Genomic DNA, 57,496 nt, shown 5'->3' with positions numbered 1-57,496 from the left:
CATGTTGTTCTCCTCTTAATGTCTATTATTTCATCCAATGCCTTCATTTGTTCTTCCCAAAGAAATAATTTTCTTCATAAACAATTATTTTGTGTGTCAGTCAGCTGTTTAGTTGATAAAATGTCAAAATAAAATACAAACATGTTGAACCGTGGCCAAAACAAATCAAACTATTTAATTAATATCCATTGATAGTGTAGTGAGAAGTAAAATAAAATACTGAGCAGTAAAAATTATAATTATGAGAGCTAGGTACAACATTAAATCTTTTTTTTGTGACGTTTTGAAGTGTCCTAGCCAGCATGCTTTTCTGACCCACAATCCTTTGCGCAGCAGATATATGAGCAAGAGGGTCAAAGTTCAAGGTGCTATGTTTTGAGGAAGTGTATGCCCAAATTGAATGCATACATCATGCAACAGTACGTACTTTGTAAGGGCAGCTGCACTGAAAGTAAAAAGAAAACGTATGGAATTTGGTACACAATGTTTATGCATTTTAATTATCCTGGAAACTAGAGTAAAGTTGGGTAGCGTCAGAGGATGTTGACAAAACTTCATATTAATTTACTTTAATTAAGATTAAACATCACAGTTTACCCTTTCCTTTGTCGTTATTTGATAAATGCTAATAAATAAAACAGTTTGTTAAGGGGGAAAGTTAAATAGACTTTGGGAGAGTAGATTTCCCTGAAGCCTCCTGTATGCAGACACAAACACCAGCTCACACACCAAACTGAAAATAGTCTAAAATGTATAATTATTCCCGTCACTGTCAGTATTCTCTAAAGTCTGCACGCTCATATGACTAATTCTTTCTATAAAGTTGAGGAAAAAAGGTTCTAGATATGTTGTCCGGTGGGTTCGGACAGTGATTTAAGACGTGTGATCATCAACTTCCTCTGTGTGATTCTAAAGAAAATACAGTCACTGATCAGGCAAATTGCATAACAGCAGCAGCATGAGCTAAATGCACAAGATGTGTTTAACCAGAGCCTCTCACGCTCTCTGTAATTTTAACAATGAGAGTAGATCTCAAACAAATGTCTTCTTACGTAACTTCATAAGACCTAAACAGCCCCACAACCATGTATGAGAGGTAGACAATGACATTCCTGTCATATCATCTTCGATCTTTTTTTCAAACACAGTAAACTCACCTTGCCTTAGGTTGAGAAACAATCTAGGGGAAAAAAAGTCCGCATTTTTGGGAGTTTTTCATGTCACACAGGTCAACATTGTCAAAGATAAAGTCAGGAGCAACAATGACCAAAAATAGGCATGACTTTATTTGTTTTGTTCTTTTTTTCCAAAACTTCTGCACAACAAACTAAAATCAATATGAAAACACACAATACAAAATAAAAAAATAACACTTGAGCATTGCTCACAATGAGAACAAACATCAGTTTTGGATTTGAATTGTGAGTAAAAAAAAAAAAAAAAAAAGTCTAGACGATGAAGTGGTCCCATTCACAAGGTAGCGTGTTGAGCTAAAAAGGCTCTGATTCTCTGCAGCAGCTCTTTCTTCACGCTGTCCGGTACGAGTGCTGCATTGGAGGAAGAAGAATCGTTGATAAACCAGACAAATTATTACACACACTTTGGAGTTACATGCAGTTCAAAACAACAGCACCATGAATCACAGCCTCTAAATGACTCATAGATTATCACGGTCTTAACAATGTGCTGTTATGTTTACAGCGTAGCATTTGTGATCTTGAAGCTCTGATTGAAACCATTGGCATACTGTGTAAGGAAGAGATGCTGATCTCAGCATTTTTTGTGCAATTGTAAAAAAGATTACTCAAATACAATTCTTAGTACTATTTAACTGATGCACTGTGCTTGTCCATCCATCCATCCATTTCCTTCCGCTTATCCGGGGCCGGGTCGCGGGGGCAGCAAGCTAAGGAGGGTCCTCCAGATGTCCTTCTCCCCAGCAACACTTTCCATCTCCTCCTGGGGAACCCCGAGGCCTTCCCAGGCCAGATGAGATATATAATCTCTCCAGCGTGTTCTGGGTCTACCCCGGGGCCTCTTACCAGTTGGACTTGCCTGGAAAACCTCTAAAGGTAGACGTCCAGGAGGCATCCTGATCAGATGCCCGAGCCACCTCAGCTGGCCCCTTTGGACGCGAAGGAGCAGCGGCTCTACTCCGAGCTCCCTCCGGATGTCTGAGCTCCTCACCCTATCTCTGAGGCTGAGCCCAGCCACCCTACGAAGGAAGCTCATTTCGGCCGCTTGTATTTGCGATCTCATTCTTTCGGTCACTACCCAAAGCTCATGACCATAGGTGAGGGTTGGAACGTAGATGGACTGGTAAATCGAGAGCTTTGCCTTACGGCTCAGCTCCTTCTTCACCAAAACGGTCCGGTACAACGCCCGCATCACTGCTGACGCTCCACCGAACCGCCTGTCCATCTCCCGCTCCATTTTACCCTCACTCGTGAATAAGATCCCGAGATACTTGAACTCCCTCGCTTGGGGCAGTGACTCACTCCCAACCCAGAGGGTGCAATCCACCGTTTTCCGGAAGAGAACCATGGCCTCAGACTTGGAGGTACTGACTCTCATCCCGACCGCTTCACACTCGGCTGTGAACCGCCCCAGTGCGTGCTGAAGGTCACGTTCTGAAGAAGCCAACAGAACCACATCATCTGCAAAAAGCAGGGATGTGATTCTGAGGTCCCCAAACCGGAAACTCTCCTCCCCCCGGCTGCGCCTTGAAATCCTGTCCATGAAAATCACAAACAGGATTGGTGACAATGGGCAGCCCTGGCAGGGGCCAACACGCACTGGGAACAAGCTCGACTTTGTGCCGAGTATCCGGACACAGCTCTCACTTTGGTCATACAGGGACCGAATGGCTCGTAGCACTGTGCTTAATCAACTTTTATTGAGTATGAAGAATCTCCAGTTTGGAAACATGCCAGATGCAAACTAGACAGATGTGGAGCCATGTGCAGCTTACAGCTGACCAGATATATTATTTATTTATATATAAAATATTTTACAATGTAGAGTTTTAACCTTGAACTAGAAAAATATATACAATTACAACAGTTACATACAACCGTCAGATATCCCCAATGTTCCCGTCATTTAGTAGTTTTAAGTTAAGTTCTTTTTAAAGGTGAAGAATTTAAAGTTTAAGTTTTACACTTTTGTTTTTTTAAGTTAAGATTTGTTTTTGAAAGTAAGCTTTTTTTTTTAAGTTTAAGTTATATTTTTCAGTTAAATTTTAAGTTAAGAAAAATAATCAAAATCGTTTTTTCTCACAGCATTGTTTAAATGTTCTGTATCAGCTTGTTGTTTAAAGCTATATCACGTCTACAAAAGCTGAACTATTCCATGATTCTTATGGCCGAACCATTGCCCTTAAATGGAAATATATTACATTTGTTATGGTGACTACTGTATTTGGTCCCTTTCATTTAAATGTTTTTAATTTAGTTTAAAATGTCAAGGTAAACATTTATATAATATTCTAGTTTTATTAATATTACATTCCATTGAATTTCTTTTTGTGTGGGATGAATACAACTTATCACATCTATTCCAGATATCTTAAGCATTTAAAATAAAGTTCTGTGGATTTAACCAAAGTTTGAGTTTGTACTGACTGACCTTCCCCCATTGAGAGTATTTCTTGTTTTCCTGAGCAGATTTTACAGACCACCCCAGATTAAGCTCATTAACAGAACTCTACTTGGTTAATATCTCTGTACTTCTTCCTCCCCCTGCTGTTGTGTTTGCACATGAAGATCCGTACCTCTGCCTTTAGGTGTGACTTCTGTGACCAGGTCCTCCACTGTGACGTGCTCCAGACCCTTTTCTTTGATCACATCTGCACAAAATAATCGATCAGTGAAGCCAGGTTCATGGAAGCACCGCTACACACACATCTGCCCATACAACATACCTTTGCAGTGTGCTTTCAGCTGATCCTTCCATCCGCACTCCACCAGCTTTGCTCTGAGCAACTCCTTCAACCTGCAGCCACACATTTGCATTCAGTTTACGTTATTTAAACGCCCGATTTAAACTACTGTCTCTAAAACAATTTCACGACCACAAATCACTGAAGAGTAAAGCTCGACTCACCGCTCCCGTTCCCCCATTTCTATCAGCTTCTGGTTAATTGCAGCCCTCATCTGGGAGTCTTTGCTCATGATCTGTATCAAACACTAGAAGTTTCAGATGGGATTCAACGACTTCAGGGGAATTTAGCTACTAAAAAAACGTTTTATTTTGCTAGCTATCAGGTAGACGTTACCTTTTATTTGTCGGGATGGATCAGCTGGGGGAAACACACAGTTCCTTCACACAAACGTACCGTCTAAAAACGTTAAAAGCGTAAAGGTTCCGCTTTGGCCGACCCTAATTCGCCACACACCGACAACTTAATTGATAAAAAACAACAACTAGTCATCTATTGCACTTTTCCCGCATGAACCCGTGTTGGCACGACTAAAGCCATTAAGATATGTATTAAAAACGCTTTGAGATAAAATACAAACACTCGCACGAGCAGCTCATGTCCGCCGTGAAATGGCTCCGGGTGCGCCTAAACAGGAAACGTGTGTCTTCCACAGCATCTTCTTGCCTCACACATAGTTGTGGACAAGCTTGTCAGATAAAAAAAAAAAAAAAAAAAGACATGGCTTCATCGAATTATTCCTTGAAGGTCAACAGAGAGCTGTTGGACCCCAGCTTTGAAAGTTACAGGTTATCTCTGGACGCCATACCAACGTACAGCGTGGAGCTGGATGCTGGTGAGAGACACTGCTTACAGTACAGTTAGCAGGTTAGCTAGCCTAGCACTGATGAGAGCTCTAATTTACCACACCTGTAGCAGCTGTCAGCAACATAGAGCAACGAGCAGAGGTGTTTTAATTTACAGTTTGATAGTAATTTAAAATGTGTTATGGTTATGCTAAGTAATGATGTTGAAAGCTACTCTAGCTGTTGCAGTAGCTAAAGGTCCCCAGTTTAGCTATAAATTAGGGCAGGTTGGAAAAACTTCTTAAAATTGTAAAGAAAATATAACTCATGGGCAAATCAATAGTGACGGTGTATTTTTCAACCAGTCACATTGCAGGAAAATCTGTGTTTCTGTACCAGAAAACCCTCATGTGCCATAGAAAATACATTTTCTATCAAAACAACACAGTTTAACGTTTGACATTACACTGGTTTATAGTGTGCCCACATATTACAGAAAATATTTATGTTACTTCAATACTTTTAAACTCTTATACAGTGCATGGCCTAAATGCCCACATAAATAATATGATGGCATATGTAAAACTGTAAATAAGTAAAGTTTGAACAGGCTGAAAATACCTGTATTGGTTTCTGTTCATGGTCTAAGGGCCATTCGAACAGATTGCAATGTAAGTTTAATATTATGTAATGAACAGAACAGACAGAAATGGTAAAATATTGGTGTCTGTGCCAAGAGTTTAAGACTTTTAAAGATATTTTTAAATATTCACTATTTTAAAAACTGTCAGTTTTGCCAGCCCATATTTAGGGGGTTCAAAAGGTCCCTAAGAAAATGAGGAGAGTTCACATAATTATTTTACAATATTTTAAGGACCGAATGGTATTTGTATTGTCTTCAATGTGGAACACATTCTTTAGCTTCACCGCATAGCATTAAAAAGCAACACAAGATGAGAACATGCAGTTAAAAAATATCTACTAAAAAAACAGCGAGCATCCGGTGGCAAGATTTTGTTTGTGAAGGAGGCAGAGGAGGCTATGCGTTCTCTATCTTAATTGCATTTGGCAGGAATGACTCGCTTTTACTGGTCTACAACAGCTTACCGGGAGGTGTGAAGTGCCAATAATATAAAACACATAGAAAATACCAAAGTGAAAAAAGGTTTAGTGAGGAAATCTCAGTCAGGACATGGAAGTAAAGGTACAAGTAGACAATGAAATAATTATGTTTTTTTCTATTAATTTTGCCACAGCAGCAGACATGTTATGAGATATCTTCTGTTTCTAATTAGAAATATTTAGTCACATACATAAATGATCAGCAATGCCATTGTCACAATCTGCCACCTATTAGTCATAAACCTAGTGTTGACTCTGAGATTAATAGTATGTTGATATAAAGGTGTACTGTGTCTCTTTAATGTTTAACAGGAGTTTTAGTAATCTCACTCGTACATTATTGAAAACGAAAAAATGCCAAAAGTGCTGTCTCATTTTTATACCATATTTAAAATGTCTGCTTCCCCACCTGTCCTGCAGCTGTGGAGGAAGTGAAGCTGAAGGACACTCATTACACCCTGGAACACATGCGTGCTTTTGGCATGTACAACTACCTCCACCTGGACCAATGGTATGAAGACAGCGTTTTGTTCGTGGACTGCAAAGGACGGGTTCTCGGTCTCACAGTCACCCTGGTGAGCTTTTAAATCCTATTGCTTTTTCCCAGAAGAACTTGTTCCTGGTAGATATTTACACATGTTCATCGTTACCTGGTCGCCAACGTATACGTGTATATTTATTTGTGACGTCAAAATAAACGGTTGTGATTCTAATGTTGTGACAGTGGCATTGCTGGTTGGCTTTAATGCACCTGACACACCAGCAGGTGGGGACCAAATACTTGTGTAATAGCAGCATCAGCACACGGTGCATTTCTGATGTGATGTCTTCACTCTGTCGTATGAAACCTCAAGGAAGCTAAAGTTTTGGACAAGTCCTTGTGTGATTACGTAATTTACTCAAAGTACTAATCCAGGTTCGTTACCCAAAAGACCAAAATGCTGAGAAGAGGAGCCAAATCAGCCCAGAGATCTTTTCAGCAAAGACTTCTTTTATGTCCAAGACATCATTGACCATGATTAGAGGTAATTGGTGGCCTAAATGATGATGATCATCAGGATGTAATCCTGTGAGACAGTATTTCTGGCTTTCAGTGGCATCATTAAATCACCCTTTTATGAAAATGTGTTGCTCAAAATCTAATTACAATCATCTCATGGTAATTATCGTCCCTGACGAGCCATTTCTCACGCATATTTGCAGGGAGGTGACGCCCGGCACATTTGCACAGAGGCGGTCCACGCTGAAAATGGTCTCAAAGGTGCATCATGCATTAGGTAGCGATATGATACGCAGTGTCAAGCTCCATGGCAACAACGGGTCAGCCGCTGCACAGTCCATCTTGAAACACTGTTACTTCACGCAATGAGTAATTAATGTTCACGAGGTGGCATATCTATCTCTTACTAATAAGGCTCTGAATCACAGGTTAGGCCAAGTCACATGGGCGGGCCAACTGACAGTTACGTCTCTCTTTGATGAGTTACACGTTGTTTTTATGTTATTCAGCTCTAATATTTAGAGTATGAACATGGGGCTTTTGAGCAGAAAGAATATTATGCTAATCATCCTGTGTGTCTTTATATTGGATGTAAATTGCAGAATGTTCTTATGGGTTTAAAGTGCCCCATTGAGTGTGAAAGCATTGACCTTTGTGTTCTTCTGTAGTTCAAAGCCTTCTCTGATTAAGTGTTTCTGTTTTAGTCTTTGTGAGTCATGACTGGACTGCTTTAAGAACACAATCGGATAGTTTGGTAGCAGTGAGAAGAGTTGTATCATTTTTTCCCCTCATTTTAGGGACACTATTAATATTGTTTCTAATACTTTTCTCCACCACTAGTGCTGAAACAATAAGTTAATGGACACAAATTATACAACAACATTTTTGATAACTTAGTTTCTTTTCAAGCAAGGAAAGCCAACACTTTCTTCGGATTCTCGCTGCTTCTCCTTGTCTTATATGACAGTAGAATTATAATAATCAAAACAAGCAGCTTGCAGAGGTCACCTTGGCCTTTAACACATTTTAATGTTCACTTTTTCACTATTAAATGACATTTCAAACACCAAAGGAATCATTTAAAATATATAATATTATATTTCAAGAAAACAGGGTTTGACAGTAAGAGTTGCCAAGTTGTCATGGGCTACCATTTTAAGAAATTGACCACCTATTAACATGAGAAATAGGGACAGCAAATTCTAGTAAAGTATCAAACTACAAATAATTTTGTTTGGTTTCTGTAATAAAGCTTTTATTCTTTTATGTTACATTTTCAATATTAAGCTGACTTATTATTGCATAGTATCGTGATTACTCAAAATATAAGGTGACAAAAAATGGCAACCATATTTTCAGTTTCCGCAGCCAAAAGTCTGGCAACCACTTTTGAAAGTAAGTGCTAACGTACTCACTGCTCATATGGATCACACATAGGTCAGATTGATGTGGCATCAGTGCTATCTGTCTGTGTCGTGGATGCAGTACTGACTGATGTGTTGTGTTGTGAATCCAGGACACCGCTCTGGGGAAGCCGAGAGAGTTCTACCGTATAACAGCTGACTCCAGCCAGACCGAGCATCGACTCTGTGCGTCCCTCAGCCTCACCTCAGCGACCTGGGCCGCTCTCTCCGACGGCGCCGGCCGACTCCACCTCCTCCGCACCGGCAAGAGGGGAGACAGCTCCCATACCAAGTGGGAAGTGAGTATAACAGCTGGCTTTACTGCTTTAATTAAGTAATACACAAAGATATTTTCAAACCATTTTGTGTGTTTTCCATTATGTATCTTCAATAGGTTATTAAGTGTAGCAGTTGTAATGTTATCTAGCAGTCAGTGTCAATATATCTATCAAGTTGTATTTGTATAGCAACTTTTTAAACTATTCAAACACCATTAAAAGTGCTTTATAAATGACTGACAATAGGAAAATCGAGATAAGATGAAGAGACTAATGCACACCAAATAAAGTAAAGGAAAATAAAGAAATAAATAAAATATGTTTTAATACTAAAACATAAAAACACACAAGATACCGTATAAAATCAGAGGTAATAATAAGCAATAGTAATAAAAAACCTAAAAATTATAATGTGAGAGTAAAGGGGCAGTAGCTAGTCCATGACCTTTTATTGACCTCTATTGGTGAATGAATGGAAGTGCAGCAGCAAAGACTGAACATGCTACATCTATTTACACTAAGAATTAAGATCTATCTATCTATCTATCTATCTATCTATCTATCTATCTATCTATCTATCTATCTATCTATATATATATATATATATATATATATATATATATTTACACTAAAAATTAATATCTATCTATCTATCTATCTAATTCTACAAATTGACACAAACATGTTTACAATAGACGCGAGTAGCTAAGCAGAGATCCTACCTAGTGTATGTTGAAGAGGAAATATGTCACCATGTACTACTGTAACAACAAGCTGCATTGTCATCTGCTATTTTGGCTTGACACCACTACCTATTGGTACGTGTTCATCTTGTAATGTCACTTGATGGTTAACATGTTCACAACTGTTAAAAATGACTCCAGGATTGAATGTCTAGAAAGTGAGTGTCCGGAGCCAGATATCTCAGCATCTGGTGATATGTCCCATTAAGTCAGGTCTGCACAATATATCCATTTATTATTGTCATTGCGAAGTCAACTTTTACATAAAACACATTGCAAAAGACTTGGGATATTGCACTCAGGGACCTTTTGAGGGAGGTGAAATCAGGACTTTAAAATGTGGCTTTTTTTTGCGCAATTTTTTGTTTTTGTTTGTTTAATAAAAGAATGTCAGAAATAAGTGCCTTTTTATTTATTTAATTCAACAGGCAATTTGTAATATATTAGCAGAACACCGAAAACAGCAGAAAGGCAGAACTGCACTTTAATATCTATTTTAATATCGTTATCGCATGATTCAACGTTTGAGTCACAAAATAACACAACAAATACGTTTGTCTATGCCAGCAGACACTTTTGATGTGAACAAGCCAATACTCGATATTTGTTTCATCTCTAAAACTCTTAGGTGGCTGGTAAAGTAGTTGAAGGATGAGGCTAGAGATATTTAAAATGTCTCTAAATGTCAAACTCCATTAGGGGGCGCTACTGTAGCTCACCTGGCAGGGCATGCACCACCATGTATCAAAGCTTTGCTGCAGGTCATCCCTCTCTCTCTTCAATCTATCAGCATCCAATAAAGCAGAAAATATTAAAATAATAAATATAAACCACATGAAAAGACCAAAACCAACAATGATCTTATTATACACTACTGTCTCGGTCTCCAAAGCCTGATATAGCTTATTCCTCTGAGCCTTCGTCTGTGGATACACTTGTCTTTTCAAAGCGACTTTTTGTGAAGAATTCAGCTGTGTTTGTGTGTTTGTGTGTGTGTGTCCACACTTAACACTTCAATGCGACCTGTCTGATGGGATACATTTCGTGGTCAAAGGAGCCGCTGTAAAACAGTGGATAAACACATTTCAGTTCTTATAAATTCTTCACAATAAAAGTCCCCCGTTATAGGTGATCCGTATTCTTCCACTCTGCAGTATTAGTAGACCTTTTTTTAATGAAGAATACCACTAACAAAGCTTAGCTAATTCTGTGATACACATTTTCTTCACGATAAAAGTCCATTATTTTGTTATTCATAATATTTATTTTTGAAGCAGCAAAATCACAAAATGTTGTGTTTTCATCATTAGTAACTAACAAGACTCAAAAGCAGATCTCAGCTGTGCTCCAGCTCCGGTTTACCTCCTCTCTTTCCTTTGTTCTCCTCGGGAGAGGAACTCCTGTGTTGGGTGAAGACGATGGAGACCTACGTTTGATAAATTGTCCCGATCGTATCTGCATCCTGTCTGCACCTCAGGGAGATCCAAACTCAATGCGAGCCAGGCCACCTTGGTATTTGGTCTGGCTGATCGGATCCCAATGCGAGCATGATCAGATATCGGAGCGTACAGACCTGACAGTCAATGGGTCCTGGCATGTGTAACCACGGCCTTAGAGCTCCATTGTTGTCCAAAATCTATTTAAACACATGACTGAGACACACTATTGCACTTAGTGGTCATTATGATGAACAGACAGGCTCTGTTACATAATATGAATACATCTACATACTGAAAAGTGTATTAATCCCTGGCAGAAAATAGTCACGATCCAATGCACTATTTCCTCCTGACTGAGTAGCGCTTGGTAAAAGTGTAGGGAGGTCAGACAGTATTCAGAGACAGACTATCGTATAACAAATTGCCAGTCCAGCCTTTTTTTTTTTTTCCTGGTATGTATGCTAAAGTTTTGTTATAGAGAATAATGAATTAAAAGTAGGTGTGATACAGTATGCAGGATTCAAAGAACTTTATGTACAGCATATTCGAAGGTAGAAATATCAATATAAACAATGGAATTATCTATCAGTATCAGAATCAACAAAATTTAGACTACTGTTTAGAAAACAAAGGACTGTATAGTCTTTTAATCTTGCTCCTGCATTATGAAATGTCCTGTTATTGAGCATATACTCTTTTCATAAGAATAATTTATTCAAGCTTTATATTAGAACCAGTCTCTGTGTTTCTAAAGTTTAGCCTTGGCTTGTTGTAATGAGAGGTCTTTGATAAGATTAGTCTTTGTGCACTTTATCCTGTTAACAGGCTGCAGTTGGGATTGGCTTCAAATGAGAATGCAGCCTCAGAACATGCACACTCGATGTGATTCTGAAAGCAAAGTTCAAGAGTGGAATTTGTAATGAAGATTCAAGCCCTCGAGTCGGTCCAGTGTTCTAAGTTTAAGTCCCAGCTCTCGGGGATCCCTGTACCGGTAATAGACTGACTCATAAACCACTTATTGTTTTGCGTCACACTAAAGTCAAGCATATCCACATCACCTTCTTCAACCAGACAACTGTAGACATTGATTGAGAAATACTAGTTTAAATCAGCATTTTATTGATAAAATAAAGACAAATATGTCCTTAATAAAGCAAACTATATAGCAAACTGATGCTAACAGTTAATGCTGTGGCCCTCATTAAAGCATCTTTTACAGCCCAAACGAATGATGCAGGGATAATCCTCAATTTATGTTATTGTATTAAAGGCTATTTTAAAGTTATATATTCTGATTTTCTAACACCTCTAAACCCCTCACAAGTTTTATTTTTTTTATTTGGGTAGTGGTTATTAATAAATAAAATATTGCAGTCTTCTCGCTGTCAGCAGATGATATAAAGGAAAGGTGATCTTCAGCATGTGTCTGAATACTCAATACTTATAGTAATATTTATTAGATTTCAGATTGTTTGGGAAATAAATTGTTATATGCATAGTTGGCTGATTATTATTTAGTTTTTAAAGAGACCGACGTTGAGTTGACTTTAAGTAGTTTTAAGAGTGTCGGCCGGATGTAAAAGTTAATCTATTTCTAAATGTTGGCAACATCTTTGCTCCTAAGCACTACTTTCTGTTGCTTTTCTTTATCTTGGATATTCTCTTAGTTAGGAACCATATTACCAACAAAGCGTTGGGCTTCAGAACACACAAATATTTAAAAAAACAACAAAAAAACATCAACAACATGACTTTAAAGAACCTAGATGCAGTTGAAAAAGTCTATAAAAATACATTGCTAATGTCACATGTCCTTCAAGAAAGGTATGCATTCAGTATTTGGCAGGATTATTGAACACATTGGCTTTTACTTTACTCTAAAACTCCTCCTTGTGGGTCAAAGCTCAAAGTAGGGGTTCAGAGTGTGAGAAGCATCATTTACATTCTGAAGAACCTGTTTCTTTGAATTTGAATTATATTTCTCACTCAGTTGCATCCAAGCCTTCGCTTTGATTTTGCTATTATCTTAAGTTGATGCCCTATCTGAGAGGTTAGACATGACACAACTCACCTTTTGATCAAATTATCATCACAAATTTGTTGGTGACATTCTAAACAATCATCACACTCAGTAAATGTGTATAATTTGCTGGGTGAAATAGCACCTCGGACCTTCTCCCCTGAAGATAAGTGTTTTTCTTTCTAAATGTATTTAAATTTGTTTGATGTTAAAGGAGGAGGTCTTTATTTTAGGCCAGGTGGCCTGACATGGACATCAGATCTGTTGTTGCTCATGCTAAATAGCTAGTTCTGTTAATTCCAAATGAAGGAAGGTTACTACCTCTGGTCAAAGTATAACAGGCTGTCAAGGTTTAAAGATGTAAACATAAGGAGTTTGGCTACAACTAATGATTATCTTCATTATTGTTAAAAGGCCTTCAAATGTCAGAAAATAGTTTAAAATATCCTAATATTTTGTTCTGTTTTGTCAAAATCCCAAAGATATTTATTCTAGAGTTATAAAAAATTGAGAAAAGCGGCAAATCTTCACATTTGAACAATTTTAAACTCATAATTGTTTCTGCTTGATAAATCCATAAAATGACTAATCGGTTGTTGAAACTATTGGAGATTGATTTTATGTCAATCGTCTCGTCGATATATTGGCCAATTCATTTCAGCTCTAGTCTGTAGTTTTGTGCTCACAGTACCAGTAAAATGTCCATTAATTATTATTACTCTGACACAGATTACCACATCTGTCATAACGGGGTAATGAGGAGCGCTTTATTACTAAATAAATAGTCTTCTTGCTGTCAGCAGATAATATAAAGCAGGGATGATCTACAGCCTGTGCATCATATGAATACTGAATAGTATAATTTATTTGGTTTCAGATTGCTGGGGGGAATATATTTTAACAAGCATAGGTGGCTGATAATATTTAAATTTTCTCTCAACAAATTGACCCAGATTACCACACCTGTCATGTACTTAAAGCTTTATTGTTTTAGATTAATGCCAGTTGACAGATTTGGCCCAGTGTCAACTGTGCCCTGTTAATATCATTGTATTTGTTGATTCTGTGCCCGTAGCCACTGTTCAGTGAAGACATGGGGGAGCCTTTCACCGTCCTCCACAGCACCTCACATGTCCAGGAGGGAGTCCACACCATGGAGGTCCTGCTGCTCCGCATTCAGAAAGACCCGCAGGAAACCAAAGGAAGTGGCTACTCGGTGTCTCTTGAGTGGATCACAGTCGCCAACACGGCAGGACATGGTGGGTGGTTCACTGGCTTATCATTATTTCAGTAATTGAGCATGAAGTAAAATGAGACAATCGTGTCATACATAATTAGGTCTGAATTAGGATCTGATTTTCAAGCCTGTTATTTTTTTTCATTAAAATTTTTACAATATTAACACACAGCAGATGACACAATTATTTGTTAATCAAGCCATACTAGGAGGTTAGTCATGCTCAGCCATTAATGCGCTGTAATTATCAGATGAGATTAGTGTACTCTAAAGCAAACATTGGCAAGAAGAATTTTCATTAAAGTTCTTGGCACATGTTCAGAAAGAAAGACACTCTGACTAATGATTCAAAGATTGGAGGAAAAAAAACAGAAGCAGCCTTTGGAGATTCCCTTCTTCATTAAGTTAGATTTAAATATGCAGCCCTTTGATATCTGCGAGCTGTAGAATAATCTTCTGTTTGTTGAGTGTCTCACTTTTTGACTAAATGTGTATTTTGTCAATGATTGACTTTTAATCTAGCGTCACAATTTTTTCCTGAATAACAGAGGACGATGTGATTCTCCAAAATCAACTTAGTCATACAGTATGAGTTTTATGAGGTGCTAATCCGTAGTCAGCGTATTACCTTAAGCAGAGGACCATCCCCAGTTTGTAGAAACATACAGGAGTAGAAGCAGGGAGCAAAGTAATGTACTGCTGTGGACGAGGGCAGCAGCAAAACGTGTTTGAGATAACAAAAAAAATCAATATCAATTAAATCTTACGCTATATTTAGAATATTTTCGCCACCTAACCTTGCCGTCACACACCCCTACCGACAGAGAACTGGATGTTGTTGCTAATTATTTACATGTCCCACCCTGGAAAGAAATCCCCCTAGCATTTAGTAAACAGAAAGTTTTTTTTGCACGTTTCTTTCATAACAACAGTGGCATTATGTAAACAAACTGGCATTTAAAGGGTTATAATTCTGAAAATGTATACATATTTGGTAGTTATGATCATAACTGAAGATTGTTAAACGATTTAACTATTCATGAAAAATATAAATAATGTCACTTTTTTGACACCTACATTTTTGTCCTCCAAGGACAAGGATACATGTTAAGGTATTTAATATAACTGTCAAAACAATAAAAAAATCATTTGAATATTAAAACAAATATTATAAATTATTATAATTATATAATTATATTATAATTATATTATAATTATATTATAATTATATTATAAATATTAAAAATAGGAATTAGTTGGGGCCTATATCTCCTTTAGTTTTACTACAATATGGACTATATTGGAGCATTGCAATGTTTCACTTCTTCCCTATACACTTCTGTTAAACCTCTGCTGTAATAAGCTGCCCATTGATATGACTTTTTGCCAGTGTGAGATATTATAGTAATCAGTGGACACCCGATGGTGGTTGGAAAGAAGGTTTTGTTTGAAGAGCTAATAGCTGACGGGATAAAACATTGTATATTCAACTTGCCTTCGCCCTGATGGAAATAACTTGAACCCTTGGGAGTCAAGTAAAATACATGAAACATGTCAATGATGCTGGAGTTCCTCTTGGTCTCTGTCAGAGTTTAACATTAGACATGATTGCTTCACACCTTTTATCACCGTGTCGTTTGGTTTCCACGTGCAGGTGAGGAGAAGAAGTACGAGGTGAAGAAGAGGAGAGTCCTCAGGGGGAAGTCGGTGCCTCACTATGCAGCGGTGGAGCCGCAGGGGAAGGGACTGATGGTGGCCTCTGAGAAACCGTTTGCCTTCACGCATGTGGACGGTCGTCCTGTGGAGCTGCCCGACCCAGAGCCCATGGAGGTGGAGAAGACAGGTGGGTCAGAGGTGCTGCTGAGAAATCTGCCAGCCCACTGCTAGAAAGTTATTACTGTGGTGTGGATAGATTTTTTTTCCCTCTTTACATCACAACTCTACCAGGTATTTTGACACTTTAAAAGCAATTCTTTATGGCATGGATCATATTTTCCTATGTTCTCCAAGCGCAGTCATTTCAAAGCGTCAGTTATATTGTTTTGCACAAGGGGTGAGAGGATCTTTACAACAAAACACCAGTTTGAAGCTTCATTCAAAATGTTGACATTCAAATTATTTATATTATATACTTAGAGAAGCATTGCCTCACATGTCTACGGTCGTGGACATGTGAGGACCAATATGGTGGGCACAGCAGACATTGGGCAACATTATCTTTCATGTTTCTCCCCTTCTGACAAATTTGAATCCATTATTCACTCTCCTTTTAGCTCTATTTTGGTCTCCACCCACACCACCTTGGAAACATTTCTGAATAAGTTGCTGCTTAATGCTCCACTTCCTTCACCAGCTACTTGCTTACATTGTCGGTCTAGCTTTTGGTGCTGGGTAGGTTGTGCACATTGGGTTTATTAGAGCTTTTTTGCTGAAAGAGCTGCCTGTTGCCGCTGGAAACGGGGTTAATGCGAACAGAATTTGCAGGCAATGAAACCACAGCAATGAGCTGAAAGAGGCCAAAAGGTTTCGTAGAGCTGCAGGGTTTGGTGAAAATTCTCTCTTGCTCGACACTACGAGCAAACCCCTCTCACACTGAACTTTTTCATTTGAGCCATTGTTATTATAAAACCTCTGATTAGGGGTTGTTAAAAAAAACATTATGGCATAGAACTAATTATAAAATACAATTTCAAAGAGGAAGAAATAAACCCTAATCCACGGGTAGTGTGTGGCATAAAAAAATCCAATTCTAGGAACTCAGTTGGATGGTTAGAAATAAAAACCTTTAACTTAATATGGGCTACTACATTATAAAAATACCCCAACAGGGTGGCTTGACAAATAATGAGCCCATTAATCTTAATTCACTCACCTGTGTTAAGGTTAAATGACATGTTCATGCAAGTGCATATTGTTACAATGCCAATATTTTTAACTTTTTGCAAAGAAGTCCAATTCTTTGTCCCTGGCTCTCTTTGTCAAAAGATTTTGTTCAGAGAATTAAAAAAAAAAGTATTTTGACATGGTTTGTCATTGATCATACTTATAGTGTGAAGGTGCCATCTTTATTTTTATTTTTTCTTGTTAAGATCACAGTATAAAGCCAGCCAAAGAGCAAACCAGTCTGTCTGTAAAACTGTTGAAACAAAGTGAAATACAAACATCATCTGGACTCTGAGCTGCTGCCCTGCCTCCCTCCCTCCACATAAGACATGATATCATCACACCACTCACTTCTTGGCATTTCTGTGACGAGACCGTTTCCGGTTGATATGCATCATGCAGTTGCTTCTGGTTGTTTTCAGTCAAGCAACACTAGCTTCTTCCGCTCATTACCTTTAAGAGGCACAAACTGACTTGCTGGGTTGTAGCCATAGAAACGCTTGAGCAGGCAGCAGAATATTCCCAATCAGGCTGGGTTCTCTGTCAGATCTGGTAATCTCACTCTGTGTAGGCCATTTATTACTGCTTGTACTGATAGTTTTGGTCGGACACAGCCACACTATTATCTTTCTCCTCTCATCAGCAGTGGCCATTGAAGTGTCTGTTTAGTTTGGTCAGCGAAAGAGTGAGAAATAGGGATTTATGTTTAGGCCTACAGTGATACATATTGTTCATTAATATATTTGTTATGTAGTTGATTAATCAATGAACTGTTTTGTCTAACAATGTCAAGAATGTTGATAAATGCCTTACTTAAGCCAAAAGGGATCATTGACCAACAGTGAAAACACCAAATGTTTGAAAAGTAGCACATGCTCACATTTTAGAGACTGGAATACAAATATTTAGTTTGAATACTTGTTCAGTAATTGATAAACAATTATCAAATTGCCAGTAATTTATTTCTAATCTATTAAAGGAAAACTTTGATCCTTTGCTAAATACGCTTATTCACTGTCATGCGAGACTTGAATGAGAAGATTGATATCATTCATGTCCGTACAGTAAATATAGATAGGGTTAAGTCAGGAGAAGGTGAGCTTAGCAAAAATATTTTAAATAGAGGTAAACGGCTTACTTAGGTTTATACCCTAAGGTAACAAAATATCAGCACACCAACAACTTCTATTCTCACTTTCATATTGTAATTTGTTTGTTTGATGCATATTACCTGCGTTGTTACAATTTGACAGAGCCATGCTAGCTGTTTCCCCCCATATCAAGTTTTTAGCTAATTGGCTGCTTGCTGTAGCTTGATATTTAACCTACAGACATGATGCAGTGTCAATCTAATCATCTAACGCTCCCAAAAAAAATTGCTAAATTGAATACATCTTTCAACAGTACTTATGATTTGTTTTAAAGTAAGATTCTTGACTTTGCTTTACTTTTGTATTTTATAGACACTTACTTTATAACCTTAGGTTCAGAGCAGCGGCCATATTGGGACTATTTGGGGCAGCCTCACATGCACTAAAAGGCACAAACTGCTGTCCGATTTATGGATACAAAGGACAGAGAAGCTCTAATCTCAACTCATACAAAGGGAGAGCGACTTAATTCTTTGCTCATGTAGACATCACTCCTATATATCTTTACATAGAAAATAGCTGTTTGCTTCTATATCAATATTCTGAATATCTTGTAAAAAGACTTTAAATTCAAAAAACATCCTGTTTTTAAGCTAAACCAAATGTTCATATCTGACTGGTTTTTATTCCTTTTCCTGTTTCCACACTCGGTTCTGCTCACAACCTTTAAACAAGCAGACAAACAGCCACCCACTTTTCCAAAGGATTAATAAAAAAAAACACTGCGGGTGACTGAGACAGGGCAAAGTGTGTGTGTGTATGTGTGTGCATCTTGATGGTGCAGAATAATGGCAGCTTTTTAGCCAATCCTTTTATCAGCGCTCTCTCTTTCTCCTTTTGGAGTGGAAGAAGTGGATTAGGTGTCAAGAGAGGAGGCATCTTCAAAGAGGCTTGTAAGTGATGAGAGAGGAGATGCAAAAGAGGGAGGAGAGACAGGTCACATAATGGTACACTGATGGAGAAGAGGTGCACATATTCATGTATTATAGATACTGTAGATAGAAAGCGTCCAAATGAATGGTTGGAAAATCTCTGAAATAAGATCATAACAGGACACCAAAAACACTTATATAAATGCCAAAAGTACAAAAGTGTGTCTATAGCTCATTTATGTAAGTAAGGGCTAGGTTGGCATTATATGTGTCTTTTTCATCAGTTTGTCCAAGAGAGAAGTTCAAATGATGAACACTGGAGAGGTACGGAAAAGATTTGGGAAATTAAATGAAAGATTTGGCAGCTCCCCATCTCCCCTTCTCATTAGATTCTTTGTTGATTCAGTCGACAACAACAAAAGGTGATAATGAACACGTCTCAGTTCCTCGCGGCCCCGCCAGATACGGAGCAGGTCTGTTGGTTTGGTGCACCATAATTGGACCAATTTCAGTGCTCAGGCTTTGCCAGTAATCACAGAGTGAGTGTGTTCTACGACAGTTCTTGCACTGAGTTTTCTCTATAGGAGTGTTGTATATGAGGAAACTGGCATGAAGTCGTCTGTGTATGAATCACATGATTTAGCTTGTTTTTTTTCCCCTTCTGTCTTATCGAAATATCCTGCAAAGCTATTGTCTTTTATTCAAAATAGTCATAACACAGGCCTGTGTCGAAGCATCTATAATTTTCTTTAGTTTAAAGCTGACTGTATTTTAACTTATTCAGAATGGAGGAACCCACTTTTAAAGTCAGCATGCTGTCTATGGTATGTTTTTCTTTGCTTAAGTACCTCCTGTTTAAGGACTGTTGACATGAAACATACAAAAAATAATCATCCTTTATTTAAGTATAACCATCAATACAACGATGTAAAAAACTACTATATAAGTATTAAGAGCTAAATTTACTAAGTATGTAAGTAGCATGGATGTATGAAAAGTAATTCAAGTATTTGTTTTGCAGAACAATGGCCCCTGTGACTAATATTATATATAAACTATTTGATTGGTAAAGCTAGGTTTGGTAATCTTAAGAAACTAGTAAGAGTACACTACATTTTTAAAATCATCCAACCAAAAGACTCAGCCCAGTGTCAGTGTTGCTCTTTTCCAATAAAAGTAACATTAGCTCCCAAAGTTTCAAAATCTAAAGCCACTCCCCCAAAATTATCATAATGAACGTAAGCAGCCAACACAGCTACTTTTAGTACTCACAGCTGTAAAGCGAGCAGCTTGTGGAAGCTCGTCAAATCAATACATTTAGGACAAATAACATGATTGGACGGGCTTATCACAGTCCTGCGACAGCCACAGATACCAGATTTTTTTTGTTTTTTTGTCAAAGCGTTTGATTAATTGACTGCTGTCAGAAGATATCAAATAGCAGAGTTTACCAACCCCACTTTAAATACTTTTTTGCATTTTTTTTGTCAAAGCTATTTACTACTTTTTGATTAATTGACTGCTGTCAGAATGTAATATCAAATAGCAAAAATACTTTAGAAGAAGTTTACCAACCCCACTTTAAATACTGATGCATCAATGTGAAAGAAGCATTATACTTTTGCAACTGGTCAAGGTCGAGCTATTTACTACTTTATGTGCTGTTAATTAGTTTAGTCAATGGTCTTAAGATAAATCTGAAGGCAAAATGAGGTAGCATAGAGGACAATTTTGTACAATTTTTTTAAATATTGTTTTACATTTATACCTCTTTGAGACTCAAAACAGTTATTTAAATGACTAAATAGATGTTGTGCAGTAAAATGGACAATATTTGCATTTGGAAAGTAAAGAGGAGTTGTGTCATAGTAGAATCGATAGGAAATACTCAGAAAAAGTACCTCAAGTACATGGGTTAATGTACTTTGCTACTTTCCAGCACTGAGTAATGATAATAGTATTAAACTATTTGATGTGTACGCTCACAGCAGTGCCTACTATTTCAGATGAGTGTGAGGGGGATGAGTATTGTCTGCCTCTCTGGTACTCCTGTCTGGCAGTTTAGGGGTGTGAACATTAATATAAAAGTCCCCCAGGTCTTACTTTGTAGTGGGTGTTAACCATTTGTTGTTTAGACATTACTAAGCAGTATTTTTGAATTAAGTCTGGCCGTTTTCTGTTTGCCAGCGAGTGGACTGTTCAGTGATGGGGTCACTGTATTTAGCCTCGCAGCTACATCACAGATAGGGAGAAGCTTTACACCAGAGGCAAGAAACTAATGTATGAATCTCCATTCTGATTGGCAACGGATAAAAAGCTTTGAAGGGACTATATTTTAGAAATATTTATCAGTGAACAACCTCTGACTCCTTCTCCAAAAAGCGATTCAAGCCCAAGGCTTCAAGGTCGTTTCCGATCAGTTGTGTTTTTCTCCATTTATGATTATGTACTCAGCAGGCAAAGTCATTTTATCAAGCATCTGTAGACTGTTAAGAGACAGAGAGGTTAAAGAAGGACACAAGGCCTGCTTTTCATACATTTTCCAACAAGGCTTGGAACACAAATGGCCTGCCTCATTCTGGGTACACATCCATTGTCGCCACCGCCATCAATATTTTGAAGGCAACGCTCTATCTCTGTGTGACGACTTTATAGCACACAGCACGGTAAAGGTGTTGTCACTGACACTTATAAAATGATTTGGTTATGGATCACAGCATGGACGCAGGCCAGTGGAGGTGCTGAGTCAGAGGCAACAGACAAACTGGCTTCTTCACAATTTGGTGAGATCAGATCTGTTTCTTGTTAAGAAGAATCAGAGAAGCGGCTGTCATGTTTGTGAAAAAAGCGGTGTTAAAAGGAAGTAGTTGAGTGCCGATGCATGTACTTATTCAGTGTTGTGTTTTAAAACACTATTAACTGTAACTTATTACATGCAAGCTATTACATACACAACTATAAAGTACTTAGGAAAAAAATTATATAGTAAGATATGCTTGTTTCAACGTCCTCTTAATTTGTTTGTTTGTTTATCATATTTTATTGTATATTTTCTTCTATCTATTGTCACACAATCTTCTATCTATTGTCACACACCAAGGCAAATTCCTTGTATGTGTAATGTATTTGGCAAAAAAACATTTCTGAGTCTGACTCTGAGAAAACATGCCTTCTCCAGTGCTGCTTAATGTTCATTTGAATTTTTAGAACATTAAGTATAAAATCTGGATCTGGATCGGAATTAAAATAAATATTTCCTGTGATTTTTAAAAAATTTTTTACCACGACTTTAGTATATATATGCCCGATTTTTATTTTTTTAATCAAGAAGCAGCGTTACATTAGAAAAAGCCTTATTTAACATAGTAATATTGTGAAATCCTAAAAAACAACATGAATCAGCAGCTGGCTTGGCTCCACTCCAAACACAGCTGATGTGTTCCCTGGCTGATGGTCTAATGTTGCACTAAATTTAATTGAGATCTGTTAACAGGGTTTTGAGGAATGATTCTCAACAGAAAATAAACAGGAGTCAAACCTCTTAAATCCGCTGTTGGCCAAGCTGCCAGTGGTTATCTGGAAATAATGATTTAAGTGAGTTACTGCAAGTGCCACAACAAAATCGGACGAAGTTTAGGTCTGACAGGACATTTCTGCAGGTTAAAATGGCAAACTGTGCAGGAGACCTGGCTTAATAGCTTTGCTGTGAGCTCGGCCCTCGTAGTCCCCCTTGTGAGATGATAATTCATTTATTTTAATAGTCTTCCATCTGCAGTGTCGCTGAATATTCAGAAGTAATTCCACTCAACTCCTGCACTGTGACAAATGTTTTATGTATGACTGTAAACACCGGCACAGGAGCGTCATTAACTACAGCACCATAACGTTTCTCTCTCCCAGATCCCATTTACTTCTGGCAGCAGACGGAGGAGGACGTCACGGTGTGCGTGCGCATGCCCGAGGGTGTCACCAAAGAGGAGGTGCTGTTCAGGCTGACGGCAGACCGCATCAGGCTCGCGGTTCAGGGTTTCGCCTTGATACTGGAGGGCCAGCTGCACGCATCTGTAGACCCAGAGGCCAGTGCCTGGATCATCAAGGATGACAAAAGGTGTGCAGAGTTGTTTATGAATTGTTCTTTTGATTTCAGTATCCTCAGGAGCACAAACAGCCGCGACCCCAGAAACTTCATGGTACGTCATTACAGCAGTGTATCAGCTTTTTATGCCCCCACACCACAAACGAAGTTCTTCAAATTTGGCACAAACGTTCACTTTAACTGCGTTCCAAATCGCATACTGTTTCTGTTTATTTTTAGTACATGCTGCAGCTGACCTTACAAAGTATGTACTGTTGCATGCAGTAGACTTTCAGTTGGGACACACTACTTTCTCATAACATGGCAACATGAACTTTGACCCACTCGCTTGTATATATGCTGAGCAAAGGATTGAGGGTCAGAATAGCTAGAAAAGCACGCTGACTTGCATACGGAAATATGTGAACAGATTTTTAAAACATCCTGGTATTTTTGGCATACCTCATTTGACTCATTCACCCAGGCAGCATGATGTTCATTTAGTAAATGATGGTCCCATTTCGAGTAAAATAGGCCATAAAGCAGTGTATGCTTTGTGGTGGGTTTACTGTGATTGACAGGTTGCCGTTGTTACCAGAGCCGTATACAGCTTCTCTTCGTTACTCCTCCCCATTCCAAATATGGCAACTTCATTCGTTGCAAAAAACAACAACATGGCGACAGCCGTAATCCAAGATCGCAACGGCAAAATCGCAAAACTCGAGTCTTCCAAACGGCCGTCAACAAACCAATGGGTGACATCACTATGACTACGTCCACTTCTAATATAAAGTCTATGGTTGGGACATATTCAACCATTTCTTGGCATACTAAATAGTTTGGTAGTTTGGGTATTGGAAAGCACTATATGACTCAAGGATGAACTGATTAGAATTTGGAGGTCAAAGTTCACTCACAAAATACTTTTTTGGCCACAACCTAGGAATCCATATGCAAGTTATGACAATTTCTCACAGGATAAAATGATGAAGTGATGACATTTTGGACAGACGGATGTAAACTACAACATGACTTTGTGGAGGCTGTAATTCTAGTTTAAAATCTTGCTTCTGAATGAGGGGAACGGTTTCCATCTACCGTCTTGTTTATTCTCCTGCATGTTCAGGACCTCATATCAAAAACCATAACTCTCACATATGTGTGGAATAGTGACTATGTGCAGTATTCACGCGGCATTCCAGACACATGTTGTGAGCTTGGATCTTGAGTCGGACTAGTTTCACTTCCTATCGTAATGTTTTTCAACTTAATTGAAGGTTTTATAAAAGTACAATGACGTACTGTTGTTGTCTTAGGTCCCACTCACACATGACAGCACACTTTCTTAAGTCCTATGTCCATTTCTGGTGAATTGTAAAATATTTTTTCATCAATAGAGCAATATGGCCAATTATACTGTAAAGAGATTCAGGTCTTGAAACAGTTTCAAATATGAAGGAGGGTTGATCTCTTCACTGCCCAGAGAGTAAATGTGAAAGCATTCAGCTGCTTTTCAGTGGTTAATAATTTCATGATTTCCTGAATCACAACATGAGCAACAATCCCTCTGTACATTTTCACCTTGTTGTGTGTGTCCCCCTGACCCTGGTCACAGTGTCCCCGTAGTGTGTCTCTCTAGGCAAATTGGCCCCAGTTAATTTGCCCAGAGCAATTTGAGAAGCCTCATACACTAAATCAACAGTGTTGGGAAAGAGTCACCTCGCCCAGAATAGGGAGACTGGGACAAACTCCTCCAAACTGGAGGAGAACTGCTGACCTTAACCAGGGACCTATTTGATCAGTAAAAGGAGAACTTAGAGAAACTCCTGAAACTGACCGACATGTCTGAGAAAACAGGATTCAACCAGGGAGGATTATTAGAACTAATGTTGCCCTTGCACTTACTATAGTCTAGCTGCATCCCTCCTTCTGTGCTTGTATTGTTTCACCTTGCAGTTATAAAACGAGAATAAAACATCACCCCGGGGATGAGAGGTCTAAGCAAAAGAGACAGGGTCAATTCTAGACTTGAAGCGAATACATCTCAACTCACCCTCTCACACTGGACCGGTCAGACGGTTCCTTTAGTGCAGGGGTCTCAAACTCGCGGCCCGCGGGCCTATTGCGGCCCGCTAGACGATATTTTGTGGCCCCCACCTTAATATGAAAGTTTAATGTTAGTGCGGCCCGCGGGTTTTATATGAATGGCACTTTACAGTGTTGTGTGCGGAGCTGAACGAGTACCCACCAATCACGGTGGGGTATATGGCTCTCGGGGGCGGGACATCGACCGGGCTTGATGCAAGCAGAGAAACATTCTCAATGAGTGACAGTGACAGCAGCGTTGCCATGGAGAGTTACAGCAGCGTTGCCATGGAGAGTTACAGCAGCGTTGCCATGGAGAGTTCTCTCCGTGCCTGGCTGGCTGCCTCGTTTCTATTAAACGCGGACATTCGTCCCAGCGCTGCGTTCACAACACCTCCAAAAGAAAGTTTTTTAAGTTGCTGCCCAGCGGGACATTATACGTATATATGTCTCTCTCTGACAAAATAAATCAAAGTGATGCGTACGCGGCGAGATAAAAGAAAAGTAAGAAAATAATGTAGCCTAATGTGGTCTGCAGTCACATACCGACACCTGTCCGTCGGCAGGAACAGTCCCCGATAAAGCAGAAGAGCTGCTGAGTTTGTGTCCAATGCACGGCCGCACCACAGCCAAGGATATATTCCAGGAGCTGTGCGAACAGACTGGTGGGCATTACCACGGATGGAGCCCCGTCTATGACCGACTGGTAGCGCTGGTTCAAAGAAAGTTAGAGGAAAATGCAGATCCAGCAGTCGTTCTGCACTGCATCGTACACCAACAGGCACTGTGCAGCATGTCATGTCTGTTGTCCTGAGATGTATCAGTTACATCAGGTCCAGGAGTTTACAGCACCGCCAGTTCAGGGCCTTTTTACAACATATGGTGATGTACTTTACTTTAGTAAAAGTACATCATTTAGTAGTGTCCTGAAGAGATTTTCTGACTTAAGAGCAGAAGTGAAGAAATTCATGGAAGATGACAGAATGGATGTTCCTGAACCTGATGATCCAGGGTGGGTTATGGACCTTGCATTCCTAGTGGACTTAACACAGGAGCTGAACATCCTTAACCTGAAGCTCCAGGGCCCTGGTCAGCTTATCACTGCAGCTTATGAAAATGTGAAAGCCTTCTCCGCTAAACTGAAATTGTGGAAAACTCAGCTTTCTGTAAAATATCTCAGCCATTTCACAACATGCAGGTCTCTCGTGGAGGAGGGCACAGCCTTCAGTGGTGGTGAATATGCCTGTGCTAGTGAAAACCTTCTGCAGGAGTTTGATCAGCGTTTTGCTGACTTCAAGGCACGCTGTGACACTTTCCAGCTGTTTGCTGACCCCTTCTCAGCTGATGTGGAGAGTGTCCCAAGTATGTTGCAAATGGAACTTATTGACTTGCAGTGCAACAGCGATCTAAAAGCTAAATTCAGAGAGGCACAGGGAAAAGCAGACATGACTGGACAATTCATGAGAGAATTACTTCCATCCTTCCCTGAGCTGTCAAAAATGTTCAGTCGGGTAATGTGCCTTTTTGGAAGCACGTATCTGTGTGAAAAACTTTTCTTGACTATGAACTTTAATAAATGCAAGTACTTAGTGATGCCCATGTTGAAGCTGTACTCAGAGTTTCTACTGTAACCTTGATCAGGGCAAATGTTGCTCAGCTGTGTGAGCAGAAGCGCTGCCAGGTCTCTGGCAAGAAATAGAATAAAGCACAAATGTATTCAGGGATTGTATGTGTTGGTTCAGTGCAATGTTTCAATAAGTTATTAAAAACATGGAAATAAAAAAGTAAATTTTCAAAAATATTGCGCTTTCTTGTAGTGCTTGAACGTTGAAGTGGCCCTCCTATGAGACGACAATACCAGCAGTGGCCCCAAGCCAAATTGAGTTTGAGACCCCTGCTTTAGTGGAACGTTGGCAGAGGTCGTTGAGGTATTAAAAAAGCTCTGCCCTGAGATTGTTGGGGTTGACGTACTACTTCAATGTCGAAGGAAAGTTTTAATTATTAGCTTACATGGCAGACATTGACTCAGATTGCACAAAACGTATTGCTATGACGTTGGAGTCAAATGCAGATTTCACTGTCCTGATTGCATAAAAACTGTAAACTTTTATTCTGACTTAATTCATTTGGCAGTGTGTTCTTTATTCTGTGACAGTTTTCCTTAATTAGATTAAACACAATATATCGCCTAGCTTACAGTGAATCAATACCCCCGTATCAGTGTGTCAGTCAAGACACTGGAATCTCCAACTTTTATGCAATACCTTGTAAAATATCGATATCCGAAACCATTTTCGAATAGCACCAGGAAGAATTGACAATCATTATTTAAATTTTAGATTTTTATCAAAAGATAAATGTAACATGAAAACGCGACCTTTCTTTCTAAACATTAACAACAATTTTTCTTGTTTTCTTGATCTATTAATCCAGTAGTCAGTATGAGTTGAGTCATATCCTCCACTTTAAGACCTTTCATCTTTGTGTCTCTATCAGCTCTCCAGTCTCAATTTCCTGTTTCTGCAATGAGTCCTTCAAAGCTCCATTCAGTGTAAAAACATGTTACATAGCCTGTTTGTTAGATATCCAATCATCCTTGATACTTATAAAGGTGTGTGTGCGTGTGCGTGTGCGTGTGCGTGTGCGTGTGTGTGTGTGTGTGTGTGTGTGTGTGTGTGTGTGTGTGTGTGTGTGTGTGTGTGTGTGTGTGTGTGTGTGTGTGTGTGTGTGTGTGTGTGTGTGATTGAGAGAGCATGCCTGCGTCTGTTACTCGTTGTGTGCAGAAAGAAAAAAATCTAAGAATAATGTTGTTCAGATAGGAGGCTGTGAGGCGGACATGAGTGTTTTATCGAGCACTTTTTATTTATTTTTTCATTGAGAATTATTTGAGCTTCTCCCTGCTTACGTATCAGAGGTATATTGTACTGACACGCTGCCGCTTTGTGGTTGATAATTCCATACAGTGGCCCTTTCTCTTTGAATGCTATTTGGGTGTGCTGCTGTGTGCATCAAGATGCTCTTTTAAGCTGTGAATATTTCAGAAAATAACACTTTCATACTGGCTGTTGACTTTGGTTTTCCATCGACACTCAAATTACATTATGGTAGCCAATATTAAATAGAGGGTTTGATTTGTTTCCTAGATGGAAATCTAGCTGGGAGAAGTGCGTGCGTGCGTGCATGAGTGAGTGCGTGTGTGTGTGTGCACAGACTGGATGTCCTTCTACAATGTAAATACCTAAAAGAAGACACTCCTATTGTTTGTATTGAACATGTTTTTCCATACGAATGGATTATGCTCTTTGTAGACAGACAGCTGAGCACCACCCTGCTTTCCTTTGTAGAGAGCTGAATTAAGAAGCTGCCCTTTGTGTCTCTTCCATATCTCTTTCCATAATATAGACCCACTTTCAATACATACAGCAGCACAATCTATTATGAATGATATTTGCATCTCAAGCAGTGTTTGCATTTTTAGATTGAGGCTGGAACTTTAGAGCAACGTGTCATGTTGAAGTAGCAAGTAGGTTCACTTTTCTTATGCTTTAAAAATACTATTTTCTGCTCGTAGGAGTGAAACCCAAAGTGTTTTCAGTACATCTCTTAGGTCATTAAGAGATGATTAGCACCCATAAAGTCCAGTAGAGGGCCCCGCCTGTAATCAGGGTTACAATATAATAACCTTTTTTTGAGCTATTGATAACTTGATTACCTCCTAATGCTGAAAGCTAAACTGAAATAATTTGATACTGGATTCAGGTCTAATATAAACAAGTTCCCAAGGTTCAACTACACGTTCCTGGACCATTTTGAGTCCGACATGTAGCACAACAAGGAGCATCTCCTTAAAAGTTTGAGTTAAGCAACAGGATGAAAGCTTTCATTTCAACACATTTTTAGCTCAGTCGACTGCAAATGCTTCACATGCCGTGTTTTGAGATTGCAGAGCCTTATCTGGACTTCTATACCCAGGACAGATTGTGTTATTTATTGGTTTACATATCACAGGAATAAACTCAATTTTTATGGCTCTTTTCTAAACACAAGATGTTTTAAACAAAGATGAAAAGAGAAAGAGGAAGATAGAAGATGAGGGAAAAAAGGTGTATAAGCCATAAATTAAATTATTTCAATATCATTAAGACGCTAGAACATACTGTTAACTTGGATACATTTAAGTAATTATTACTTAGTTTGTGTTCTGATTTTTCTCACTTCACACTTCACTTCTAATAGTTTGCACATGTGCTGTACCGTGACGCACTTACAAAGGTACATTCAGCCCTATTCAGTGGACCATAATGCATTGGAGAGTAAATGATACATTCATTACTAGAAAACAAGATAAAGCACCAACAGACAGTGGTTCATTATGCTCTCCTTGCTTAATGGAAAACTTCAATTATTGCACTTTGACTGAATAAACTCAGAACCTGTGACGAACACAGGGAGATTAAATATTTCTGGGAAAAATGCACGTATGCAAACCTATCATGTAAAACAAGAAAAGAAAGAAAATGTTATTCTGATTTTATTCTAATGAATTCATTATTTGGCTCGAATTCATAAAGACAGATCTCTATTACCATCATTTATTGAAACAATGAGAGTTAATGAACACAGGCTTTGGTGTTAAATTCATGGTGCTGCTGCCAGTGAAACGGCACCAAGATCTCATGTGTAGAAAGACATAATAAAATAAATATTATACAGATTCCACAGCTGCAACTGATGAGCAGCATATGAATTAAATGTTTGTGTAGGCAGCAATGAATGTAAGTGAGAGCCACTTGACAAAATGAACCATGTTTAAACAATAATTGACTACTGCATTTATTTGATTTTTATACCTTGGAAACAAAACATTTGAAGGTCACCTGTGTCAATTAATGTGATTTATAATTTCTTTTTTATAATAGAGTAATCTGAGTATCATTTTCTCAATCAAATCATTGTTTGGCCGCCTATAACAATATCCTTGAGTAACATTTTAAGTAAAAATTCAAGAGGTGTGTGTCCTTCTGTAAAACCTCCATCTTTTCACAAACTAAGGCCGTGATCATCTTGGCAGATAATGATATTGGAGTTATTTTGATGTGTCACGACTTTAGTTTATATGTCAGTACAAAAACTTGTTTGAAAGACAGAAATGTGGCTAAGCACAGAATTCTACTTGTAAAGTTGCAGGTGTATTTTCTCTTTCTTGATTTAGTCTGATGCAACTGCAGACACCTCTCACTTGCCACTGAGGGACATAATTGTCAGCCTGGATAACTCCTCAAGTTCTCCTCTGACCCTTTTTCATCAGAGCTGCGTTTCAGCCCGCTAGACGGCTCCTGATTGGATGTTTACTGGTCGATTGCATTGTTTTCATTCTAAGTACACCGTTTGCTCTGTGGTTCATAAAAATCATGCTCTCAGGCAATTTTCTGAAACTGTGGAAGTTACAAGAGCCTCTGGTTTCTGTCAAATCACTAAGTGAGCTTTCTGACGCTTAACGTCTGGCAAACTTCAGCTTTTTCATTTACATACAGTGGGGCAAAAAAGTATTTAGTCAGCCACCAATTGTGCAAGTTCTCCCACTTAAAAAGATGAGAGAGGCCTGTAATTTTCATCATAGGTATACCTAAACTATGAGAGACAAAATGAGAAAAAAATTCCTGAAAATCACATTGTCTGATTTTTAAAGAATACATTTGCAAATTATGGTGGAAAATAAGTATTATGGTCAATAACAAAAGTTCATCTCAATACTTTGTTATATACCCTTTGTTGGCAATGACAGAGGTCAAACGTTTTCTGTAAGTCTTCACAAGCTTTTCACACACTGTTGCTGGTATTTTGGCCCATTCCTCCATGCAGATCTCCTCTAGAGCAGTGATGTTTTGGGGCTGTCGCTGGGCAACACGGACTTTCAACTCCCTCCACAGATTTTCTATGGGGTTGAGATCTGGAGACTGGCTAGGCCACTCCAGGACCTTGAAATGCTTCTTACGAAGCCACTCCTTCGTTGCCCGGGCGGTGTGTTTGGGATCATTGTCATGCTGAAAGACCCAGCCACGTTTCATCTTCAATGCCCTTGCTGATGGAAGGAGGTTTTCACTCAAAATCTCACGATACATGGCCCCATTCATTCTTTCCTTTACACGGATCAGTCGTCCTGGTCCCCTTGCAGAAAAACAGCCCCAAAGCATGATGTTTCCACCCCCATGCTTCACAGTAGGTATGGTGTTCTTTGGATGCAACTCGGCATTCTTTCTCCTCCAAACACGACGAGTTGAGTTTTTACCAAAAAGTTCTATTTTGGTTTCATCTGACCATATGACATTCTCCCAATCTTCTTCTGGATCATCCAAATGCTCTCTAGCAAACTTCAGACGGGCCTGGACATGTACTGGCTTAAGCAGGGGGACACGTCTGGCACTGCAGGATTTGAGTCCCTGGCGGCGTAGTGTGTTACTGATGGTAGCCTTTGTTACTTTGGTCCCAGCTCTCTGCAGGTCATTCACTAGGTCCCCCCGTGTGGTTCTGGGATTTTTGTTCACCGTTCTTGTGATCATTTTGGCCCCACGGGGTGAGATCTTGCGTGGAGCCCCAGATCGAGGGAGATTATCAGTGGTCTTGTATGTCTTCCATTTTCTAATAATTGCTCCCACAGTTGATTTCTTCACACCAAGCTGCTTACCTATTGCAGATTCAGTCTTCCCAGCCTGGTGCAGGTCTACAATTTTGTTTCTGGTGTCCTTTGACAGCTCTTTGGTCTTGGCCATAGTGGAGTTTGGAGTGTGACTGTTTGAGGTTGTGGACAGGTGTCTTTTATACTGATAACAAGTTCAAACAGGTGCCATTAATACAGGTAACGAGTGGAGGACAGAGGAGCCTCTTAAAGAAGAAGTTACAGGTCTGTGAGAGCCAGAAATCTTGCTTGTTTGTAGGTGACCAAATACTTATTTTACCGAGGAATTTACCAATTAATTCATTAAAAATCCTACAATGTGATTTCCTGGATTATTTCCCCCATTCTGTCTCTCATAGTTGAAGTGTACCTATGATGAAAATTACAGGCGTCTCTCATCTTTTTAAGTGGGAGAACTTGCACAATTGGTGGCTGACTAAATACTTTTTTGCCCCACTGTATATATGACACATTTAACGTCAGCACTTTGAATGAGACATGGACATGGTTTTTGTTTTTATTTTTATTTTTTTTTATTTTTATTTTTATTTTTATTTTTTTTTTTTTATTTTATTGTATTTTTTATGCTCATGTGAATGTGTCCTCAGCCTGGAGGTGACCCTGCAGAAGCGCAGTGAGGGGCCGCTGTGGTCGGAGCTGGTGACGGGGGACAAGAGAGGAGAGTACATGATGAGCGACGAGCAAGCTGCCCTCATCCACGAGAGACTGACGTTCCTCACCTCAGAAGACTTGGTAGGCTCATGCTTTTAACTAAAAAAGTATTTTATCTGTGCCATCATGAAAAAAAAAAAAAAAAAACAAAAGTTGCCTCCCATACATCAAAATACGGCAAACTTTACGGTGGACCCCCACCCTGTCCAGACTCTTGGGAGTTTTCTAAGCGCTTTTACACTTTCATAGTTTCACTTTTATTAATTAATGAATTCCTCATTTTTTTCCGGATTCATGACTAGAAGAACTGATGTCAAATTAATCCTCAGGTTTCAGATGATGTATTCCATTTCTTGAAATTTTCTGAATTTATTTTTGTCATGGCAACCAGCCCTATTGCAGAATGTCTTGTTGAATCACTGGGGTGTTAAATCAATCAGAAGTATGTGTTTGAAAGTATTACTCAAACATAAAACGTTTCATGAAGCACAGTGTCTGCTTGGGTCTGTTTTCTTAGGGGAGTTTATTGTGACCTGACAGACATTTCTTATTTAAGTCCATTCTTCTAGCTTTTGGCATCCCCCCCTGAGGCCTCTCCTCTCTGTCCTCTCCCTCTTCAGCTCCTCTGAGCCCTTCTCTGTCTGATGTCTTGTACACATCGTCACAGCCGGGTCACCTGAGTCGCCCTCAGTCTCATGTACGACTGCATTTTTAGCCACATCCTGTCTCGCCCTGCCCCTTCGTTAGTATCATCTGGGTCCACTCGAGGCCCGCAGTGCAAATCAAGCCTTTTTACATGTTAATAAATGCAAAACAAGTGTAACCATGGCCTCTTGTCTTGTTTTCCTGCTCCCCCTTTTTTATCCAGAATGGCAACCCTGACGGGGACAAGCCCCCTTGTAACTCTCAGGAGCTGGAGGACTGTGATGGGTTCCCAGAAGACGGCTCTAGTCTCACACGCTTTGACGGAGAATCACTCAAGCCCACTCAGGTGGTGAGTAACATCTTTCTACTTCACTTGTAAACACGTTGATGCGCCAATCCTTTCGAGCCTTCATATTGAATGTTTTCTCTCATTTCTGCCGGCTCCTTCCATCCTTCATTCCCCTCAAGTAGACTGTCGGATGATGCTCACCGCCTTTATAAGAGCACGTTCTTATTCAGCCATGCCCCCGGTGAGCAAGCCAGCTCGGCCTTGCCTTTTAACAAGCCACTTGACCAGAGAGCGCCTCAAAGGCCCAGAGAAGAAGAAACAGACACAACTGCTTCATTTCTATTCACCCCCTCCTCGTGACTCGAATAGCAAGAAGCTGGACCATTGTAGCTGACATCTATTTTTGTAAATGCTCATTATGAGAATGCATTTTTTAGGGGTCAACAAGTCACTTGGCAGTTTGGTTAGAGAGGCTGTTCTGTAATCGAAAAGTCACATGTTCCTATCCAAAGTTGTCCCCCTTAAGGTCCAGGGTTATAGTTTATTTTCTCTGTAAAACAGGGTTGCGCAACAGAATCCAGATTGTAGTCTAAGTTTGCTCCATAAAAATACATAAAATGCTAAACTATGTTATATGGTGGAGTATGCAGAATGAATTTAGGAGTCTCGCATCCAGAGGGAAGAAACTGTTTTGAAGTCTGGTTGTATGGCAGCTGATACTTTTGTATCTTCTTGCCAGAAGGCAGCAGGGTGAACTGGTTGTGGATGGTAGGTATTGTCTTTTAATATCCTTTGCAGGCACCTCTTGTCATCAATGTCACTGATACTTGGTAGATGGGTACCAATGACAATAAAAACCTGTGCAATACATTACACATTACACTGTGCAATAATAGTTAAAAAAGTTAAAATAGTTAAAATAGTATTTTTTTTTCTGTCTGTAAATATAATATTTCAGTTATTGTTGTTTTTCTACTGGGTTTTTTTTTATTGCTTATTTATAATACTTTTTTTTTTTTTTTCATCTTGTCTTCTTCTACTATGTCTCTTGTGTGCACTTTACTCTACGCTGCTGTAAGCCTGCAAATTTCCCCGCTGCGGGACTAATAAAGGATTATCTTATCTTATCTTATCTTATTATGGGTAGTTTTAATCACCTGCTGTAGATCCATCCTTTTATACTTTCTATTGCTTCTCTGTAAAAGTTAACACAAGCTTGGCTCAGGGAATTTTGCATTCTAAAGTTTCCTGAAGAGATACAGCCTTTTTTAATAGCTTTTTTGGAAATGTGTAATGAACATGTCGGTTTATTTGTGTTGCTGATTCCCAGGAACTTAAAGCTGATCATTTGCTGCACCTCATCTCCATTGATGTAGCTCAGCTCCTTTTTCTCTAAAATCAACATCTGTTTTACTGACTTTGAGCAGTAAGTCGTTCTCTTCTCTTGTGTTCTACACTTGTAGTCACACTTTAATCTGCAGGTAGCTAGTCAGAAACAACTTGGCTAAAGAAAAAATATGATTATCAACATTATATATTTGCCATCGGCTGCCCTGCTGGCCTAATATCTGCATTGGTCGTTAAAAAACCTGTATCTGTCAACTACTAATTACCACCAAACATAAATTACAGCTGAACACAAAGTACAGCAACGTATTTTGGATAAGATAATAAAGAATACTTTATTGATCCCAAAGGGGAAATTCACAAATTCACATTTAAGATTCTGACCTGCGACCTAATAGTGGCACTAGATAGTTAAGGGATCACATAATTGTTATAATTTATCCTCATGGTGGACCTCATGGTGGACCTCACGGTGGACCTCATGGTGGCGCTAGATGAAAAGTAAGGAGATCACCAAAGTAAGTAGCTCACATCCTCTAAACACCATGGATACCCTAACCAAAATGGGCAACACTTCTGATGGATGTTGAGATATTTCAGTCTGGACCAAAGTGTTGGACAGACTAACAGACATTGTCATCCCTAGATTCACGCTGTTAGCACGGTTAAACGTCACATAACATCTGAAGATAAACATAGAAGATATTGTCTGGTTTGAGTTAAGAATGGGTTTTTGTGTGGTTTTCAGAATAAAAGAAAGGGACATATCCTCAAGGTAGGAGATAGAGGACTTGTCTTTTCCATTATGAAACAAGGGTATGCTGGCGAGTTGAATAGGGCAAATTCAGTTTTTATAGCTGTAGCCTTCAGTAGGAGCTGTGCCCTGAAGGAGCTTTACAGACATTAAATCTGGAATGCTGCAAAGTGAAACCTTGTATTATTTGTCATTTTTCAACTTGTCTGAAGCATTCGGAGGCTTCTGCTCAAAAACAGCAATTCTTGAGCAAGATGGGAGCCTTTCTTGACCCTCCTCCATAATGTATGAAGAGAAATTGTCCTTCCCTTCCATTATTTGTCCCAAGGTGACAAACAAGCGTCACATGTTGCAGTCTTTCTTGAAGACAAGGTGATCTATTTTCGTTTAGAGAAGACAGGCTCAAAGTTGATAAGGAAAACATGGTTTTATTAACAGATACTTTGACATTAAAATATAGTGTTTCACTCATATTTCTACTAAGAAAGTGAAATCAAGTTACTGCAATATAAACCCACCCGTTGCAATATTAGACATACAGAGCGTCTGCTCCAGATGTCAAGTGACATTAGGTGATATTACTTAGAGAATCAAAAAAGTGTGCATATTAGTTAGACCTTTTCCTATATTTTCTAAGAATAAAGAACAATTGTTCAGCCTTTTCTCCGTCCTCCTCTCTCTGCTCATGTGAGTCACTGCCCGCTGGTAGAGAGAGGACAGCTGCTTCGTCTCAGCCAGCGGAGAAGTTTACATTGTGCCCAAACTTTATGAAGGTAATAAAATAATAACACAGAGACTGCGTAGTCTACACCAAGACGGTAACAACTTTATTACTCCAACGTTGTCAACACCACTTCACTTCTTCCATTCCTTCACAGTAACATTTCCCTGACACAAACACTGGAACACTGCTTACTGGAGTGAACATAAAGTCATTCAGAGCCTTCACTCAGAGAAAACTCAACAAAATAGCATACACTTGTTTGTCACAATTTGCCATTAGCCGCGCTAACGTGCTTGATCTATTAAGAACTTTGAGCTCTTACAAACACTTTTGTGCTGTTGTTTTAGCAGTGGTGAAATGAAACTTAGTACATTTAGGCTACTCAAGTAATTACTATAAGCCAACTGTATCAATCTGCCTCAGATATACAGCTGTTGAAAAAAGTTTTTCTCTCTTGGGAGGTTGTCTTGGAGTCAAAATCCCTGCTATTCTGGAGTCTTTACACTGTCTTTATACACTGCGGCCATCGGGTAAAGGCCCAGTAAGCCTGTGCATTTGAATGGTGGAAGGGAGGGAGGACGATGTCAAAACTTTCCTTAAAGTTGCATTCATTATTTACTTAAATTGAACTTTACTTTTCTGTTATTTAACAACGAGAAATGAGGAGAAAAATGGGTCTTCAAGAATTTTCCTTTTTATTGAAACCATAGACAGTATATGAGAAATGGACGGAGTTGTCTGACATCACCCATTGGTTTGTTGACCTTGGTTTCAAAGTTTTAAATTAGGCATTTAGGCCCTCTCCATCTTGGAAGGATTTACATTTACTCTTTCCCGGGTTAAGTACACTCTGTGTTGGGGCAACTGGAATGCCTCATGCAGTTGTCCAATCGAGCAAGTGGAAAGTAAGTGTGATCTCTATTATGGGCCGATATAATATGATATCTGTTGAAATCCGTAACGTTACTCAACGTTAACGTAGCTCTTCTTTTTTCCAGCTGTTAGCAGCTGGTTGACTGCACAGTCCTGCTTTGCTAAATAACGCAGATAACAGCATAGCAACATTTGGATAAACTAACTTAATCAGAAATGTAGGCCTATATTGTTATACATTCACATGCGTGCTTTTCAGATTAATCACAGTGACTCACTAGCACAGTCCTGCTTTTACAGCAGCTAACAGCTAATGTACGGAGGTTTGTTTCAGTTACAATATGTTGCTTTCAAGCTACAAAATGTATAGCTGAACTTAAAGCTTAACATAAAGCCCTGTCTTGGATTTTGGCCAATGCCATCTTGGTTTATTTTGCAACCAGTGAGCGGAAGCGTACATGCTGCCCTAAAGCATACTCTGCTTTATGGTCTATTTGACTATAAATGGACCATAATTTATGATATCACGACAATATCTGTGAATGTCAAATAATGAGGGATTACTTTTCTATATTTCATACGCTATTTGTGATTTTTGGCGTAGATCATATATTTTGTTATAAAGCTATGCATTTGATGCCTGATTTGAATGTTGATTACAATTATAATGCAACCGTTACCAACAGTCCAAGCTTCAAAGCCTTTGGGGTAGCCTTCGTACTGGTATCATCATTTTATTTTTATACCCAGCCCCTAATGTTGACGCATATTTTTTTGTCAGTTTACATTCAAATGAAGGGGTTACTTATTTGTCTTATGCGACAAGACATTTAACGAGTCTCTTGACATTATACATGACACATGTTCCCTGCAACTGTGGATTGCATTCTGTGATATACGAGAGGCAGATTAATGGCACGGTTGCAGATTTATAGGAACAGATCACATGCATGTGTGCATTGCGTTATACGAGTTACGTAACTTGACGATTTGTTTGTGAATACTTATGATACTGTGTTAGCACCATAGAAACCCTGGAATAATGAGCATGAAGCAAATGTTTTTTCTTTTAGTAAAGCGGATATGTAGCATTTTGAAAAAGCTCTATTCATTTGTGGGCATTAGTGTATGTCCATCACCGGTACTCCCCTTTCAGTTCCTCTTGTTTCATTTGCACAAATTAATTTACAGTTAAGAATTCCCCCATCGCCAAAACTCTCACAGCAGTCAGAAATAAACCCTTTCACCCTGTGATGAAAGGCTAATGAGTATTGGATGTAAGGTGCAGTGGTTATGCCCAGGCTGGGATGTAGGGCTTTTGCGAATACAATGTTTCTCCCTCCATTTACTCTGCAAATAGTGCAGCCATGCAAGCTGCTGCCCTTAAATAAGCTGGAGTGTAATGAAACCTGTACCATCAGCCCTTATAAAGGACAGTTTTTTTCCACGTGTGTGAACATGTGAGTGTATACAGGTGTGTGTGGATGTTAGCCTGCGTTTATCCGTATCTCATCCAGGGAGCCTTACCTTTTCTATTCACCACTTCCCTCCCTCATTGTATCCGCCTTAATGCTTCAGTCGCTCGCCTGCCCACCAGGACATACGCTTTTCTTTTTTATAATAAATCCTTTCAGCTTGAAATTGTGGCACCTTTGTAGATATGCCTCTCTTTGGTTGCTATTCCAGTGTGCGTTCCCCAGGGGGAACCTGAGTCATATCCGCTAGCCATATCTGTAATACCTTCACAATGGTATCTGTACATCTGGTAACTGTATTTGGTGCAGGCTTTGATGCTTTATTTCGAAAACAAGATTAAGGAAACTGTTGAAAATGTTTCCTACAATCCCTGATAACACCATGGAAATAGTAAATATAGAGATATTGTATGTTGAAAAGCAGAAAATTAAGTTATTACTTAAAATGATGTGTTATAGCCACTTTAGAGGCATCAGTCTGCGGATGTAAATGACGGTCCACCAGGACTTTTTTGTCAGGACTGACAAATTTACAACTATTGAATGGATTGCCAGTGTTTGCTAAACAGTTGACTAAAAGTTGACTAAAATATGATGTATTAAGAAGTATATAGCCTTATTATTAAGTATATTAAGTAGTTAAGATAAGTTCCACATTTACCAGTTCTAACATTAAAGTGATGAACACATTAATGCATTAAAAATGATCATTTCTGTGTTGATTCTTTATGAAAGTATGGATTGCCATGAAATTTGGTGCAGTGGAAGCCCTCTGTTTGAAACAGTGACGACGTGGTGCTGCTTGGCTTTCGCTAATAACTCCAATGTGTGAAGATAATGTGAAGCGTGTCTCTTTCATGGCGTCGGCACTGTCGACCAGGACAGGTGTGAATCCACAATCCACAGCAGAGCGCAGACGGCATCTCTGAAACCTCCTCTGCTTTTTCTCTAAAATATAGAATGATGCTTTGAAATAATCGGGTTTCTGCCCTTTGGATTCTAGAGAGTGACACAAATGAAATGCGAAACCCATGAGATATCAAGGGACGAGGGAAAGCGATTTACAATGGTGTATTAATGATCACATACCAGACTGAATGATATTTGTTCAGTGTCTCGGGCAAGAGAGAGGCTAAACAAAAAAGGATCCGTCCTCTGGCTGCGAAGGCGAGCGAGCAGCAGCCTTACAGGAACATGACGGAAGCTGTGGTGATGATGATGACAGATTGTTGGCATTTCAGCTGTTATTACAGACATCTGGCCTCTGTTTATGGATACATTTTCTTTTGAGTGCCAATCTCTCACTTCCTGTCCTTCAAATGCAAAAGAAAAGAGCATCCACTAGAAGCTTTTTTCAGACCGGGGACAGGTAATTCATTCTGAGTATTTGTCCATACAGTGTCCAACTGTAGTACTTCATATTGTGTACATGACTCATGCAACCCATACAACAAGACAATGTATAGTATCTTGAAAAACAATTCTCAGCAGAAATTTCAACCACATCTCATGGCCAACAATTTCATACCCAAACATTACTGTTTAAATGATAAGAGCCATATAAAATCGTAAGCAACTTTAATGGACTAGTCAACTCATCACTCGCATCCCTAACGACAACTGAGAAACCCTGTCTGCTGAGGAAGGCCATTGGATATGGTTGAAAAAAGAAGATAACTTTATTGCTTCTTTTGACGGAAATTTCTTCCCCTTTACACACAAACGAACGTCGAGCCCGAAATACACGCATGTACACACAGGATCTCTAGACACTCATTGTTATGGAGAGATGTTAGAGTGTCTTGCCCATGGGCACTTCGGCAGTACCCAGGAGGGGGTCCACACCTGTCAACGCTGTCCGCCCAAATAGATAGCTACTGTTGTCTCCAAAATCCTGATTCACATACCGGGAATCGATCCCGGGCTGCTTCGGCAGAAACCAGTAATCCTAACCCTATACCATATGGTAGACCATGTCTAAAAACGAAGCTGATAAAGGGGACTTGTATAAGAGGGACACTACAATATGATTTTGTTATTAAATCGAGTAACTATAAAGAAAGATATTACAATAGGCTCGAGCAAACTTTGTGGTTGAAGGAGCTAAAATGGCAAAACATGTTCATCCCAACCTGTTTCTGCCATGTAGGTGCATTTAAAACCTGAGAGGGTTTTCACTGTAGCCGGGTCTTTAAATCAAACTAGTCCAGTTCTTTTTATTTAATTTAATAGCATATCTCGGTTTAGCAGGTAACACAGGAATTAGCATTAATTTATGTACTCAATGCAAGTGATTAACCCGATGCTTTGTCCCGCTGCTGGCAGTGAAATCCTTCTCATTCAACAATGGCTTTGTGAGGAAACAAAAGCAGAGAAGAAGAGCAATTTATGTTCATCTTGTTTGGCTCAGATTAAGGTTTTATTGAAGTTTTATTCTCCCCATTGCCTTTCTATTTGAGGCAGAGGTTGTTGGAAAAAGTTTGCTCTAAAATAATGATATAAAGGTTTGATGATTGGATTTTTTTTTAAGAATCTGATGGTAAGAAAGCAACAAAATATCAGATGAAATAGTTTCAATTTTCCAGGACCCAGACCAGGCAGAGGTAGAGCATTCTATTAGTCATACAATAACAACACTCAGTTACTGACTTTGAAATGTCTTTTGAGTTGGAGAACGAAAACAAAATTAGTGTGTTTGAGCGTCTAGATTTATTTTTATCTGCTTTATCTGGCTGAGAGTTAGGTCTGCTGCCAAAAGTTCTCAAATATCTTTTTCAAACAATAACTGGAGTATATAAATCCACACCCACTCTCGCACCCAGCATCAATGTCGATGAGTAAGAGCTGTGAATAATAATATATTTCAGGTGTAAGATATTGACTCAGATGAATACAATTGTGTCTTTTCTTGACATCAGAGACATAAGTCATTAAGCCACATCTTTGTATTGGTACCCTCTTCTTTCTCTCAGTGCATCAGTGAAAGACTTATTTTTGGATAAAAAAAGACAATATTGAGTATTATTTATTGAGTTTTTATGTGTTTGTGGCATCTTCAACTGGCTCCAATGAAACATTGTTATACTTGTCGTAGAAATTGAGAAGCTTGTGGGGGAAAATAATTTAGTTTTTGTGTATATGTGGCTTTCAGACATTTATTTTCAGTGTCCGTGGGGAGGATGAGCCCCCCACAAAAGAAACTAGTGTGGACAGTGTAGGTATTGTTTTGTGCAGCACAGTAAGATGACACAGACCACATGGAAGTAGATGGATCTAGATTTCTAGTTCAAGATCCCCCTCTCATTTACAACAGTGTTCATTTAAACTACTTTCCACCACGCCTGAAACAAATGATTACTTTCACTAATGATTAATTAACCAATTATCAACCAAAACCCAAAGTTTCGGTTTACTATCAAAGAACACTTCTTAGATTTTAACAACTAATATTCAGCGTTGAGAAGCTGGGCCTAGAGATTAATTGATAACCAAACTAATTAAACTTGTGTTGTTGACTAATTAATTAACTTGGAGATTGTTTCCTGAGGGACATGGGGCTGTTGAGTCTGAGGCGCACATATGAATCAATTCAGCTCCATTTTATTAATGTGGTTGCAGATGTTGTATAGTGAGGATTTTCAAAAGTTAAATCGCAAGCTCTTGACACACCTCTGTAATGTATAATAATAATAAAAAAATCTCAATTTGGAGCTGTGCTCAATGTGGGATGATCGTTTTTTTACATCACTTTAAAATAAACAGATTGCACTGATTGATATGCATTTTTTGCAGCAAAGAGAAGAGTTAAATGAAACCTGCACACACTCTGCCCGGATAAAATCTTCTGAATCAATTCAACAGTGTACTTAATCTATTGTTTTCTTCTTTTTTTGTGGTTTGTTTTATGTCTCACTCGCAGTTTATTGTCAGTCCACTCTCACACACGCAGGACGGACTATATTATGGGCGAACGTCTGCCGTGCGTTCAAAGTTGAAGTGGCAAGAAAATTTGTTTTTAGAGTGGAGGAGTGATCGCTTGCCAAAAGGCTTGTCAGTGCGAGCAACCATCAACCAGCAGAATACGTGCTGGTCTTTGCTCAATTTTCAATGCCTGTCAAGTGTGTATTGAGACGGGGAGGACAGTGCTGGCTGACAGCCTCTGAGACACGTTTGGCAGTCGTATTCGGGAGATGTGGGTTGACTTCGAGTGAGGGATCGGTACGAGCCGTCAGATGTCGAGGAGCGATTATGTCACAGCTGCAGTCATTTTCTCTCCAAAACAATTGGAGTCGAAGTAGAATAGCTTTCGAACCACACACATGCAATTACGTCAAACACATCCATCAGAGTGGAGTGAATGTTGGGCAAATACAGGGACTTTTATGGCTGTTATCACAAACTGCTCATTACACTCTTTCACCAATAATGACCCACGCTGAGCTTTAACATCGGCTATAAACGGTAACCACAATCTCTCCATTAAATGATACTGGTTACCATGTGGGAAGAAACATGGACAAAAACTTACAAGTTATTTTCTTATTAATCAATCAACAAACACAAGAAAAAAAAATCAACTTTGTTGATCCCAAACAGGGAAATTGAAATGTATTTGCAAGATCAATCAAAGGTAAAGGAAACAATGAAGTAAGATTAAAGAAAGAAGGGAGGGAGCAAGAAAGGACACAAACAAACAAAGACAAAAAAAGAAAGGAAGGTAGAAGAAAAGGTAGTAAAGAGAAAAGGAAAGGAAGGAAACAAACAAACAAGGACTAAAGGAAGTAAGTAAGTAAGGGAAGGAAGAAAGGAAAAAAGTAGGAAAGAAAGGAAGGAAGGAAGGAATCAATAAAATACATAAGGAAGGAGGGAAGCAAATATGCTAAGGACAGAAAGAAGGAAGTTAAGAAACAGACAGAAGGTGGAAATGAAGTAAGGGAGGAAGGATGGAAAAAGGAAAGGTAATAAATAAAGAAGTAAAGGAACGAAGGAACAAACAAATACAGAATGAAGGAAGGAAAAAGGAAGGAAGGAGGGTTTAAAGGAAAGAAGCAAACTAAGAAGGAAGAAGGAAGGTAAGAAACAGAGAGAAAGAAGTAAGTAAGTAAATAAAGAAGGTGGGAAGGAAGGAAAGATGTCAAATCAATTCGGGTGCAGGCACACAACATGTTAAGAACAGCTTAAGAACGTCAATCCTTCACACCATGTGATGGAAGAAATGGTCACTAATTTGCAAATTCTCTTCGTGTCTCCAGGTGAATCTGGGCAGCCATCAGTACCTGTTCACCGTGGACGTGAACCCCTCTGAAATGCCGTGTTTCTGCCTCAGACACGACGTGGACGCTCTGGTGTGGCAGCCCCGTCCAGACCAGCCCAGTGACATGTGGGAGCACGTCGCCACGTTCAACGCCCTGGGTAAGAGCTTCCTCTTAAAGCACCTCTACATTGTATCTGCAGCAACAACCCACAGAAGTATATATTACACTTTCAGACCTAACGTGTGATTCACTGGAGATGTCTAGGAGATGCAAACATGATATGGCATTGGGAAGATGAAGCTGGAAAACAGTAAGAACGTCAAAGGTGCAAACAGTTTGCTCGCTGCATTGGATCTAGCTGAAAGTAAACTGTGAGCCACGTTTTGTCACCTTTGTTAAGGTCCCTCTTGGTGTATTAAAGCTGACAATCAATGCATTTCTTACCCCGTAAAGGAATGGCAGAAAAATGATTTTAAACCTACAGTGTTAACATCTGTGTTTGCATTCATCTTTTAGAGTCTCACTTGCTATGCAGCTATTAAAATTTATTTAAAAAAATTAACGCACATGTTAAGTAGCTACAAGGCCATACACCTTGTCACAAATTGACACATGACACCATAAGTGCAAAACTGTGTTTTTTTACATTCAAACACTTAAAAGGTGAAAATGTTGTGGATTAAATCATTCTGCAGGTTTCAGGTGTGTTGTCAAATTGTCAAATTTGACATTTATAGAAATTGAGTTTTCTTGTCATGTGTCACGCTCACTTTAATCAATCATTACTAAAATGAAATGCATCGACTGAGTCAAGTCTGTACAGCATGCTAACCGCATTTCTCAAAATGCAGCTAATTACGAGATATAACATTTTTCGCATTTGTGGGGCCCCTGGGGGCAGAATATCCCAAATTCATTGCGAAGCTCAGACCTAATATAAAAACACATTCACCAATTTAGGTTACAATCGCTTCACCCAATTTTGGCTATTGAAAATTGAGTAAACTCGAACTACAAGATTCTAAAAATATATAATTTTAAAGCTATTGACTTTAAGTCAAGATGAGCCAGATGATTCCGACTAAGGTTCAGGACGATAGGCTGAACGGTTTGTGACCAATTAAGAAAAAGGGGCAAAATTTGACATTTTTAGAGCAGACCATTGGAGCAAAGGTGAAGTGAGGGTTCAAAATGGTGAAATAATTTTGCCTCTAAGCCAAGCTTTTTTTTTTTTTATAATTGTGAAAAACGTGATTGTTTCAGCGCCACCTTGAGGTCAATGATTGTCATTTCATGTGCCTGAGTAGTGGATGGAATTTGCAACCCACCTGCCAATTTTTGCTGCACAAACACTTTTAGCAGACAAAAATATAAAAGAAGAGGAGTACCGAAAGAAAAAAACCCATCTCTGAACTAGAAAGATATAAAAAAAAAAACCTCTTGTATTTTGGTTGACGATCCCTGCGATGTTCAGTGAGAAGCCTCAAAGGATTGTCAAACATGAGTCTTACAGCTAAAATCTTCTTCTGTAATCAGAAGAAAGTCGTAATGCTGTGAATCCCGCCTCTTGCTTGATTTGATTGGCCGACTGGGCCAATTGTGACACTGGCTAGCTGTGCAAATTCTGCTTCTACTAAATGAACATCATGCTGTATTGAAGAAGTCTTGAAACTAGTGACCATGAACTCATGTTTACTGATGGAATAAATCAAGAGAGAAGTAGAGTCATTTTCTCATAGACTTCTATACAACCAGACTTATTTTTGCAACCAGAGGAGGCGCCCCCTGCTGGTCAGTAGAGAGAATGCAAGTTTTAAGACACTTCCACATCGGCTTCACTTTGCAGAACCGGATTTTGTCGCCTGGTTTCTAGCAACGCGTCTCCCTATAATGCTAAATGTTACATTACTCAGTATGTGGAAGTGGTTTAAAGACAGACAGACTGTCACACTGGAGGCCTACTTGAATTTCCATGGTGATGATCCATGCTAACTGGAGTTGAATTATTCATTCTCACAGCTATTAACTTTGTTTACATCTGCTGTCATGCTGCTGCTGTGCCTCTGGTGCTGCAGTGGGTAGATGACAGAACGGTCTAAATGGCGGCAGTAAAACGGCAGTTAACGACAACAGTGAGTTTACTGACACTGCTCATAGCCTACGAGGGCACTAAGAGAAACATATGCAAATGGGGGCATTAACAGACCTCACTTCTGCTCTGCATATAAACCGTCAAAGACATCTGGAAGATAAAAAATGTACTGGTTTGACATCGTCATTTGTCTTTTTGAACACCGCAGAGTTTTACTTGCCCATCTCTGTTCTGAATGGATCCCAAGTGATACTTTCTAAAATGATCTCAGTGAGTCCAAATGAGACTCTGAGAGAAATGAGCAGAAAACATGCGCATTTGAATATCAAAATCAGTTTTGTTAAGGTTCAATTTAAGTTTAATCCTTGCACATAAGTGAAATGAAATCAGCATTTAGTGAATCACTTTGGAAATTCTTATATAGAAAATATATGGTCTCCACAGTTGAAACTAATTTAATTCCGTATATATAAAATACAAAGCTCAGGTAATGTATTTCAGAACAAAGATGTTATTTGAGAAAAATGTATATAGGGTAGTAATGGGTTTGGTTTTGGTTGAGCTGGTCGAAGCTCCACTGAGCTTATCATTATTCTGAATGACAACGTTGAGCAGTAATACTTTTGAAACACCCTGGTGTCAGATGGGAAATCTCAGCACACAGGAAGTAGCTAATCAGATTTTAAGAGTGATAGATAATTAGTTTTCCAGCAGCAACTGAGACCTCCGTCAAAGAAAAACTCGGGTCACCTGCATCGGGTCTTTTGTTACCCCCTTTCTTGTTGCCCTCAGACCTTCTGTTTGATAAAGAGGCTGTGTGCACTCTGCTGATGGAAAATGGTTGAGGTTCAAGGGAATTTCAAATGCCTTAAACTTAACAAACTGAACAAAAAGCGAAGTCAACGTTGCTGTTTTTTATGTGATTTGATTATTCAGAGTCCAAGGTAAGGTCCTCAAATTACTTGTTTAGCCCTATTCAGACAAAAACTCAGAATTTACACCGATATAAAACAGAAATATTATCTGCAAATCCCCACATTTTCGGAACTGGAACCAGCAAATGAATCAATAATCAACATTGTTGTTGATTCAATTTCTCCTCCTCAACTAATTGAATCATAAGCTGCTTTGGCACTAATTGTTTTGGCGCTAATTGTTTTTTCTGTATTGATATGTGACATTGATGGAGCCCTTTTCAGTATATGAGTATCTGCTGTCTCTGCTAAATTAGACATAACTCCCATTGTTCTCCATTTTTGTCCCTGTGAAACGGTGAATATCACCAGTGTGTCTAGCAAGTGGCCCTAAGTCTCATTCGATTGGACATCCCTGAGTGCAGGATTGGTCATATTTTTGGCATATAACAAGAGACAAATTAACAATTAACACATGGACACAGGATGGCAGCTGAGAAAATGTATTTTTCATTTCACTGGGTCTTTAAGACCTTTTTTCATTTAAGCTACTTAGTGTTTTTTGAGAATTTAAGCTATCTTGGTATCTTTTTAATACTTCAATTCTTCTCCACCCTCTGCACCAAGAACAGAAGAAATGATTCTGTTAGAACGGTATCCCTTCTGTTTTATTTAAAGCGTATAAGTATGCACCAGAAAACACATGGTGCACACGGCTCAGCCAGTCCTCTCTTACTCTTATAGATTGGGCACTGGGGTCCTAAAGGTCAAAGAAATGGGTTTATTACTGGAAGGTTGATCCAATAATAATCCATCTTTCATCCTGGGGGAGGCGAAAGGGGGGCGCGATGAAGGTGCCCTTGAGCAAGTCCCTGATAGTTATAGGTTCATTGGTTACTAATTGGACATATACCTCATCGATTTTTTGTTATTCCCTTGTGAGAATGTGTGTGCTTGTGTTCCACTTAGCCAAGACTTTCTAAAAATATAATACAGTATTTGCACAAATATATTGTATCTTTTTCTGGAAAATATGTTCAAAAGACGAGTCTATTACTCAATAAATTTGAGTAATAGACAATTCATTTCTTAATAATAAACATATTATTCAAAACATCAGATGTTTTTTAACTGGTAAGACAGTGTCATACTATAGTTGCTAGGCTAGTGACTCTCTTCAGGTCCGTTTTAAAATGTCTCTTTCACAGTCAGTCACCGCTAAAAGTGTTCAGGGAAACCCAGTTCTATCTGCTGGATAGAGCACAAACCAGGTGGAAAGTGTATCTACGACGTCCTTACCACAGAAACAAACCTGAGACCGCATCAACTGTCAAACAGCCAAGAATTACCACTTCCTAGAGCCCCACAGGAGAGTGTGTGACTGATAGACAAGCTGCACTCGATGCTTTTTTGTCGTTTAAATATTCAGGCCATTACGGTAGATTTCTTCTCCAAGCGGTTACTCAGTCTGGAATCCTGTATGGTACATGAATACTCATTCAGTAACAAATGTGAGATAAGTAACTCCAGCTGCTCTTGTGGAACTGCATTATTACTCTGTTATTACTACTTGGCGAGTCCTCTGTGCGTGTGTCTGATCTGACACCGTCCTGTCTTCCACAGGCTACGTCCAGGCGTCCAAGCGGGACAAAAAGTTTGCCACCTGTGCCCCGAACTTCTCCTACGCCTCGCTGGGCGAGTGCCTCCGCAGAGCCTTCATCTACCGACAGCCGGCGCCGGTAGAGACCGTCCTCTTCAACCGGAAGCAGGGCCGCCAGGTGGGACAGGTCGCCAAGCAACAGGTGGCCAGCCTGGATTCAGATAAGCCCATCCTGGGCTTCAGGGCAACCAACGAGAGACTGTTCATCCTGACCTCCGGTCACCTCTTTGTTCTAAAGGTCAATAATAATTAGATTTGGGACTCTTGTTAGTTTTAGATGTTCATCCCCCCTCTAAGAGCGCTATCATTCCAAACTGGTGATCTGTCGTCTGCTACAACTATTTTTTTAAATCGTCATGTGTACATTTACGCTGTCTGTACTAAAGTTTGGTTTCACCTCCTACGAGTCATCTGTGTTCCAAAATGTCTGTGATCAGAAAGTAAAGAATCATGTTCTAAAAGATAATTTATAGACATTAACTAGAGCTGAATGTTTCCAGGGTAAGAAAATGATCATACCATTTCCTTGAATGCTTTACATCAGGAATTACCAAATGAATCACATTTGATGATACTGAACCTTTCAAAAATATAAATGTCCCTGTAAAGCTCACTGCATTATTACAGGGATCTGTAATGCCATGAATTCCAATTCATAAATCCATACCTTTCTCTTGGTGAATGACTGGTTCTCTGAGGGCCGGCTGACGGTTGGTCGTAGTATTTAGTCAGATGGTCAGTGGGGAGGAGGGCGCCGAGGAAATCCCTCTCCTTGGCTCGTTTTTAACGACCGTCACTGGAGAAATATTGAAGCGAACATTCATTTCCATAAATTTCCATAAAACATGTTTCACAGATTGCGCCCGGCTCCCGTTGCATTAGCTTCAATCTTGGATAGATCTGATGGACTTGGAGCCTAAAATCTGAAGGCCTGATGATTCAATCATGTCTGATACCTTTTTTTTTTGGTGGACGTGAAATGGAAATGCTGCACTTCTCATACATGCTTGGAGTTTACACTGCAGATGACGTCTGACATTAATCCTCTGATATAATAAACTATTATAAATCTTCCTTTTAGAAACCGATAATGAAAGAACGCTCATATTTAAAACTTTTTGAACAGTTCCTCTTAATGCCAAAGTCCAAACCCCCCCAAACACAAACATTTCTGCCTCGCTTGTTCATCAGTGACATTTTCCTTTTTCTATTTTAAGAAAACCCAAAGAAACTCACTCATCCAGTCAATTAATAAAATATTAAAGAGAGACACTAATGGACTTGGAAACTAATGGGAAAAAAAAGATACTTTCTTTGATTGCAAAACACAAAAAAGAGAGACCCAAGATGTCAGACACTGGGGAGAGGGTCCTTGTGGGATCGTTTAAAAAAAGGCAAGAGTTTGAACACGCCAGAGCGAGAAACCAATCCATATCTGTGTCTTTTCATGTCAGCTGGAGGCAACAACAAACAGAAGCCTGTGTTTGCTGTTTGGTTAAAAACCTGCACATCTTCAGAAATTATAGGAGACCTGCTCCCACGAGTTTATTGATCAAGCTTGAAATTGGCGGCATTGTGTGAAAGAGAAACAACCGAGGGAACCGTGCATCAGTTGTAAATCCCAGTCAAAGGCAGTCTGGCTTTACGTTTCAATGGTCTTCATCAGAACGGGCAATTTTCTGAAGACGATCCTCAATTTGTTTCCTCGGCTCCCCCAGAGTGCTGCCAGTTCTCCGAGGCAATTAGTTTTCCCTTAACTGAGCCGCACTATAGGCCGTCTGCGATCACCCTTTTCTCTTTTTCTCTCATTGTTTTGCTCAAGAAAATCCCCTTTTACTCTCTGTTTTTATTTAATTACTGCTTCCCAATTGAATTAGGCTCCACTGCTTGTTTTTTATCAGCTGCACCAGCATCCCTGGATTACTCGAAGGCGACCTGTCGGAGCCGCTGACGTCTCCGAGGACCGCCTCTGTCTTTACTCACATAAACACACAGAACAAGTGTATCAAGTCATCTGACCACGAAGAGCTGAGTAAGGGGAGACGGTTACTGCTCGCCGCCTACTTTTCCCCAAACCTCTGTATTGCTGCAGTCAAGTAAACACCACATGCCTTTTTTAAAAGAGAGGGCTCTTTGAGGACTTCATTAGAAGAGTGTTTGCAGGATTGACAGCCATGCCTTTGTTGTTAAATGTTCTCAGTCCCTCAGAGTGAGTCTCAATGGCTGCAGGGTCAGAAGACTTGATCTGACTTTAAATTAAAATTACGTTTCCTGGGATGACGGCGACGTGCAGCTGGCTCCTGTTCACTGCCCGTGTTTGAATTTCACCGTTTAATGCAGAATAAGGTACTTTAACTAATGCATGAATCATAATCAAATAAGGAGGATGGGAGAGATAATGCAACTTGCAAAGGTAACCAAGTGAGTAATGTGAAATTCTATATAATTAAAATTTGAAGTTGATTAAATTAGATTTATATTTTTTATATTAGTTTTATAAATGAGTTAGTTATAATTAGATTTATCCCAATTGTTGTTCATTTTAAAGCATATTGCAGAATATAACTCAAGTAGTTTGTATGTTGGCAGAGTGAGAGAGAAATGTAATCTGTGCAGAGCATAGAACATAGAAGGCATAACAATACCAACTATACATTTACACCAAGGGCCCCGTTGCCATGGCTCCCTGGTGGTCTAGTGGCTGGGGTTCAGCGCCTGCGCCGCCGCGGTCCGGGTTTGGTTCCTGGTCCGGGAAATGCTGAGGTGACACGTGATGCCTCACAAGCTGATTCTGGGACAGGGTGTTAATGGCTTGATTTAGATGTGTCATACTTCCCTGTTGCCATGGCTGCAACTCGTATTTTTGTACATTCTTGACGACGATACAACGATCAGTGTATCATACCATTCAGCCTTGTTCGTAGAGATCATATTTCTCTCTTCATTGTGTTGACAAATGTTCACATGGATTTAAAACCATGCCATAAAAACTTGAATTGCAGCTGTGTTCTATCCTGCATTGCCTTAAGATCTGAACCCACTGTAGACTTGAGTAAACCTGAAAAAATATTGCTGTAAGAAATGTTTTTAATTGTATTATTTTAGTTGGATGAAAAAAAATATATTTGGACCAACATATAAAATCAGTTTAGCCAATTTACTGTATATTTTCATGCTATAGGTTGCAAAGGCGAACTCATCAGTCCTTGTCCCCTGAATTATAAATGAAACGAAGCATTTAATATTACACATGACAGTAGTGCAGCTTAGAATTGAACAGAGCTCTCGGTCTTCCCCTCTTTTCCCAGCTGGATTTCAGAAACTCCGGATGAAGAGTGGCTCGTAGACGTTTAACCTGGGCTTCATCCTGCTGGGCTTTCATGCCACATATCTCCCTCTGCATCAGTGCCATCTCATATTCTTATCATCATAACAAATTTCTTACCACCAAATATCATTATCGGCTTCTGCTTCAGCACCCTGTATTGATCCGGTTGAGCCAGTATCAGATAGGTACTCTACGTCAGCAAAGACTGAGTTGCATAATTGGTATCGGGAGAGAAAAAGTTGATTGTGCACCCCTGATAGAAACCCAGATGTTTTGGCACGTAAACATATTTTATCTTTACCCGTGTTTCTGATTAGCCTCTGTCACCAGAGTCCCTTTAGAAAACCTCTCATTTGACTGCAGCAGAGTGTGACAGTCTGCAACACACAGCCCTGGTTCTGGTTCTCCCGTGCCTCCATTCCCTCCAGCGGGCCCAGCAATACGGACTGGTCCTCCAGCAGCATGGGGTCGGCGACTGGCGAAGCAGGGAGAAAAAGCTCTGCTCCTCCGAGCTCACGACCTGGATCTGAGTCTGGAGTCGGAGCTGAAGGAGGTTCTGGTGAACCTGGGTAATTTCATCTGATTTTACACATAATCCCACCCGTTTACAAGGATTACAAGCATTACATTTAACTAGTAATAGACAATCTTCCCACCCATGGTTTAATTTACTTATGAATGTCAAATAGAGAGAGATCAGTACTAATTTCAGATCATTTTATACCCAGTTAAAAGTTCCTCACAGTAACTTTAAGTGATGTAGTAGTTGGATACTAAAACAATGAACATGATCAGTAGGAGATTTAAGGGTGGGTGCTATTCCTCTTGTTCACCTGCCCCAACCTTCTCTTCATCCTCTATGGTATGCCTGACTCATTGATTAGTAATCTGACTGAGGATTGTGCGAGTTAGAATCAGTGGCCCTGTACTAATAAATCAAAGCTGATGTCCTTGGTGCTGAGGAAGCAGACTTTCCCTTCTCTGTCGTCCCTGGGCCTTGAAACTAAAACAATCAGTTTGTGATTAAAGCTCACCTCCTCATGATGAAACTGCTCTTCTCTGCAGGTGTAATTGGCACCTTTTTAAACAATTAAGCAATTAAAGGAAACAAACCCACACATTTCTCCAGCAGGAGACAAATCATTATTGAATTGATTGCACATTCTTCGGTAATGAATAGAGATCCTCCCCGATGGGAGCGCTAGATGGAGGGAAGGTAATTAGGTGTTATGGATGTCATACCTGCGCGGTCGTCTCTCCACAGGCGGTGAGTGTTACGATGTTGTGGAAAGCGGTAGCATCTCAAAATGAGGCAGATAAGACGGGCTTTAAAATGACCTTATTGTCACTGACAGATTTATGCTGCATATGTTTTTATTTACTCAAATTATATATTGTTTAACAGTAAAAACAGAAGACTTATAGTTGACAACAACCTACGCAAGTAGCAATATAGTTTTGTAAGACTTTAAATTCTCATTATTTTGAGTATTAAGTGGTACAAAGACTAAAAAACACAGTTAAACCACAACGTGTCATTTCAACACTTCATTTTTCTGTTTTTATCAAACAAACGACATAAAACCAATGTAATAATGTGAGCTTTAAAGGTGCTGGTGGGTGGATTTTATTACTTTTGGACAGAGCAAAGATAGCTCCCCCCCACCCCTATTTCTAGACTTTCTGCTAAGCTAAGCTAACCCGCTGCTGGCGGTAGCTTCCCTTTTGCTGTACAGACATGTGATATATTGATCTTCTCCTCTAACCCTCAGCTAGCAGACAAATATGCATGTTTCCCAAAAATGTATAAACACTTCTTAAAGCAGTAAGCTGGAGGGGTGAAAACAAAAGTTTAAAAAATAAAGTAGACTTTTAAGAATCGTAATATCCATTCGTCTGTTGGTCTTCTAGCAGCCCCTGTCACATTACACAGTCTTTTGATGTGAGTATTCTGTAAGTACAGATAAGTATAACAGCATAGTATATCAGCCCCTGGACACATAATTCTTGGTATAGTGCGATGAATTAATAGTTGTTTTTGGTCTTATCATAACAAATTAACCAACACAGAATATTTCCAGTCTTATCCTTGAAATATACAGCATCATACATCCTCGGCCGAGGGCTTTTTAGCATGTGGTTGTATTACTGTAACTATATGAAATGAAAAAAAATGTAGTTTAGAAGGAGAAGTGACTCCTATTCAAACAGCCACTCACCTTTTCTTCCACTTGTAATTATTCATAAAAGCCTTGGCTGATCTGGTGTTGCAGTGCAGCTGTAATTACCCCCTCCCCCTGTCCAGGGTGTCATAACGAACATTACTATTCCGTTATCACAGAACATCCCTCTGTTTTATTGTGCTGAAACACTTTTATTTCAGAGTTAATGATCCAGAAAGTTTATTATCTCTACCTCTACATCTCTGCTTCTATCTGAATTAATACTCCTCACTGCTCATCTCCTCCCTCATTTTCCTTTTTTTCCCCCACCCTGCCCTTTTGTACTGTATTTCTCTCTTTCAAATTCAGTCTCACTTCATCAGTTTCCACCTTTGCACCTTGTCTGTTTCGAGTCTTGATTCAGATAAGTTCAGACTACTTCATATAACAGCCAGAGGGGCAGAAATGGGATTCATCTAATTCAAGGGCTGAATCCGGCAGGCTGCCTGCTAATTGTAACATGTCATAGATTGGACATAAATTAAAGTGGTAATCTGCAGGGCTTCTTCTTCTTTAACGATTCTGTCCTTGTTGTTAATGGCTAATTGCTGTGGTGTTTCTGCTCTGCAATTGCCAGAAATCACCTGTCAATCAAACCGTGTCGGTGGTACAGCTGTGTCTTTTATAATGTATTTTTTTTGTGTGTGTGTTGTTGTGTGTGTGTGTGTGTGTGTGTGTGTGTGTGTGTGTGTGTGTGTGTGTGTGTGTGTGTGTGTGTGTGTGTGTGTGTGTGTGTGTGTGTGTGTGTGTGTGTGTGTGTGTGTGTGTGTGGATGAAGTTTGAGTTTTTTTAAGTAGTGCTCTTAAGCAAAATAGTAAGTAGTAGTAGTACCGCCTATTAACGTTAAGTGAAGGCTAGGTTAGTTAAACTAAAGGAAGCCCAAACAGTGTCTTCAGGGAACTGGCTAAAGGTTTGTGTCTGTCTGGCTGTCTGTCATCTTTTGGAGGTGTTTTATAGCCATTCTCACCTCTGAATCTGGAGCCGACAGCAGACCACAGGGGGGGCGGGGGCTGGCAGCAAAACATTATATACACTCCAGAGAAATTGTAAGAAGCTTTTTAAAATTCCACTCGCGCCGTTTAGCCCTGGCGACAGCAGTAAATTAGCAGTTAACTGAAACTGATCCCAGGGCTGAGTTTATATTAGATGACGCTCGGGAGACAGAATATGCATTTATTGGTGAGGAGTGCAGTGTTTATTCTCTTAGGGTAAATGTGGGAAGGGTCCCAATCTGAATGCAGATGAGTGTTGTTGTTATGTCTAATTTTAAGTGATGGATGGGAGCTGCGGTTTGATTCATTTACATGCTAAACATCAGTCAATTTCAAAGGAGCTGTCTGTCCAGAAAAAACCCACATGAATATGATTTACTGCCTCCGTGGAATAAATAAATCTCAAAATAATAAAATCACTAAATCATACACAACCATGATTATTAGTACATAGATTTATAGAAAAAAACATTCTATGTATTATTCTTTAAAGCAGTATTCTTTTTTTTTTGGCGGGGGGAGGGGTTGGCAATTGAGGGATGCCGCAACAATCTGTGAACCCAGCTATTAATAGTAATAGCTATTACCTTTGGGTTAGAAACCAGTCGCGTAGTAACTCATTCCAGCAGATCGCAGTTGTGTTTCTGTGATATCTTAAGAATTTAGGTCTAATATTCACTCTGTAAATATTGGCCATTTTCAGCTGCTAAAAGCTCCATTATGCAGGGTTCGAAGTTCAGTTTCAGTTTTATTTTTAGTTACACAGTAAGAAATGTAACTTATTTATTGTGTAAATAAATACTTTAGATTACATTGTTGAAGTTTCCCCCACATCCTCTTAAGCCTTACTGCTAAAACTCTCGTTTTTGGCTTCAGCTCAAAACGGTGTCATACCCGCCGCAATGTTCTTGCTAGTGCCCGATCGTTACTAAGCATGTGCAACTCTCAATAGAGGTCAGAAGAAGGTGAGATCGCTCACTCCTCAGCTACCTCCATCATCAGCTCCAGAAAACACACAATCGAGCAACTTTATTAGCCCAATGTGGAATTTTACTTGCCCCGGGAAATCAGGCAATCCCTATTGTTGAACTCTTCTACGTTCACCAGCTAGTTTGCTTACTTTGCTAGTCTGCTGTTTAGCTCTGGGCAGGTGTAATGTAAAGTGGGATAATCTGAGTTTATTGGACAAAACAGCATGCGAGCACAACTGGGTGTTAAATGTGATTTAAAAAATTGGATTCAGGCAGACGTTATGCTCTTGCCATTGCACGTGTCGTGCCATACTGTAGGAAAAAGATGGGTTCGCTTGCGTAATGTTTCTAGCGACGCTCCTCTGTGTGGTTGGGCCCAAATGCTGTAGCAGGTTTGACTTTTAACTTTAACTTTTAATTTGAAAGACGAAGAACATGTTGTTTCTTTTGTTTACATAGTCTCACTTTAATATGCATTATGATTTTTCAATATAATATATAATAATATATATAATAATATAATATATAATATCAATTTTATAAAAAAGGGCACCTCACTGTGCAGAGCAGTCTTTGAGTCAGTTTAACTCTCCAGTTAGACAAAAGAAGTGTGGCTCTTGATGGCTGCTAGGAGTCTGTTTGATCCACTGAATGTTCAAGAAAGACATTTCATTTCAGGATTTTCTCTTTTGAATCTTCTCCCTCCTGTCCTTTGACGGAAGCCCAATCCTTCAGAGTGTGGGTGGTTAGTGATGAGATGCAATTTTTCCCAAACCATCTTGGACACTGGTCATCATTGTTCATCAGAAAAGAGAGATTCACGCCCCCAAATGTACATTTCTGTTACCAAAAGACAAACGGCAAAAATCATCTACTCCAATTCCAGAAACAACTTTATTATGGAACATAAAAATAACATTTACAAAATAGCAATTTCTAGACAACAATCAAACATACTCACAGATCACATTATTCTACAAAAGCAAGGCCAAGGCAGCAGCTTCCAAACTGTTTATCACAAAGTCATATTTCAAATGTTACCATAAATAAGTTACCATAAATAACAATCACTTTAAATACACAGGGAACACACGAGTGCATGAATCTACTGATACTCAAGGCATTTACAGTATTGGTACAATCATTAAGCAGAAACTGTAGTATTTTTCCACATACAGCAGTAAATGAAACCCACGTTTCAGAGCAAGAGCTTCATCTTCATCTTCCTCTGCTGCTGCTGCCCAATTACATTCCCCGGTGTGGCAGACTGTGCTCGCAGATTCACAAACAGCCACTGATGAGGCCATGTCTATATATCACACGTCCATCCAGCCACGAATGCTGGCTCACCAACACTGTACACGGCTAAAAGAGCGAGCAAAGCTTGTTAAAACCACAGTTCACACATTTATACACAACATTCACTTCACGTTGCATCAACTTGAACACTGATGCTTTGATGGCACTCTTAGTGCTGCAGCTGAAATATATCAACATGTTCTTTATGTTAAGTCTCTATAACACTATATACAGTCTTTTACATTGTAAAGCATTAAGCTATACAAACACCTCTA

General features: G+C 39.3%; 2 protein-coding genes across 3 annotated transcripts; one reads left to right on the top strand and one right to left on the bottom strand.

Moving 5' to 3' along the window:
• Positions 1-1,274: 1,274 nt before the first annotated feature.
• LOC129097438 (transcription and mRNA export factor ENY2-2) lies at positions 1,275-4,367 on the bottom strand. 2 transcript variants are annotated; one of them, XM_054606291.1, is made up of 5 exons: positions 4,277-4,367; positions 4,105-4,175; positions 3,923-3,993; positions 3,773-3,847; positions 1,275-1,547 (listed from the first exon to the last, which is right to left on the bottom strand). In XM_054606291.1, the coding sequence occupies exons 2-5, from the start codon at positions 4,170-4,172 to the stop codon at positions 1,471-1,473; spliced, it is 291 nt and encodes a 96-aa protein (XP_054462266.1). In that variant the 5' UTR covers positions 4,173-4,175; positions 4,277-4,367; the 3' UTR covers positions 1,275-1,470. The 2 variants fall into 2 exon arrangements, with proteins under 2 accessions (XP_054462266.1, XP_054462267.1); XM_054606292.1 differs by having other exon boundaries at positions 4,105-4,187; positions 4,277-4,363.
• Positions 4,368-4,537: 170 nt separating this feature from the next.
• On the top strand, positions 4,538-49,443 carry nudcd1 (NudC domain containing 1). Its single transcript, XM_054606290.1, has 10 exons — positions 4,538-4,775; positions 6,268-6,422; positions 8,364-8,549; positions 13,806-13,989; positions 15,622-15,810; positions 22,774-22,981; positions 32,318-32,462; positions 33,250-33,375; positions 43,741-43,900; positions 48,373-49,443. The coding sequence occupies exons 1-10, from the start codon at positions 4,538-4,540 to the stop codon at positions 48,660-48,662; spliced, it is 1,881 nt and encodes a 626-aa protein (XP_054462265.1). The 3' UTR covers positions 48,663-49,443.
• Positions 49,444-57,496: the final 8,053 nt, after the last annotated feature.

This window comes from Anoplopoma fimbria, chromosome 10, assembly GCF_027596085.1.
Source record: "Anoplopoma fimbria isolate UVic2021 breed Golden Eagle Sablefish chromosome 10, Afim_UVic_2022, whole genome shotgun sequence".
In the NCBI taxonomy this organism is placed as follows: Eukaryota; Metazoa; Chordata; class Actinopteri; order Perciformes; family Anoplopomatidae; genus Anoplopoma; species Anoplopoma fimbria.
This window is presented reverse-complemented; position numbering and strand designations above follow the sequence as displayed.

Bases quoted from the DNA above. Each gene is read 5' to 3' on its own strand.
- LOC129097438 (XM_054606291.1), bottom strand. From the start codon at position 4,172: ATGAGCAAAGACTCCCAGATGAGGGCTGCAATTAACCAGAAGCTGATA. The intron at 3,994-4,104 runs GTGAGTCGAGCT...GTGTGGCTGCAG, and splicing joins GAAATGGGGGAACGGGAGCG to GTTGAAGGAGTTGCTCAGAG. The intron at 3,848-3,922 runs GTATGTTGTATG...TATTTTGTGCAG, and splicing joins GCTGAAAGCACACTGCAAAG to ATGTGATCAAAGAAAAGGGT.
- nudcd1 (XM_054606290.1), top strand. From the start codon at position 4,538: ATGTCCGCCGTGAAATGGCTCCGGGTGCGCCTAAACAGGAAACGTGTG. The intron at 13,990-15,621 runs GTGGGTGGTTCA...TTCCACGTGCAG, and splicing joins CGCCAACACGGCAGGACATG to GTGAGGAGAAGAAGTACGAG. The intron at 15,811-22,773 runs GTGGGTCAGAGG...TCTCTCTCCCAG, and splicing joins CATGGAGGTGGAGAAGACAG to ATCCCATTTACTTCTGGCAG.